This window comes from Carassius auratus, chromosome 3 (genome assembly GCF_003368295.1).
Source record: "Carassius auratus strain Wakin chromosome 3, ASM336829v1, whole genome shotgun sequence".
NCBI lineage: Eukaryota > Metazoa > Chordata > Actinopteri > Cypriniformes > Cyprinidae > Carassius > Carassius auratus.
This window is the reverse complement of record NC_039245.1, coordinates 4275480-4347568: the sequence shown is the minus strand read 5'-3', so window position 1 is coordinate 4347568 and position 72089 is coordinate 4275480. Positions and strand designations below refer to the sequence as shown.

Here is a 72089-nt window from a genome sequence, read left to right as displayed (position 1 = left end):
ATTACATAATCTGCATGTTTGCTAATGCCAATTATTAATATATATTTTAATCTAAGCCTAAAAGAAAATTTTTGCAATAAAAAAAAAAAAACACTTAGGTTACACTTATAGGGACCAGTTCTCTAGTAGCTTATTAGCATGCCTATTTTTAACATTTTGTCCGAGTATCAAAGCTCATATTCTGAATGACCATATTCTACATCCCTTATCCCACTCAGTACCTAAACTTAATAACTACCTTACTAACTATTAATAAGCAGCAGGAGTTTATTTAGGCAAAAGTCAGGGTTAAAGGGTTGTTAATAGCAAGAACTGGACCTTTAATTAAAGTGTGACCAAAATAATAATAATAATGATAACTTTTTAATAGAGTTTTTAAAAGGTAGGTTTTGTCAGATTCAGCTTACTTCTAGGTACAAATCTGTCCCCAAAATATAGTTAAGAAAGTACATACACAGTCTTTGTAAACACAAATCCATAAGATTTATGAGTGTGACTTTCTATTTTTGAACATGAACACTGGTGATCATGATTTTTTAATAACTCTAATTTACATGTGTATGAAATCCACATATATTCCAGTGGTGGTCTGAATAATGATCGACCTATGAACACTAAATTATTCCTTTTCTGACATATATACTGTATATATCCTGTATGTGTGTGTAAAATATGAAAGCTTGAGCATTTGTAATACCCCTTGTGCTCTCTGTAACTCCTGACACACACACATACACACTTCGTCAAGCTGTTAGCTGATTAAAGACACATCCCTGTTCTTTATTGCTGTAAACTGAATGAATAAAGTAGGGCAGACCTCACATGCACTCCAATATAATGACTACGGCCTCATGGACATTGTAGTTAATTATATTCCTGATTTACAGTCTGAGTTCAAGAGATCAAAACATAAAATTCCTGTCTGAACATGACATTCCAGAGAGATGTATATATTTACAGTCCATTTAGTGTTTGAGGTAGATGGAGAGGAGGAGATCAGTTTTATGGCACGTAATGGTTTCGTTTAAGAGCAGCTGCCACAGTTTCACGTGTAAAATGCAGAAACCATGTTTTTTATGTAGTCTTTTTGAATTTAATGCTGGTCAATCATGACATGCAGAAGTAGAGATTTGCATGTCTAAATCCCTTTTAAAATCGATTTGAATGATTTTAGTAGTACTATAAGAACAACTTACAATGACCTCTGATGTTATGCAGTGTTATATGCTTATGTGGAAGTTATAAGTCATTTTTCAGCTTTATTTATTCTTAAACTTCTCATGTAACTGCTGAATTCCTAGTGTTTAGTTTTGTACTTAACTGTTGTGCTAGCTGTTCTTGCTCTCTGGTTATGTAATATCAGACATTAGCTAGTTGTCTACCTACCTAAGAAAGGGATCTTCAAGCACTATACCATAAAAACAGTAGTGTTTTCTGATTTGAGTACAATTTATGCTATGAGTATTTCATGTGTGTGTGTGTGTGTGTTTTTTTTAACTGTTTGTTGTTGTTGCTTTGGTGCAAATGTTCGATTGATCTCAGAGCTGATCAAGTTTATGACTCTAATGAGGATGTTTTTGAAGTGCCTTTGGTGAAAATTAATAGGGGGGACGAATCTAAAAAGCAGGAAAAGAAATATTATGGAAGTCAATTACCAAAATGTTTGTTATATTTACCAGACACTTTTGACCAAAGCGACTTACAGTGCATACGGGATTTAATTGGAAGTCAACTGTTTGATTACCAGCAATCTTTAAATATCTTCTCCTATGTTCAACATAAGGAAGCAACTCATACAGGTTTGGAACGACAAGAGGGTGAGTAAATTATGACAGAATTTTCTTTTTTGGGTCTTCCTCTCTGAACAATGGAGAAACCCTTGATCTTCTTGTAGGGTGGTAGGTGTTGGTGTTGAGTGTATGTTTGTAATGTATAAATTATGAGATGGGAGTACTGATTTGCAGATGCGTTACGTGCCTTTTTTATGTTGGTCAAGTTTCTCACCTTGCCTTCTTCAGCTCCAGCCAGGCATGACCTTTTCACACTCACTTCAAAATGGAGCCAAGTTTGGTTCCTCTCAGGTATACGCTGTAATCCAAACAGATGAGTCTTTCTCAAACCACAGCCACACAATTTACTTCCCGGAAGCTAACTAGATGAAGGCAAATGTCTCCTCTCAGAACCAGACGAGCTGAAGGTAAAACTTACAACGTGGTGATCAAAGCAGTGTATTTCTACAGCACATAGAAATGAAGAGAAATCCTTTCAATATGCTGTACTGTTAGGTCAAAGGAAGGCCCACATGGAATCTGTTCATGCAGAACTATTATTTAATTATACATTTATAATTTTGCTGGAAAATTCTGACAAAATGCAAACATTACTGATTGGTTTTTTCATATTCAACTAAATATTTATTTAATCTACTACTAATGTTGCCTTTGTGACAAGCCAACAGAATTTGCAGAATTGCCACAGTTTAAAATACATCATATAAAATACAAGGTTTCATTGTTGAGCCTTGTGTGTAATATTTTTACTAATTTGATTTCTCTTTCAGCTGCTGGTAAAAAAAAATATATATATATATATGATCCATCCAGATCCATCCACCATGTTTAAATCCGTTTCTCCACAACCTTTCATCACACAATGTCTGCAGAATCCATCTGGACCTGGTGGTGGAGTCCAAAGTTTAAAATTCATTTGTTTCAGAGTTTTTCATCATTGGAAATTTGTGGAAAGACATTTTCACTCAGGCCTTTAAAGACCAGGCAGAAGTCTATGTGATGGACAGTAATAGAAAAAGAGAAACTGGTGTGTTTGTTGGCTGCACTTAGCTCTATACATCCTCCTGTCGGCATTGATTGCGTGAAATGCTCGTGATAATACCCCTGTCCTGCTCTAAGAGGAATATTACACAAATCATCAGTCTTTTTAAGGGCCAGCATCTGTCACAGGACTGCAAAGACCTCTGTTAGATTTACACTGGGCCATAGTGAATAAAGAGGAGTGTTTGCATATATGTGTTCTCTGTCTCTTTAACTGTGTTGCCCCCTATGCTATTACCTCACACTCATCTTGCTCACTTTTCTTAATATTTTCAATGTGGGCTCATCAAATACCTATGAGCTTTCAGTCTTGTGTTGTGACCTCAAACACCTTGCTCCTGACTTCACAAATCACAAATCACATTTTCATTGAAGAAAGCCACTCTCTGTTAAGGAGACTGATGTGGCATAGGACTCTTTGCTGGGCATGAAGGGTTGATAGACAGACACAAACACTATACGCTGGTGAATAAAAGCTTTGACATTTCCCCTTGCCCCGAGCACTCTGTTGTTTCTGGTAAGAGGGAGAAAAGATGGAGGGGACGATAAAGCAGCCTTAATGAAATTATGGTTGTTGCTGCAGTAGATGGCCATTTGGTGCCCTTTGGCACTATTCGTGGTTCATTTTTATTGCCTTATCTGTAATTGGTAAGGTTAGTTTTAAACCTAATTGCAGACCATTTTTTGAGGGTGCATTTGGAATTGAGGAGGTCTATAATACCAAGAGAAAACTATCCGTTAGTATCCCTATTCATCCCAATGACACATGCTCAGTCGGAGCATGACCAAACAGTGGTAGCCACTGACTTTCATAGTATAGAGGAAAAAAATATATATATATGAAAATAAATGGCTACCATCAACTATTATGTTACAAACATTCTTCAAAATATCTTCTTTTGAGTTCAACAGAACAAATAAATTCATATTGGTTTGGAACATGAAGGTGAATAATGACTGGGTTGAACTATTCCTTTTATTAAATTTGCCATATTTCAGATATTGTCAGCTTCTTTGAGCTGTTTAATTTGACCCTCTGTAATATCAGTCCTAATTTTGAATTCGCTCTTTGGAAGATTGGACCGCCAAATAAAAAATGGTTCCAAAATGATAACTGGATGCTACAAACATTGTATAATATTGCTGTTTAAAATGTAAAAGATCAAATCTAATAATGCATCAAATAATGCATCCTGTTTCTGGACACAATATTTTTCTCTGCTGTTTAAAATAATTCAGTTTGATATAATTTCCAGTTTATTTGCAAAAGTACCTATGCAACCTTAATATGTCTTCTGAAAATGAAATGCAAAGCCATTTAAAGTCATTTGTAATTCTGCCCACCTCTACAGTCATTCCGCTTACCGATTATTCTGTAGTTCAGGATCTGAAAGGAAAAATGGGATTTTGAGTAATAACACCAATTTTATTCCAAAATAAATAGGTATATAGGGTATGCTTGCCTACATTAAGAGAAATACTACAGCAAAATCAGAAGCTTTTAGCGGTATGGCTACATATCATATATCCTAATGCACATTTCTATATACATTTTTTAATAATTCAGCCTGGCATAGGTTTAAGTGCTCCTGTGGCCTTAGATGGAGGCCTTTGTGTGTGATAATTAGGTCAGGCACTTATTTGGACAACCAGGCAAGCTTTATGCTTTGTTTTTTGATCCATCAAGGCCCATCTAGTGCATTAAGTTGTGGACGGAGGACTACTCCTTTATGTGGTGTATGAAAGAGCTGAGTGAGAGAATAAGAGCGAGATGTGCTCTCTGTAAGGTGTGGGATTTCAGAATAGACCACAGGACACTTCAAAATAACTCTCAAGCTGGTCAGCAAAAGATAAAGAGAGGCTAAAGGTCCCTGGGGCCAAAAACAGGTCGAACTGGTTATTTGACACACAGTCGCCATTATGTAGAGTAAAGTGTTACGATAATTAAGTTACTGTATTGCAAAAAGTGTGTGTCATGTTTCACTTTATAGGGCTGAGCTGACAGCAAACAGTCTAGCGTTGGGAAGTTCTGTGTTGTTTTTCACAGCACAGCTTTATACAGTCAAGCTCACTGAGGCGAAAATCTAATATTCTCTTGTAGGATGCCCTCTCTCATGTGAAGTGTTTGGGAGACTGATTCATTTTAGTGAATCGGTTAATTTGGACATTTCCTGCACAATTCAAAATAGCTTTTCAGCTATCTGTATTATATAGAGAACATTTATATATCAAAATTTAATGTTGTTACCCTCATTATTACCCTCATAAATATATATGTTTGTTTTTGTTATTTAATACACATCCTTATTCAATGACTTGAATTTGGATCATTTCATAATTGTGATTTCCAAACACATATAAATCTTGATGGGTTCACAGGATGGGTGTCCTTTAGAAAGTTTACATAAATTACAATATATCTATCAATGCTGAAATAAGTCGTTTGTTTCCTCTGTGGTGACTGTGACCTACACAAATAGTATGCAACATCTGCACAGAGTTTAAGTTTAGCCCGCAGTGACTGCAGTATTGATTTCCACTGTGTGTACAAAGCATCTCAGAGTGGGAGTACAGGTCTTGGATCTGTTTTTGCCTTTCATGTCCTAATTAGAGCAATTTCAGAAACATGGGGTATTAATTCTCAATCATCAGAGCACAACGTCTCCTTTTAAATAGGGACATTTTCATCCTCTTAAGCTATATATTAAGACTTATACCTTCAAAGTTTGTTGTTTCTTATTAAAATGTAGTTAGGCAATAAGGACATTGTATGTTCCTTGAAGAAGGGATAATTTCCCTTGATCCAGTTAAAAACTGTTTTGAGGGAGCTGACATTATGAGAAATGGCCTCCAGTAGTCTATTAGGCCCTACAATTACACAAGCCACTTCGGACTGAAACAGTCAGTGCAGACTCTCTGATTGTCAATACTCTGCTTTGTTGTCAATCCGTTTACTGTTGATCCATCTCTTGAGGTCAATGGCATTGCAACACATTGTAAATATTTATTGCATATCTGATGATTGTCTTGTGTAATTGGGATGGACAGCTGTTTACAGGAAGTATGCTCTGAAGCTTAGTATTGAAGAGACGTCGCCAAGGAGGTCTGAAACTAGAATATTTTTAGATCCCCCCGGCTTTTTATTTATTTTTTTTTTTTTTTCAACACTACAGAAGGCCAACTGCATGAACTGCTTAGACTAATCTTCTAAGTCATCTAATATTTTTCTTCAAGACTGCTCATAACTTCAATAATAACTACAATAATCATAACAAGGTAGACTGGTCTAATTTGGATCTGTAAAGTAGACTGATTTCCCATTGACTCTCTGCTAGTTGGTCAAACTAGTTTTTAAGACCAGTCTTAATCAGTGATTCTCAAACCCTTGGTCGTGAACTGCTTAAAAAAGGGTTTCCAGGATGATTGTAAATGTATATGTATGTAGCAAAGTTCAAGATTCGGGGAATAGGTAAGTGGGAATCGGCAAACGTAACTTTAATAAAAAAAAAAAAACAACTAAATGAAAGTAAGCGGCAGCCGCCGCCTCACAGCGGACTCCAGTCAGTGTGAATCTACTCTCTATGTTTGCACTCTGGACAGCATCAAAGGTTTCTATTTAACCACCAGCTCAAAGCGCTGGTGTTTTGTTCAGTTCAGAATTCTTCAAGCATGCAAATCCTCTCATTATAACAAAAGTAACAAGTGTAGACGTGAGGTAAATAAGAGATTAATTGTGCAGTGCAGATTCATTGATTATAATGTAAAATTGATTTTTGTATGGTTAATTTGTAAAATGAGGTCATTTTGTTATTGTTATTGTGATTTGACACGCTGACGTATGCGTAGGTTTTGTATGCACGCACAGTGGAGAGTGTGTGGAGAATAAGCTGCAACACATGATGTCCGGAATCACATGAGCACTGACAAATTAAAGTCAGAAAAGTTTTTTTTTTTTTTTTTTTTTTTTGTCTTTGTGTATGTATGATTCTCTGAGCAATTACACTTGTAGCATCAGATGATGTCTTCTGGGTGGCAGTTTTTGTTCCAACCTGTCTGCACTTAGGCAAGTCTCTCCTCTTATTTAGTTGGCTACATAGTGTGCCTAAGCTGTGCCTAAGCCTTTATCTATAGAATAAATATTTAGTTGTCTTTTGGAGCATCAGGAACACCCTTGTAATGGAATGGTGTTTGTTGTGTTATGTTTGTGCTTTTCGGTTTTTCGGTTTTTGTTCCTGGTTCTATTTCTTGCACATGTACTTTTTTTTTCTGAGTTGCACTCAGGTCCTCAAAGCTCCCTACTTCTTGAGTCCAATATTTCCATACCCTAACTCTTAATAGCCTCTGAAATCAAATTATAGGCCATGACTGCAGCAGTAAGTCTAACCATAAAATTGCATTGATGATGTGCTTTTTTCTTGGAAAAATATATCATTCACTATCTGGTAAAATAACCAAAAGCTTTTGTTTTGTCAAACTGACTGAATGCTTAAGAACTCATTTCTACATGGATGCTTGAACAGATGCTTCTCTTCTTTATTCTTTTTTGTCCCACACAAACACATCACACATGCGTACATGTCTAAAAGAATTCTCTGTAACATACTGAACACAACAGCTTTGCTTCAATATATGTTTAAATTATACTGGATTCATTGGGATTTGAAAGGTCACCAGCATGCTTTATTTGAAGCAGTGGAATGTGTAATAAAGAACACATTTAAAACAGACTTAAACAGAATGTATGCAGCAGATATGCTGAAAAACACCTAAAGCTTGAGAACTGTGAGCACTGACCCACTCATTGATTTGTTTTATTAGACAGTTAAGCTCATTAACTATTTAGGGCCCAACCACTAGGTCACAGGGCCCTATTGTTCTTCTAAGGATTATTATTATTATTATTATTATTTTACACATATAGATCTCATCAGCCTAAACAACTTTCGTACTGCATGTCATTAGCTCCATCCAACAGGAGGTCAGCTATTTAGGGTTTTGTAAAAAACACATGCATCAGACTTTTTAATACTCCTCCTAGGGCCTTTCTCCTATCCGATTGCCACCAAACTCAGTCAACATGATCTCAAGACATTGAGACTTTAAAATTAATTTTAGCTTTTGTACAGAAAACTTACAAATTTATACTCTGTGTTTTTTTTATTTTTTTTTATTAACACCCATCTGCTACAACGAAGCACCCTGCATCACCCTTTTGAAACTGTCTGGGTACAGAGTCATCAAGCACAGTATCAGCATTTTCATCTGAATTTATTTTGGTTAGATCCAGATTTCTCTGAAGTTGTTGTACCTTGTAAAAAAATTTCAAAAATAAACTGAATATCCCTTCACGCCAAGCAAGCAGCAAATACTATAGGCTATTACCTGCCAAAATGCCGATTTGTCACTCGACAATTTGTGCAAATTAGATTAAAAGGGCATTAGTCGATTTAATTTGATTTATTAATTTATTTACAAAATAAATTAAGCTACACCAATGACCTTTTCACTTGTACAGAACTTTGAGCTACAATCTTGTATTGAAAGATCTAGAAATGAGTTTCTGATTTATGCTTCACTGTTGTTCCACTCATCTGAGAGATGAACAGGTCATCTGGGTATTTGCTCCTGATTGCCTTGTGGTCTTTAATGGAAATTTGGCTTATTTTCTTTGTTTGGAAATGCTCAGGTTAGCGCTACTTTTAAAACTCTGGAGGCACCGATTGTGCCGCAAATACACACAAACTCTTACATACACTCATACATCTGTGATGATTGTGGTTTTTATATTGGCATCATTTATTGTAAAGCATCATAAATCAAAACCCCTTTATATTTTGCCCATTACAGTAGTGGTGTGTGCGTGTGTTATAATGATGTTTGGTATATGTTATAAAACGTGTGCTTGTGAGTGACACTGATGTGTGGAGTGTTAAAGGCATTTCATGTGAGTGTGTGTCTGGATTTAAGAGGTTGTTATTGGTGCTAGAGTGAGGGTATTTCTTTCAGGAACCTGGTTCTGATTCTCAGTAATTCAACTCAGAGACAATCTCGTCTACTGTACAGGGGAAGCTCTTACTCTTTCAACTGTTTTTTCCCCCTTATAAACACACAAATGTCACTCATGTGTCGTATGTTTTCTTGTCATAATATGCAGTGATCCACATCACAGGCTGTGGTTTTGGCATATTTTTTTCTTTTATATGAAATCTAAATTTAGACTTTAAAGGGAAAATGTTTTCAGTCTACCACCAATAAAGACCTATGGAGGACATGGTGAAAGAGAGTTATAATATTGATAATTCTGAAATTATGTTGATATTTTTAATCTTTCTTTTTTGTTTTCTCAGTTGCTAAGAGATTTCTTGAAACTTAACACATTTGTTAAAGCTATAACTGTTTATGCAGAACATAAACATACTGTAGAAAACGTGTTATAAGATTCCTGAATAAGAAAAAAGACTTGACAATTCTGAGATCTTTTACTCGTCCATCTCTTCTCCTTCGACTTCAATTACTGTCTCATTTTCCTTTTATATCTCCTTTTGCAACTTCTCATAAACACAGGAATAATGTTTATAGTTTTGGGATTAAGTGTTTCTTGTACAAATGCTGGGCTAATATGGATAACACAGTGTAAGCAACTGAGAAAACTGCAATATAATAGTCATGATTATAAATGAAATAAAATTATGTGTGAATGCAACAATGTGAAAGAAAATACATTAAAAATCTTTAAGTATCTTTTAGCAGCAGACAGTTTGCACACATAAGAGGTCTCCCTCTCTTTCTCGCACTCCCTTTCTGTAATAATTGAATAATGTCCTGCTCTTGTTATCGTCAGCTTGCAGAAGCAAGGGATGATAAATTGCCTAAATGTTTATGAGCAGGCTGTAGGTTAATGATTGTTAGTACAATACAGTATGAAGATTACAGTGAGGTTTGGGTGAAAGGATGACCTGAGGTGAAGAGATGCTTATCTTGCAGCTTAGTGGCTTTTGCAGACGCCTTATCCAACAGTTTTCACTGGAAAATACATAAACACGATTGTGTTAAGGTGGAGCAGAATGGTTTGGGCAGACTAGACAAACTGTGAGGCTGTAGGTATCAGATATAATCTGTAAGGAAAACAACTATTCTAATCCTTGACCAATCATGTAACTTATTACATTTCATGTATTCAGTTTGATATTGATTCTATTGTGACCGAAAATTTTACATTATACAGTACACGTATGTAGTGTATACAGTATGTAGATTCAAAGTGTGTGTGGCATTGCATATGCCAAAGCAAAATGTTGAGTCTGTTCCAAAACCTTATGAATTGTATTTGTAGGCATTCTTAGGGTGTACCAGCTCCCTCAGACAAACTAATTTATAGGGTATTAATTTAGTCAGTAAACACACAGACAGCTGCACACACATACACACATTTGCTAAATTAATGCATGAACAGGATTTCAAATTATGATATTATTTTCAACATGCTTTCATGCATAGGTGGAGGGTGAACCAAATAGGGTAAGGCTTAAAGGAGCCAAATCTATTAAATACAAACATCATAAATCTGTTTTTTTAGGCAAGAACCAGACTTGAGTGTCATATAAAAATGTTAATATTAATTAGAACATTAGAAATTGATAACGTTTCCTTCCCACGATTATTCAAAAGGCAAATAAATTATGTACAGAAAAGACATTATCACTAACTTTGATCTATCAAACTCTCAAAAAAACAAAACTATCGTTATAATCACTGAAGCTGTCTAAACTGCTAAATTAATCCCTTACTTAATCTGCGCTTTGTTGTGTATGATGAGAGAATTCGCGGAATTCATAGAATGCGCACGCATTCAATAAAGCTGAAGGGTTTGAGTTTTCAGACTCATCTGAACGCCTCTGATTGGCTATTGCATTCTTAAACTCAACAGAATCGTGTGTGATTGGTTATAATGCGCAACACTTTAAAAGCGCCTAAAATTAACACTTTCTATTAATTTACACTTTATTAGCAACCAACGTAATAGATTGCTTTTTTTTTTTTTGTGCAGTGGCATTTTTATCCAATTTAGTGGCAATTTTGCCCCAAGACCTAATTTTTGCCCAGCCTTACACACGCTTTGCCTATTCTTTCATGCCTCCAACATCCACTTATACATTTGACTGGTTGTGAGCCTTCTCATATGTGTTGGCAATGCGATGCATATAATTGACACAGTCTCTTTTATCGTTCCCTTGTTTGTTAGCTAGCTGAGAAATCAGGAGATATCTGTCTATACTCTGTTATACCAAGTCAGTGGCAAGTTTGCACACTGTATTATATTTACAACCTGCGTGATATTTATGAAATGCTGTTGCAGAATTTTACGATTAATGAAATTCATTATTTAATTTAGCTGAATCTATTTTTCTGGTGATACATGTGTATAAATTACACTTCCCTATGATTAATGCCATGTTTGGGTTTGGTGCAGACTGTGATGTGTGATTTGGATATTTTCTGGCATTTTGTTAACAATAATTAGGCAATATTTTGCTGAGTGTATTGTGCTGATATCTTGAAAGCTGACTCCTAAATTGTTGGATATTCTTCATTCTGTGTGGTTAGTTTGCAGAAGTGACAGAAATGAACTTTTCCAGTAAGTTTAAATTAATTTTATTTGCCTTTATAAGGGCAACATTTCTAACCTGATTAAAAGTTTGCATCATCAACAATATGGCAATACAGGTGACAGAAGCTGCATCTTAAGTGTCATTTAGATGCTTTTACACAGCATATTTAAAAAAGAATACATTGAATACTGATATGAACTTATTTTTTTTTTTTAAATGAAAAGATGCTTTGAATTGGAAACAAAAGCCATCACTAGGTCACTCTTAATGAGTGATTCACTGAGTCATCTATTTAAAGCTGCAGTAGGGAACTTTTGATGCTCTAGCGGTGAATAAACAGAACTGCTTGCGTCTTGCGGAAGAACATTGTAGCCGGAACTACTTCTCTCTGTTTATGTCTATGAAGAATCACAAAGGTACTGGGTTACTCCGCCGCGGTACCCCCGAAGCAATCTAAAATAGTCCGAATATAAACACTTATTATAGGTGCACCCTAGTGATTCAGGACAAACTAAAAACACGGTTTGGAAAATGGATTCATGGTGTACTCGTTTATTATGTTCATTTTTCTACATTATGAACACAAGCAAAGTTACAAACCGCAGCACTGATTGGTTGTTTTTTTTTTACCGGGAGTGCATGACTTTCTGCAAATGGCAAAAGGACCACTGGGAGGAGCCAGAGGAGCTTGATTTTTTTCACAGATTATCTGTCTCATATTCTACAGTCAGGACATAATCACAGGTTTAATAAATATGTAAAAAATATTTTTTTACAAAAGTTCCCTACAGCACCTTTAACTGGTTCATTCAAAAGGGGTGATTTATTCAGAAAAGACTGACCTCTGTGTGTTGCTTAGAGAGGCAAAGCAGTTCTGCTATGGCTTTGTTTGGAACTATTTTCGTTGGAGAAATAGAACAAAAAAGGCAGTAACCTATTGTGTCTGTAAGTTACTTGATATTAACTTCTTGTTTATTCAAACACAGTATAAAATCATCATTACATTTACAGTCATGCTAATATTTGGGGGAAAACAGCACTCTTTGCATGATATTGCAAAACTATATGGTATATAAAAGGGGGAAAAAATCATACAGGGGAGGGGAATTTTTTATAATTGTGTAGTTTAAATGCACATACAGTCTAACCTGTGTTAATAATTTATATTTTTTTTTATGGAGATACTCTATTATGTTAGATTGCACATTATTGAAATTAAGCCCTATTTAGTGATAGTATTTTCATACAGTTGAAAATCTGGATTAATATTATTTGTGAGCACCCTCACTATCATACGGCCGGCGGCGTAAGCGATTTTGCTAGTTTCAGTCCGAGTTCTCATTACCCCATCCTGAGCCGTGTTGTTTAAGTAGCAAATGCATTTGCGCCCATTTGTGTGCTCAGGGGCATGCTGGTCTGAAAACGAGGTGTGTTCAGGCGCATTGTTGGTGCATTGTTATTTTGAGGAACTGAAAATAGACTGCGCCATAGACCAACTCAAACCTGGTCTAAAGTCTGCCGCAATGTTTTTTGTTTGTTATTTACGTACATGCTTCTTTTTACACACACAGCGACACACAGCAGCACATTATTTGCTTGCGCACGAACACCTCCGTTTCCTCTCTGGAGGCATGTTCGGTCTTTGCGTTTGCAAATTCCGCCGTGTAAATAGCTAATTCGTCATGGCACGAGCACAACTGGCTCTTAAAGGGAATGGGAGATGACACTCTCATTGGTTTATTGCACGTTATGCCCAAAAACCACCCACTACTCATTAAGAGAATAGGGATTACCCATTTAGACCATGTGCCTGGATGAGCCGATCATTTTCCCATCGTTTAACTAGCAAAACTAGATTCAGACATGCCCTAAGTGCACCTGCGCTGTGTGCCTTAGACCATTAGCTTAGATCGTTAAAATAGGACCCATAGAGCTGTGTTGATTGTCATTTTCCACCTGATCTGCACTTCGTAATAACACAACTTTGTTTCTGCAAAGACATTTAGCATGTCTTCTACAAGCAACGTTTGATGTGTTTACTTTTTACGTGGCATGAGAAAGTGACAAATAGGAAAGAAGCTACTCAAAATCTGATTCGAGCGGTCAGACTGAAATGGATTTCCAGAAATTTTAATATTTGAATAGGATTTCAAACCACATATGAATTTAACTTGAAACTGGTTTGTAAAAATCAGATTTCATGTCATTTTTGCCATTCACACTTGCTAAATATGATTAGATTCCAATAGGATATGCACCAAAATCAGATTTAGACTGTATAAATTAACAGTATAAACTAAGTTTAATTGAAATTCATTTAATATTCCAAAAATGTCTTTCAGACAATAAAAAATTATTATTTTATTTCATATTTGTGTGTTCCATGTATTTATAAGTTAATTAGGGTGTTAGGTATTTCAGGGTAGGGTTTATTGTAGTGTTCGTTATTTTCAAACATGATTGAGTCTTAACCTTTTAGTAACAACCATTCGTCACTTAATTTTTAAAAAAGTGTCTCAAAACATGAAACAACATAATATAATTTTTCTCCAATAAGCCTCTCCAATAAGAATGTTCCAAATCACATAAGAGCTTCTATTTGAGGAATGAAATGACAGAAAGCAAGACAGCCATTTGAGTCATTTGAATGAAACAGAGATTACAGAATTCTACTGCAGTACATGGGCTACTAGTAACTGTGTACAGAGCCTAGGACATCACCTCATGGGCACCCTTGTCAGGCCTTGTTAACATATTAACAGTTCGTTAACTTTCACGCTTTGTTAATGTAGTTCATAAATGTGTGGGATTGGACCACAGTTGCGTTTAGCACCCTGACATTATGTCCAGCTGGGGCTCTTTAGTTTCACAGACCTGTGTTTTAGTAGCAGCCCAGGGGCACAGAGGTGGACATGACTAAGCTCCAGTAACATGTTAGCAAAACAGCAGCAGAAAATAGATGAGACCTGTAACTCTCCAAGACAGATGTGAGGATAGCAAGCCAAAGGGGAAACAGCTCACATACTGTAAGACAGACAGAGAAACGGAGGGAGAGAGAGAACAAGGTCAAGCGAACAAAGAGAGAAGGAGAGAAACATAATATAAAGAGATAGAGAGATAGAACCATAGCGAAGGAAAGAGGACTCAACCAAACATAGAAAGCTAGAAACAGAAAACGCAGTAATACAGATAAGTTTTCAAACTCTCACCTCTTGCTCTTTCCCACACTTTGCCTTGTAGTACTATTTGCTAGACTCCCTCCCAGACTGGCGCTGATTGATGACATCATCAGGGAATTAATGTGACAAACACTGCATGAAGTTTTGAAACATGTAGGTCTGTCAGACAGGTCAACCTGTCCTGAACACATCTCTTTCTTCTTTTTACTTTTCCTACCCTCCTCTGTCAATGTACAGAATGTTATCCCATAATGTTATTCATAATTCAAGATTATTCTACTCTTTGTGCGCATTGTTTTATAGACATTGTTTTATAGAAACTACAGATGTTCTAAATGTTAATGTTTTAATATTTTTTCTTGTAAAAATATACACTATTAATTTGAATTTGCATGTGATAAAGTAATTTACCCAGTTTGCTTAAAAGAAAAACACCTGGAATCATAACCCTAATCCAACTCGTTTTTTTTTTTTTTTTTTTTTTTTTTTTTTTTTTTTTATAAATTGGGAAAAAAAGTTAACTCATACATTTGAGTTAAATATCCTTTTGTCTGAATACTGATAGTGATACATAAACATGTACAAAACTGAACAGCACTCCTACCAACCAATCAGTCCCCTTCTTTCAGGGATAGGGTTAAGGTTTTGCTTATTGTTTTTCTATTTGTTCCAACAACAGCAAAGCAGTTTGATCCAGGAGCATGTCCTTACAGTAAATGACCTTAAGCTCTCAGTTATGCTTCTTGTCCCTCCAGTCACATTTTTGAAAGCTGATCCTCAATTAACCAGTTAGGTGTTATATAGGACCTGTATAAACAAGATTACAAGTTCTTTTGGTTTGTTTACAGTATTCGATTGGGTCCTCTTGTGTCCAAGGTATTATTTTCCCACCACATTCCATTTCCTACCACCTGTCTTTCCTTATAGTTTTACTCTTTCTCCCACACATACACACACCACACATGTGGTGTGCAGATGGTGTGTACCATCTCAGAGTACAACAGACAGCCAAGTACAGTTATAGAGCATCTAACTTTTGACCTTTCACCTTCATTCATTTAATAGTCAAGTGCTAATGCACTGGGTAAAACACCTTTTCAATAATAATGAAAACCCTGCACCTAAAAACAAATCAAACTGCGTTTGATCACTTTTGATAGATTGATAGATTAACCAGAGCGTATACCAATGTCAAAGTCACAGGTTCATGGACTCACAGAGAATGCACAAACTGAAAAAAATGCATAGCATTGTAAGTCATTTTGGATAAAGCTTGAGGTTCTTGGCAAGGATAAGCAGTAATCTTGACCAGACGTTTTGCTACAACTCCAAAGGTTCTGTGAGCTTTGGCAAAAAGCACAAGACGTTTTCTCTTTTTCTTGAAGTGCCAGTTATGTTGCCAGGTTGGAGTTTATCAACGTTCCTCCACAATTATTTTAACTGATCTGTCAAATGATGTTTAGGTTGCATGCACACAGTCAAGCAGTTAATTGTGGTTGTATTTTCCCTGAATGTTTTACAATGTATTTTAAATGTAATTATAACAAGTAGACTGACTTTAATTAAATTTTAAGGTTAGCCCAAGCTAAACTGCCTTTACATTTCTTTTATAACACAACTTGTTAATAAGGCAACATCTTTTTCCGAACAGTACAAGCTTGTTGTGGTTGGAGTGTGATTCTCGGCTATAGGCAGACTTCTGCAGTAAACATATGTGGGTTTAATTAGCAGCAGACTGAGCCGAGCTGAGCTGAGCTGAGCTGATGACAGCGGGGCAGGACTGCTCATAGGACAGACAGTGGACATGATGTTTCATTAAAGAGCCATAGTGTTCCATTGTCATAATGGATTCTAAGTTGCAGTTAACACTTTACATTAAGATCTCATTTGTTAACATTAGTCATTGCATCAAGAACTAATAACTAACTATTTTAAACCATTTATTAATCTAGGTAAGTTTTTTTTTTTCATAACATGTTCATGAGTTATAAAATAAATAAATAAATAAATAAAAAGATCAAGAAAAGGCTGAGAAAACATCCGTTAGACGCTGATCTGTTGTTTTGACAAAAAAAAAAAAATAAAAAAAAAATTCAAAGAATAACATGTTGGAGCCATACTGTTGTGTTTGAGCCATGGGCTGTGTCATATTTTCCTATTTCCCCATTTCTGTACTAAATAATTCCTGTTTATTTTCACTGTCCTGTTATATAAAAGCATTCAAAGTTCCATAAATCACAGATTTTCAAATACTAGCATGAAATAGTAACACACAGTCTAATGCACTTTATTCCAAGCACCCTATTGATATTAATTTGTCCTTGTGTCTTAACAAAAGTGCCACCAATTGGGGTTCAGTATGCTGGCTCATGGAGTTTTAAATTTGTTTAATGGCACTTGTAAATGTCACGGCTCTTGTATGAGCCCTGTGTCATAGATGATGAAGTAGATGTTTTTGTGTTCTGTGAGAGCTCAATGACCTGAGGGAGCTCCTTTTTAACTATTTATAAAACAATACACGCTGAGACTATGGCAATTAGAAAGCACTTAATAGACTTCGATAGCACTCACAGGGTCATGGCATCACTCTAACGAACCCGATTCAGGCGGGTACTCTGTGTTTATTTATTTTTTTATTTTTTTAATGTCATTTATAAATAATGCAGACATTTAAATGAAGGTGCATCATAATAAGTATGCCATTGTTTTAATTTCAGCTGCGGCTGTGGTTGTTTTCCCTGTGCTCCTGTATGCGATATGAGTCCAAAAAAAACAACCAGATCTCAGGAGATACTGAAAAACTGAAAACTGGCTAACGGAAAAAACGTACCTCTACCTACAGTACCTACGCGTGAAAAACTCAAATAATTTACCTACAATACATGAAATTCACTGAAGCTTCCAGCTGAACTGATAACTAATGGCAGTAAAATATCAACAACTTTTATTCCTTTTGACTTAAATTATAACTATGGGGCAGAAAACCGATTATAGAATATAGACTTAATTTCACAGTTACTTTTACATTTTGTACATTTATGCATTTAGCAGATGCTTTTATCCAAAGCGACTTACAGTGCATTCAGGCTATACATTTCTTTTTACCACTATGTTACTGTATGACCTCAAAACACTTTTACCATGGTGCATGATTTGTAAACGAATACATTTTGACATGTGCATCAAATAACCAGCTCTATATGTATGGCTTTTCCAATATAGTCATCTGGTAAAAGTACAGCAATACATAAATCACAATAAAAGAGCTTGAAGACTTGTAGAAACAAGGTAAAATGGCATGGCTTCTTCAGCAAATGCATTTTTATCTCATGATTGCTTTTAGCACTATTTGTTAGATCTAGGGCACCGTTTAGTGTAGGTGAAACATTATTTTTAAACACAATAGAGCTATAAAATCTTAGAGCCAGTCACTGGACATTTCTGAACTCCAACGATATTTACAACACCTAGCATAATAAATTGTTGCCAGATTCATATTGGTCTGTTTCACATAAAACTCAACACACTTTTCACACATTTTACCTTGAAGCACCAAAAATATTGTTGTGATCAAATGTTGGTATAGGCACGTTTTTCAAATGTGGCTGGGTTGGTATCTGTCTGTCTATTTGTTTTTGTTTGTGTGTGTGTGTGTGTGTGTGTGTGTGTGTGTGTGTGCGTGTGTGCGTGTGTGTGTGTGTGTGTGTGTGCGCACTTGTACAGCTATCTTTGCGAGGTCCAGTTTGAGTTTTAGACCATCGGAGTGAGGACAGTTTGGCCGGTTCTCACTTTCTGAGAGCCCTTTAAAGGACTGTTTGAGGGTCAAGACAAGGTTTTTGTGGTCAGGTTATAATTGGGTAAAGGGAAGGTTTAGGGTAAGTGTTTGGGTGTGGCACTTTTGATTGGTCAGTTTAGGTTAGGAGCTAGAGATTGCATTGTTTCAATGTATATCCTCACAAAGATAGCTTTACAGAGTCGTGCGTGCGTGTGTGTGTGTGTGTGTGTGTATCCGCAAGTGTGAATGCCTGTCCCTGAATGAGGCTGTGAATTCAACATCTGTTGTTCCATTTCTCCAGCCAAAGCTATTCATCAAAATGGGAGTGAATGGAATTCCTAAACCCTTAAAAATCAAACAAACAAATATTGCTTAAGAATAGATGAATTGCACCCTTCCATTTCCTTCCGGTTTACTTCAGTGAGCCTCTCCCTCATGCAGCTGCAGGCTGCACATCTAAAAGTATTATGAAATGAATAATAACTTACCATCATTTTCCATATTCCATATAAATATTGATTATGTCAGCAGGGATGATGCCTAGATTAACTCCATCCAAATAAAATGGTTTAAGCAAGGCAGGCCGGCCATACACCATGAGTTTAATGTAGAACAGGTCCGCAGAGGCCAGACTCTATCAGTGGGGAGAATTGGGAAGAAATGCCTCTGCAGTTTTTCTCCATCTGCTGTTAGTCTCACACACAAACACATACAGGGGGCCAGGATGGTGACTCACAAGCTGATGGTGTTTTGGTTTTCATGCCGCATGTAGCCAATAACAATACTGCAGTATACAGTACACACACATATTTATATACTGTACACTGTACTCACACAATTCTTGTTGTACAACAAACTGACCAGGGGTGCGTTTCCCAAAAGCATCGTTCACCAACTATGGTCACAAGTTCCATCGTTACCAACGTAGTTCAACGATTCTGTGTTTCCCGAAACCATAGTTCAAACAAACATTCGCAAACTTCACCTGTGGTTAGAGGCATAGTTCGTTGTTAGTTTGCTGTGTCAACGTCACTGATTGCGCCGCACATGGGCTGTGTTCTATTCAGAGTTATCGACCCTATGCCTTATTCCTTTCGAAGATTTCACCATCCACTTTGAGTGATTTAGAAGACTTAAAGTTGTAGTTTAAGTTTATTACCTAATTTGCCTTCTTTATTATTATTACAAATGTAATATAGTTTGATACTACATAGCAGCTTGGCCCTCGCAATTATCCTCCCTTCGAAGTGCCCTCTGAAAGCATTAATCATACCGATTGGAATGCAGCCAGCGTTTCGTTTGTGCGAAGAAACAGTGAGTTTGTCAAGTGAGTTATCTTTGTAAAAACATTCCAAAAATACGTATTTCTCATATAACAATATTGGTAAAAAGTGTGTTAGGGGTTTTCACTTAGGCTATATTAAATGTTGACACTCAAATCACAGTATTTTGTATAGTAAATGAATGTACCCAAATAAAGTAACAAATATGTATAAATGAGTAAGTGATTTTGTTGTTTTTACAGAGTTAGACTATAGAAATCTCTCTACAAATGTGTTTGTATGTGAATGTACATGTGTATATATATATATAGAGAGAGAGAGAGAGAGAGATAGAGAGACACACACACACAATATATATAGCCTACACTGTTTGCAAAAGTACTTTGTAATGTTTTTAAGTGTTCATTTAATGCATATCGGCAAATAAACCAAATATTTTACAGATATTATGTCAGATTAAACAACTGGTTTAAACTGCAATGGTGGCTGGATGCTGCACAGGTGTCAGGGTGTATGGGCGAAGAGGATATCCTCTGTGTCCCAGCAGCCAGCTATCACCAGAGCCACACACCCTCTTCAGCCACCTGGCAAACTTCAGAATTGGGGTTTTCGTGTAATTTTCATTAACACATGGCAGAATGGCAAGGAGACTTAAATAGAAAAAAAAAAAATGCAAAGGTGTCTACAACAGTACACCACAGTTTTTTAAAAACCAATCTTTTTTCAATTGTGATTAAGTAGCCTATCAATATTAAATAAGAAATAGTATTTATATGAAATTGTGAAATTATTGACATTGGGATCAGAAAAGAGCAAATTTTTAACTCTGTGTCTGTATGTAATGTATTGCAGAACAAATGAATGATCGGTGTTACGACCCTTCTTTAGCTCTTAATAATCTAGGGATTGAGAAGGGGAACATTAAACCAGTTCGGGCACCTGTCAACCATATCACTGAATGAAATGAGAAAACAGAGAGACAAGAGAATCACATGAAGTTAATTTTAATAATTGTAAAATAACCATTTTACATCAAGAAAACCAATATTTAAACAAAGATAATTTTTAGGAACTGAGGAGGACAAAGGGGAAACCTGGATTGTGCCAAATAAAACAACAATCAAAAAGGAAACTAACTAAACCATTTCCATCTACTCCTAAACTAAAAACAAAAGATCAAAGAAAAAGTCTTCAACGTCTGTGACGTCGTAACTAAACTACTCTAACTAATCAAACCAAAAATACAGAGGGTGGCACAAATCCCTAAACTAGTGTGCATAGACAAAATTAAATCTAAATGTGTGCAAATGTATGTCACGTGACATGCTTACCTAAACCCCTTTTTCTCCTTCCAACTTAACCCAGCTTTGAAGAGTTTTTTTAAAACTTCAAATGCTCACACATAAGGAGTTAAATCACAACAGGCAATATTCACATGACAAACTTACTTAACAAAAGGCACAGCACAAACAAAATCAAAGCAAAAAGTCTCTCTCTTGCACTGGCAGTAGCATCTCACTTAAATAGCTCTTCTCCAGGTGTCAGGCGTTGGGATGATTAGGATCACGCCCTCACAGGGCACATCCAATCAACTCGTCAAAGATGATTGACAGGCCAAACAGCAAATCAGCAACGGCCTGTTAGCGACAGTGAAAGAGAGGCAAAAAGACACAGAAGAGAAACAAAACATACAGAAATGCTAACAGTACCTAAGGACGTAACAATCGGTTATTACTCGACTCCTACGTAACATCATTTCAAAAGCGTAATTCAAGAAAATAAAGAGAAAATAAAAGCCAAATTACTCTAGGTAGCGGTATGTGCTCATGGCACCAGTCAGCCATTAGATCGAAGAAGAAGAAGAACATGGTTTCGGGAAACAGTCATGACTTACTAGTTAGTTTACATAACGATGCATTGTACTATGGTGGTTAATCAGCGTCGTTGTATGGGAAATTCACCTCAGTTAGATTTATTATGTGCTTGCTTAGGATAGACTGATCTACCTCTTATGTTCACCAATGCTGCTTTTATTTAATCAATACAGTAAAACGTTAATATTTGTTAATATTATTTCAAATTAAAATAACTGTTTTATTTTTTATATATTTTAAATAGTGATATTTCATTTAGGGATTAGAATGTGATTATTAATGTAGGCTACTGTAATTGTAAAGTATTACCCAAGCTCCTCAGTGTCTGTTCAGACTGGAAGAGAATCAGAGAGACAGTATGTGTTTGCGTGCCTTCATCATAAATTGCTGGGTGTTGCTTCCTCATGAACAGATGGTGGAATCATGTCATGGCAGTTACTGTTTAAAGTGTGCCAGTGGAATGCTCTGATTGAGAAAATGACAGAGTAAAAGCCTGCTGTTTGTGCATGTATGTGTGTGTTTGTGTGTGGTCATCTGAGTGTGGGTGGGCAAAGACTGTGTTAGCATGCAGGGTTTCGTGTCTGTATCTGCTAATATAAGCACGAGTGTGTTACAGATGGTGCACTGTGATGCACTTCCTACTGTATTTATATTTGAGCATCCCTTCATTTTTCTCTTTTTGTCACACTCTCATTCTCTGTCCTAATTCTGTCTTGTCTTCCACTCTCCTTTCTTCCATTGGTGGTCCTGCTTCATTTCTCTTGAGGGGCAGCAGGTGGTTTGTGGTGTGGGGTCTACTTATATGTGTGTGATGGAAGGTATTGATTTGTAGATGTGCTAATGGCTGTGGTCTTTCCCCTGTCCCAGAGAACTTCTAATATTCCAGTTTGAAAAAGAGAGAAAGAGAGAGAGAGAGAAAGAGTTGAATACATCATGAAAACGTGTCGACTTTAAAACTCTATTTTTTTTTTTTTTACTTTTTTTACAACTCAATTTAATGCATGCTTATTGAATAAAAGTATTTATTTCCTTCAAAAATATCACCAACCTAAACTTTTGAACAGCACTATATGATAGGCTACATTTAAAGAAAATATTTAATTAATAATATACTCATGTACTCATTCAGAACATACTTCAGAAGTGTGTATGAATTAATATTCCTCTCAAAGTTATGGTCTGTGGTCTATGATGTCATATATTCCACAGTTAAAAGTTGCACAGCAAATAACTGATGGTGCTATTATGACATCACAATGCTGAGATTTTAGAGAACTGTGACCTGAAAATGTGATAAATTCAACCAACCGCTTTACAATAGAACAATGAATTGTTGGAGCTAAGCTCTCACAGATAATATCTAATATCTGTGACTGGACTGAAAGAGAAATAAAAGCTTATCATTGAGATCTGTGTAACCAAATCTGTGTAAAATCACCTATGGTTCGGTAACACTTTAGATTAGGGAACACTTATTCACTATTAACTACGACTTTTTCCCTTAATAATTTCCTAATTTGCTGTTAATTAATAGTTTGTAACGTAGTTGTTAAGTTTAGGTATTGGGTTGGATTAGGGTTGTAGAATAAGGTCATGTAGAATAGGGCATTAATATGTGCTTAATTAGCATTAATTTATGGCTAATATTCTAGTACTATGCATGCTAATAAACAACTAGTTAAGAGACCCTAAAGTGTTACCCACTTGAGACAATTGGTAGGGGAGAGCAGGGGCGAAAGTACCATTTTTCAGAAAAACTTCATTTAAAAGATAATGTTGTATACAGAGATATATTTCTGCTGTGGCCAGTAACTCAGAAGTGTGGTCTAACAATACCAGGTGGTATTTCGTAGAAATGTAGAAAGACTTCAGTATAATTTCACTTTGAACATAAGTTGAACATTGTTACTTTCGACCCCATCGGTTGGGACGAAAGTAACACACAGGTGGGTCAAAAGTAACACAACAATATAAGCTAGATTTTTTTCTGTTAGTCTTATTTTTATATATAGTATACCTGATTGTGACCTTGTTAATAAATAACTCCAAACATATTTTATCCTTTATCTTTGCAAAAAAATTATTAAATTACATTTTCATATTTTCATTTTAAGTTTAAGTTTCATCAGATGTCTTAAAACCTGACTGTATTTTTTTATTGTAAATTTAAATTTATTTTTATATAATAAAAAAAAATTCTACAGAATGCACAATATAAAAATGTAATCACATTAGCATAATAAAAAAAACCTCTAAACATAATGTAACAGTAGGCCTATTTATGTGTCCATCCAGTTGTTTTTATGCATAAATTGAAAATGTGCATTAAAACGTCTGGAAACACTGCAAATTCACAGGTGGAGGTGTAAAGGCTAAGATATGGCTAAAACCTAAATATAAATGTGACGTAGCAGCTGCCCAGAGAGAGATGTTCCTCTAAATCCATAAACGCCCTCTCAAAAACATCTGGATAAAACCAGACCTCTGTCTGTCTTTCTGAACCTCACTCAGACATATTCTTTTGGTATATTATCACATTAACATTTGTAAGAAATGATGCAAGACACAGAAATTCACAATATAGCTTGCACTGGAACAAAATAAATACTTTTTGTGACTGTAGCGGGACAAAAGTAACAACTGTTACTCCTGACATTTAAACTCGATTTAATTTTATATATATAAAAAAATTGAAAATGCTAACTTTAGGACGTGTTAAAGCACTAAATATCCTGTAGATTGATCATTACTGTGACACATGAAACAAGAAAAACAACACGGCTAATAAAAAAAAAATTACAGCTTCAACAATTTACTTTTTGTAATCGAAAACAATTTTACGGTCCTAACTTCGGGAAACGATGAGGAAATCACATGATATTTCTCAGCTCCGTCAAGGATTGAATGCTGAATATGCTGTCATAGCTGGGAATGCAAATGCAGAAAGAGGCTCGGAGAAAATCGCTTTGTTACTTTCGTCCCACGTTACTTTCGACCCCGCTCTCCCCTAACACTTTAGATTAGAGAACACAAATTCACTATTAACTAAGAGTTTCCCCTAATTTGCTGCTTATTAAAGGTAGTTGTTAAATTTAGGTACGGGGTAGTATTAAGGGATCAAGAATATGGTCATACAGAATAAAGCATTGATATGTGCTTTATAAGTACAAAAAAATTGTCAATATGCTTGTAATATGCATGCTAATAAGCAACTAGATAATAGTGAATAGTGTTCCTTAATCTAAAGTGTTACCGGACATTATGCTAACTATAAGTAACTTTTCAACATGTCAACTAACTCTCATTAGAGTATTAATCGACTGTTAGTTTAGAGTGAGGAGAATACGTTGACATGCACTTGCAAAGTTATGAATATAATGTCTGTTGGTTTTAAGCAGACTAATAATCTAATGACTGTTAGCTGGCATGTACAGTACTTGCTAAATTATTATACTTGAAAGTCTGAAGTTGATTATCAAAATAAAGTGTTACCAGGTTTTACCTTCTACCCATTTGTTTGAGTTTTCTCTGCATATATCCATCTCTGTTTGTCTCTTTCTCTCTTTCACTTCCTCTCACCAATAATAGCAGTAATTTGTCTGTGTGTGTTTCTATGGACAGATTCAGTGACGTCATTCTTCACTTTGTAGGTCTTTGCTTTGTCAAAATGAATGTAATTCAACATCGTTAATGTCCATTTTTATGAGGAGATGTTTTTATCTTAAGTTTTAGCTGACTCATGGTCCTAATTTAGTATTTGAGGGTTAAGGACAAAAAAGGGACAACTTATTTGATTAGTGACTACATTTTGCTGTGGTAGTTAGTTTGTCTGGCTAATCTAAGTGAAAGTGAATGCAGTGAGAGTGGAGCTTAGCTCTTACACCCTGCTGCTCATAGCTGCCTCAAGCCTGCTGACAGCCATCAGTGGGTAAAGGCTCTGATGTACAGGCTTTGTAAAGAGCAGGATCTTGTGCAAGCATTGTTCTCTTGAGCGATTTTCACACACATTGGTTATGTATGGGCATTTCTAAATGATAAAATACACTAACAGTCAACAGGCACACTTCACTGGATTTATTTCACACAAACCTCTTCATCTAAAGGCTTTTTACTTAATGCTTCAAATTTGTTTCATAGACGAAAAGAAATTGTATATGGATTATAATATGACTGTACTATTACTATGAATAATGTGTGCCCAATCCTATAGTGATCAACATCCATGCAAGTACCCACAGTTTATGAAGGTGTGCAGTTATTTTGTATTTTTTGTAATAATGTATTTTCGCGTTCTCTGGGTTTCAGCATGAATGTGAACAGCATTACGATTGCAGTGACTCAAAGGCTGGTTCTAATAAAGCATATGGATGTGCTTTGTTCTGTAGTTTGGCAAACACTTCGTCTAAACATATTTTTCTGCCCAATTTTTTACAGAATTTAAAACAGTTATCACTGCCCATAGAGACGAAGTGAAATTTAAAACTTTTTTGTCAAAAGGTCTCTTTAGAAAAGTGAAAGACTCGTCAATAATTTAAAGATCATACATCTGGAATTATTTATTTCAATTTATGTATTGCCTGCACTAAAAGAACAATGCAAGAATAAACTTTAAATATGCATGTTGCTGAAAGACCGCTAAAAAATAAAAGACCAAAAAAAATTTCTAGCGCAGCAAATTTCAGACAGTTTTACAGAAGGAATCTGATGCTCTGCATGTGTTGTTACTGGGGTGCAGTTCTTAAGCGCTTTGTTTTGGTTCATGTATATTGGCAAGGTGTGGATTTGGGGCTAATATTAGTTGTGAAGCCTCTAAGTGAATAACTTCAACCATGGGTCATGAGTTTGGTGCCTGATTCATGTTTCCCAGGGTGTTCACATGACAAATCAAAACAGAGTGTCTAAAAATGTAATTATGGATATTTTTCCTTCAGACAACATCAGACTTTGGTCAGAACAATTAGAAGGCTCTGACTCACTCACTAGTATAAACCCATTGAAGCCATTAGCATTTAGATGTTTAATGTGTTTGAGGCTTTATATAAGCCATTGTTCATGATATTGGCATAAAATCTTGTGGAACCAAGTGAAGCATTTTTTTTTTTTATCACAGCTAATGATGGAAACAGACTGTGTCATAGCAGTCATATTTGGGTTTTATTTCATATAATTCTAATGCTTTCATTTCTTGTTTACATGAGTGTAATGTCATAAGACCTTCAGGAAACAATTTACACAATGTAATGTACAGCATGGATTACGTACAGAGAACATTCAGCTCTGATGGAGGGATAGGTTGAACAGGGGAATTGATTTTCTTAAGCATCATGTGGAGGTTCTTCCTAAGTCGAGTCTCTTAAATGTTATATAGTCTATATTTGAAATAATAGGTAATGTACAATCCCTTTTTATATCAACATATCTGCAAAACACAACATTTAATACATGTTGCCAATTTATAGGCTTATGGGTGAAGAGCTCAAGGTTTGTGAGGTGAGTGCATAAAGTGGTCTGATGTGAATTAACAGACATTGACATTTCTATGATACTTTCAGTTCTTCGGGGAGGAGGGTGCATCACCTATTCAATGGGATGGATGTAACACATACAGTATTTGTCTTTTTACACTGCAAAAAAAAAAAAAAAAAAAAAAAGAGGGGATAATTAATTTCTTTATTCTTAAGCAGTTTTTTTTTTTTTGTCCAACCCCCCACCCCCCAAAAAATCATAGTGTAAAATACAATTACTTGAGAGACAAATTTGTATAAAATTGCAATAATCATTTTGAGAGAATATATAATTACATTTTTCTTACCCAACTGTTAAACCATTTGAACCATAAATTAACTATTTTGTGGTTGGAGTTATGGGGTAAAGGAACTTAATTCAACATAAATTCTTGTCTTAAAAATGTCTTAGTTTTGTTTCGATGTTTACATTTTTTAACTGAATAACATACAAATACTGTTTGTGTAGGCATTTCTCAGAAACAGAATAATAGATGAAATTCACCTGAATGTATTTTACCTGGATAATGACATATTGTTTTGAAATCCTCATCAACATTTTCTTATAACTAAAGATTAACAAGATAAAAAATAAAAAGGCAAAAAACTATCACATATAATTAACACAGAACACACAGGCAAAATAGATATATAAACACATGAAGTCAAACTTGTTGAACAATGCTCAAAGACACCTGACAAATCCACAGGCACTTTCTGGTTCAAATTCAATCGGTTTTAAGTGCTACGACAGTAAACTGTCTCTATAAAATACTGCTCTCAGAGAATACATCTATTTGAAATGTAAAAAAAAAAGAAATGTTTATAAAAAATAAAGAATTACTGTACTGAAGTAGAAGTGAAGAAAAGAGACAAGAGAGAGACAAGTATGGAGTTTTTTAGCATGTGAATATATTGCAAACAAGTTTTGTTTTCATCAGATATACTTCTGGCTGTTTTATTTATGGCAACTTTGGCACATTCCAGGGAACTGGTTCAAGACTCCATCTACCAGTTACCTTCAGTTGTTTTAGATGCTTACTGATTAATGCTTACTGATGCATAGATGCCTTTTAGATGCCAAGCACAAGTCGTCTGGGTTATATGTGAAACACATGGTAAATGGCTCTCTCTCATACTTACATTCTCAGAACACAACAACCAATCAGTTTAGCATACTATGAAAATATAGCCATATTTTCTATATATTCACATGACCCCCTCTGAGAAGCATCAGTCACTCAGACTTCTCTTGTATTCCCGCAGACAGACTGATCTTATCTTGATCTCATCAGGTTCTCTCAAGTAGGCTAATATCAGAACAAACATCAGCGAAGTGTCCCACGAGTGAACGTTCAACCCATCATGTGCATTAAACACTAGCATGCGAGCAACTCTAGAAGCCAATGATATGCTTTGCTGATTAATGGAAAGCACAGCACCAGGGGAGAGACCTGCAACTGAAGCTGTTTAAAAGCTGATAGAGCTGAAAACCTATCAAAATAAAGTGTTACCAGGTTTTACCTTCTACCCATTTGTTTGAGTTTTCTCTGCATATATCCATCTCTGTTTGTCTCTTTCTCTCTTTCACTTCCTCTCACCAATAATAGCAGTAATTTGTCTGTGTGTGTTTCTATGGACAGATTCAGTGACGTCATTCTTCACTTTGTAGGTCTTTGCTTTGTCAAAATGAATGTAATTCAACATCGTTAATGTCCATTTTTATGAGGAGATGTTTTTATCTTAAGTTTTAGCTGACTCATGGTCCTAATTTAGTATTTGAGGGTTAAGGACAAAAAAGGGACAACTTATTTGATTAGTGACTACATTTTGCTGTGGTAGTTAGTTTGTCTGGCTAATCTAAGTGAAAGTGAATGCAGTGAGAGTGGAGCTTAGCTCTTACACCCTGCTGCTCATAGCTGCCTCAAGCCTGCTGACAGCCATCAGTGGGTAAAGGCTCTGATGTACAGGCTTTGTAAAGAGCAGGATCTTGTGCAAGCATTGTTCTCTTGAGCGATTTTCACACACATTGGTTATGTATGGGCATTTCTAAATGATAAAATACACTAACAGTCAACAGGCACACTTCACTGGATTTATTTCACACAAACCTCTTCATCTAAAGGCTTTTTACTTAATGCTTCAAATTTGTTTCATAGACGAAAAGAAATTGTATATGGATTATAATATGACTGTACTATTACTATGAATAATGTGTGCCCAATCCTATAGTGATCAACATCCATGCAAGTACCCACAGTTTATGAAGGTGTGCAGTTATTTTGTATTTTTTGTAATAATGTATTTTCGCGTTCTCTGGGTTTCAGCATGAATGTGAACAGCATTACGATTGCAGTGACTCAAAGGCTGGTTCTAATAAAGCATATGGATGTGCTTTGTTCTGTAGTTTGGCAAACACTTCGTCTAAACATATTTTTCTGCCCAATTTTTTACAGAATTTAAAACAGTTATCACTGCCCATAGAGACGAAGTGAAATTTAAAACTTTTTTGTCAAAAGGTCTCTTTAGAAAAGTGAAAGACTCGTCAATAATTTAAAGATCATACATCTGGAATTATTTATTTCAATTTATGTATTGCCTGCACTAAAAGAACAATGCAAGAATAAACTTTAAATATGCATGTTGCTGAAAGACCGCTAAAAAATAAAAGACCAAAAAAAATTTCTAGCGCAGCAAATTTCAGACAGTTTTACAGAAGGAATCTGATGCTCTGCATGTGTTGTTACTGGGGTGCAGTTCTTAAGCGCTTTGTTTTGGTTCATGTATATTGGCAAGGTGTGGATTTGGGGCTAATATTAGTTGTGAAGCCTCTAAGTGAATAACTTCAACCATGGGTCATGAGTTTGGTGCCTGATTCATGTTTCCCAGGGTGTTCACATGACAAATCAAAACAGAGTGTCTAAAAATGTAATTATGGATATTTTTCCTTCAGACAACATCAGACTTTGGTCAGAACAATTAGAAGGCTCTGACTCACTCACTAGTATAAACCCATTGAAGCCATTAGCATTTAGATGTTTAATGTGTTTGAGGCTTTATATAAGCCATTGTTCATGATATTGGCATAAAATCTTGTGGAACCAAGTGAAGCATTTTTTTTTTTTATCACAGCTAATGATGGAAACAGACTGTGTCATAGCAGTCATATTTGGGTTTTATTTCATATAATTCTAATGCTTTCATTTCTTGTTTACATGAGTGTAATGTCATAAGACCTTCAGGAAACAATTTACACAATGTAATGTACAGCATGGATTACGTACAGAGAACATTCAGCTCTGATGGAGGGATAGGTTGAACAGGGGAATTGATTTTCTTAAGCATCATGTGGAGGTTCTTCCTAAGTCGAGTCTCTTAAATGTTATATAGTCTATATTTGAAATAATAGGTAATGTACAATCCCTTTTTATATCAACATATCTGCAAAACACAACATTTAATACATGTTGCCAATTTATAGGCTTATGGGTGAAGAGCTCAAGGTTTGTGAGGTGAGTGCATAAAGTGGTCTGATGTGAATTAACAGACATTGACATTTCTATGATACTTTCAGTTCTTCGGGGAGGAGGGTGCATCACCTATTCAATGGGATGGATGTAACACATACAGTATTTGTCTTTTTACACTGCAAAAAAAAAAAAAAAAAAAAAAAGAGGGGATAATTAATTTCTTTATTCTTAAGCAGTTTTTTTTTTTTTGTCCAACCCCCCACCCCCCAAAAAATCATAGTGTAAAATACAATTACTTGAGAGACAAATTTGTATAAAATTGCAATAATCATTTTGAGAGAATATATAATTACATTTTTCTTACCCAACTGTTAAACCATTTGAACCATAAATTAACTATTTTGTGGTTGGAGTTATGGGGTAAAGGAACTTAATTCAACATAAATTCTTGTCTTAAAAATGTCTTAGTTTTGTTTCGATGTTTACATTTTTTAACTGAATAACATACAAATACTGTTTGTGTAGGCATTTCTCAGAAACAGAATAATAGATGAAATTCACCTGAATGTATTTTACCTGGATAATGACATATTGTTTTGAAATCCTCATCAACATTTTCTTATAACTAAAGATTAACAAGATAAAAAATAAAAAGGCAAAAAACTATCACATATAATTAACACAGAACACACAGGCAAAATAGATATATAAACACATGAAGTCAAACTTGTTGAACAATGCTCAAAGACACCTGACAAATCCACAGGCACTTTCTGGTTCAAATTCAATCGGTTTTAAGTGCTACGACAGTAAACTGTCTCTATAAAATACTGCTCTCAGAGAATACATCTATTTGAAATGTAAAAAAAGAAGAAATGTTTATAAAAAATAAAGAATTACTGTACTGAAGTAGAAGTGAAGAAAAGAGACAAGAGAGAGACAAGTATGGAGTTTTTTAGCATGTGAATATATTGCAAACAAGTTTTGTTTTCATCAGATATACTTCTGGCTGTTTTATTTATGGCAACTTTGGCACATTCCAGGGAACTGGTTCAAGACTCCATCTACCAGTTACCTTCAGTTGTTTTAGATGCTTACTGATTAATGCTTACTGATGCATAGATGCCTTTTAGATGCCAAGCACAAGTCGTCTGGGTTATATGTGAAACACATGGTAAATGGCTCTCTCTCATACTTACATTCTCAGAACACAACAACCAATCAGTTTAGCATACTATGAAAATATAGCCATATTTTCTATATATTCACATGACCCCCTCTGAGAAGCATCAGTCACTCAGACTTCTCTTGTATTCCCGCAGACAGACTGATCTTATCTTGATCTCATCAGGTTCTCTCAAGTAGGCTAATATCAGAACAAACATCAGCGAAGTGTCCCACGAGTGAACGTTCAACCCATCATGTGCATTAAACACTAGCATGCGAGCAACTCTAGAAGCCAATGATATGCTTTGCTGATTAATGGAAAGCACAGCACCAGGGGAGAGACCTGCAACTGAAGCTGTTTAAAAGCTGATAGAGCTGAAAACCTGCCTGCCAAAAAAGCAGGAGGCAGAGATGTTCCATCCGACTCATAAATCAAACTTTAAGGTAATGCATGACTGCAAGTAGGAACTGAATTAGAGTATAATAGTTTAAACCAGTCAGTAACTTGCATTGAGTACAGGAATAATAGCCTTGCTGAAAAATCCTGCTTAAACTGGTAGTGTCTTTCTTTCTTTCTTTCTTTTTTTACATACCAGTATAAGGTGGTCAAGTTGGCTTGTGAACAAAGGTGGCAGGTCAGCCAGCTAAAGACCAGCTTAAATCATCTGAAATATTGCAAAATACAGCTAACTGCTTAAGATGGATTTTGGGGGTGAAAATGCATGGTCTTGTTGTCTCAAAATGTGATTTCCTGTAGAATAATCATTGATGTATACTCTTAAAAAGAAAGGTTCTTTATGGTTCTATTAAGAAACTGTAACATCCATGGAACCATTCCATTGCACACAAGACCCTTTATAGTGAAAAAAGGTTCTTTAGGTAATTCAAATGTTCTTAACACTAGAGGAGAAAACAGCTGATGGCTAAAAGGTTCAAGGAACCCGAAATAGTTATTCTATTACATCGTTATGAAAACAACTTTTTATTTTTGAGTGTAGGAATATAAGTTGAGCTGAGAGCAAAAAAAGTTGGATGGTGATTCCCAGAATGAAGAGGCAAAGCTCGAGGGAAGGGAAGCAGAGCAGAGCAGAGCCCCAGGAGAGTGAACTGACTGTGGGGAAGAGAAACAGAAGGCTTCAGGGGTAATTACTACCTGCCTGAGAGGAATGTCTCACTAATGCCTCACATGTTTATTCCAGAGCCTGACAGTGAGCGCGTTAGAAATGCAACAAAAGACATTAGATACTTTGTGTGGATAAGATATGTAATATCCGTGTTAGGTCCCTAACATCTATTTACAAGTGCAATATCCATTGGACGGATAGAAAACAGGAAGCAAAGGACTATTTTTCGCCATTATATTTATTTTGTTGAGTGTTAAATTGTTTGTTTGGTTAGACCATTCCCATTGACTTTAACGCTTAAAAAATAATGTTAAAGTACTTCTTATTGCCGCTTACTCCAGGTCAGTGATGCATCCTAACACTTTTTTCGCAGTGACCATGACAGCTTCCAGCACATTACTGAGATGGCTGAGTAATTCATACCACATTATAGCATTTGAATCTGCATCAGCATTCATGGAATGTAGCCAAGATGGAGAGTAAGAAAGAAAGAACACAAATGAGGTGACAAAAGCTGATGAAAACCTAGACAGATGACTCATCAAGAGCTACAGTAAGAGTCAATGATTGTAGAGTCTAAGGGGGCTTTCACACTGGCAGTTAAGTGCGGAACGGGGCACGGTTCTCATGAAAAATCGCTAATGTGAACGCTGTCATCGGACCCTGGTGCGCACTGGGGTACCGAACCCGAGACTACCTGGAGAAGGTGGTCTGAGTTTGGTTGCTCCCGAACTGTGGCGCGGTTCGCATGAATGTGCAAGCAACACGGACTCAGGTGCGCACTTGTTTAGGAAGTAAAGTATCCCGTGCATGCTTAACACTGTCGATATCATTGTTTCCTCAACACACGAGAACCATGAGTGGCAGGGGAACGTTGTGGGACACTGAAGAGGTGAGGTGCCTCACTCAAATTTGGAGAGAAGAGAACATACAGGAGTAAGATAGGAGTAAGATAAAACTCACAAACAAATTACAACTATGCTCAGTCGCATTGTGTTCTCCATGCCTTTTCCCAGTACGTTTGCGATGACGTAAGGTGACTGCAAACAGACCTGGGTTCGATACAACTATTGAGTGTGAAAGCAGACCAACGCTGCGGGCGGCGCCGGGAACAATCGCGCTCGGGTAAAAGCCCAGTGTAAAAGCCATCTAAGAAAGAAAACATGCTTGAAAATATGCTGTTGGGAAATCCTAGTATTGGCTGCACATATGAGGATTGTAAATGAATTGTCAATGAACAAACTTAAATTATTAAGGAGGTTGATAAAGTTTCCTCAAAAGTACTACAGGAATCATTACTGGAATCATTATCAAACCTGTGCTGCTAAGATGAATTCCCACCAAATCTCTATCAAACCTGAAAAATGATATGAATGATTAATGGCAGGACATAAACATGGTGTTTACAGCTAGGAGTGCGTGATGGCATGAAAATAGTTCTGTAGATCTTTCAGTTCTGGTTTCTGTTTGCTTTGTGACTCAAATTTCTGAAGAGGTAAGGCAAGAAGATCTAGGCAATGAAACCTAAACTGCAGTAACTAGAAGAAGGCAGGGAATATGATATGCCATGAATGGGTTTTATAGAGAAAAAGTTGTGAAGGAGAGAAAAAGGAAGGCAAGCTAAATATAGATCCAAGTCATTACATTATTAAAGGTCAGCAAATGTCACAGTCGTGAGTTGTTGCCAATAAACGCTGACCTGAGATCAGCTACTTTGAAACTAAATGGCGACGGGTAGTTATGCATACAACCCCAACAAAATTTTAACACATACCTGGAAACGGCTGAATGAAAATGTGTACAATTCTGATTAAATAAAAGGCCTTGATTTTATAGACAAAATCTATTAATACTTCAAAGATAAGGCAAAAACGAAATCCTTATTAGATCAGGCAGAAGGCTCCAGATCAAGGAACCATGGTGCGACTGCTTAATTGCACGATATCCACGAAGACTGTGATAGTGTCTCTTTACGTCCTCTTGTGAAGCCCGGGACATCCAGACTTTGTGTCACAAGGCTGTATTAATACATCTGAGAAACCCAGTATATGTTAAACATTCATCAGAGTTTGTGGTGGATTTCAGTATACACTATGGTGAACTTTCTTCAGGGTAATAGGCTTATGTTTATTTAGAAGTAGCTATTTTGAGTCAGTGATTCTTATCGCTGAGGTGGAACCACTGTTGCTGTTGAACCCAGCTCATCAATGAATCGTCCATGCTGGATTCAAAAGGATCGGAGTTCTTGTCTCTGTGTCCCTTACTGGATGGCCATCATGGATTCACTCCTCCATTCTTCTCCTTCTGCCTTCTTGTTTCCTTCACTCCAGCCTCTCATTCTCTCTTTACTGTTGATAACGTAGCATTCTCTTCCTCACTGGTTAGGCCTGAGGTGGAGGGGAGTCAGGCTGAGCCCCTCCATCCACTCTAACCACTAGAGGAATAAAGAGAAAGAAAATGTAAGTGGTTCATAATTAAATTCTTCAAGCAGTAAAGTTTGGGACTTAGCAACTATACTAATTTATTGTTTACGGTTTTGTTATTTACTAATTTAAGTCATTTTCTACTCTGGCTTTGACAATTTTGATTTTAGCGAGCTGGTTCGTTCAAAGGATTCATTTTAAACACTTGTTCCTGAAAGTGCATTTTATTTAAATACTGCCGATTTGTCCCAAATTATACTTGACTGCATAAAAACGTCTGTATACAGGATTAATACTGCACACCAATCAATTTTTTGTAATTACACATAAAAGTTTGAGGTCGGTTATTTATTCATTCATTCATTCATTTTAGCAGTCAGATATAGTCACAAACTGTTTGAGCCCCTTCCATTGGGAAAAAGATACAGGACAATCAGAACATGCACAAACAGACTGAGGAACAGTTTTTTTTTTTTTCAAGAGCCATAGCCCTTATCACACCTCTTTCCTTTACGTGCACAGACACAGTTGCGGGAAACTGAAGACTGCTACAAAACCTAAACTTTCTTCCTGTTTCCAGTGCACAGAACACTGTTTAATGTTTGTCTCTCTGCACTGAATTGTTATGCACTATAATGCTATAATGCTGTTAGTCTCTGAGAGTTACCAAACAAATCTTTGTTATTAAAAATAAGATACAAAGATGCAAAAAAAAAAAAAACTGTAGTTGAATCAAGAGTAGCGAATGATTACGTCTTTTAATATTTGATTAACATAGAGACAGATCAATATTTTATCAGAATTATTGTGTAAATATTTAATACTACCCAAAAAATTCATTTAGGTTGTCCGGTCAATTTTGACAGTGAACACCACAAATGTCACTCCCAAATGAACAATACCCAGAGGGTTAAAGAGATTTGTATTGTGCACTGCCTCATTTCATGTCAAAAAGAAATACTTGAAGAAAAGTTCTTCTCACTAAATGACATGCAGGTTCCATTTTTAGCCGGTTTGAGGCGAGCAGCGAGCAGTCCCCCTGGAGCTCTGAGCATCCCGTTCCCCTCTGCCTGCCCTAACCATTTAACTGCAATCACTACTACATTCAGCCTGAGACACAAATGCCTCATTTTCCCACTAACCCTTCAATCTGTTGTCAATTGTGGGATGCCATGGAAACAGTTCCGGAATGCTGCAAGTAGGCTTTTAGTTCTGAGGTACCGTTTTGTCTGGAGCAATTCAGAGCTGTGCCATTTGTGTAATTCCCCCCAACAAACATCTTTTTCCCATAGCAGTCTATGACATCATAGCAGTCTACTAAGGAAAAAACTGTAGTTATACCCACCCATTGTAGAAACAAAAGTCTACTTTGTAAAAAGACAAAAAAAAAAAAAATATATACACATATACATATATATATATATATTTATGTATGTATATATTTATGTATGTATATATATATATATATATATATATATATATATATATATATATATATATATATATGTGTGTATATGTATATGTATATGTGTGTATATGTATATGTATATATATATATATATATATATATATATATATGTATATATATATATATATATATATATATGTATATGTGTATATATATATATATATATATATATATATATATATATATATATATACACACACAATTTGTTTGTAGAGGTAAGAAGTGCCAATACCAATCAATAGAAAATCTAGGACTCAATCCATAGGAAGTAAACTGTGCATATGTACACTATACACAAGCAGTATATATATATATATATATATATATATATATATATATATATATATATATATATATATATATATATATATATATATAAATTTGCCATTATTGAGAAGTAACTATAATAACTACTTTTTAATATATATATTAAAAGTAGTTAGTATAGTTACTGCTCAATAATGGCAAATTTACAATTTTAGGGGATAACCCCAAAGCATATGTCTATCAAGCTGGAGAATGTTTATCATATTCTGTGCAATCTTTCTGTCAAACCTGGAAATTAGTCTTTTGTAATATTTCAATATAGCAGCTTCTGTCATAGTTAAATATAGTTCAGCAATATTATGCAAACTATATGCAAAGGCACATATACAGAGGGCAATGGAGTGTCTGTGATTCTGACTCACTTAAAAAAAAAAAAAAATCACGCAAAGAAAATTCTTAAACTATTGCAAATTTGAATAGTTAGTGAGGTGAGGGACATGTACCTTTAAAAGGATAATTCACTCATGAAAATGAAAATTGACATGATTTACTCACCTGTGTTATTCCAAATCTGTGTGACTGACTTAATTCTGTTAAACAAATAAAATATAATACGTTTTTTTTTTTTATGTTAAGTATTTCACAGAAGTAAGTCACACAGGTTTGTAATAACATGAAGAAAAAAGTAAAAAATACGTGCACTAATAAAATGGAAAAGGCATGTGAATGGATGAGAATGAATCTGAAAGGAATGTATAGAAAGAAACCAAAGCACAGAGTGATATAAGAAAGATAGCAGAATGCCTGAAATTTGCTATGGTTCATGCCGTCCAGCCTTTGAACAGCTCAAATGATGCACAGCCCAACGGGAATTTTCCCGACTCTCCCGATTAGCCGCTCAGACCGTGGCAGTTGGCGTGACTGATCTTCATGTTGAGCAAGTGTGGATTCATCCAATCACAAGTGCCCAAACTGAAGAAGAATTAATTCCTTTAAAAAAATTAAATGCCCTTTCACCTTCATCCATCTCCTCTGATATCCAGTCATCCATTCGTTCATTTCCGAGAGTCTAGTGAAAACTTGGGAGAGTAAAAGCTGCTAGAGAGTGACAGAGAGGAACGGAGAAATAAATCACTGGTATACTAGCATTAACTGCTGACTGTTTGTTAGTAACTCCTCCTGAACTACTAACACAGCAGGTTCAGAATAGTTAATCAAGTTATTTGTCACTCCTAATTGACAGCAATAGACAACAGAAACCAGTGATTCTAACTTAGAGTAAAATGAAGAGACGTGTGCAGGCAGGAACTGCTGATTCGGCGGCACATTCACTGGCCTCTTGTGTGCTTTAACAAGATTGCCCTATTAGATAAAAAAAAAAAAAAACATTTGCACACATATCTGAACACACTATGTGAGTCGTCTGAATGTTTTAAAGAGCAGATCATATCGGTATCTTTGAAAAATATATTTTTTGCAGTTTGTAACATAGCTATCCTTCAATGTAAACAGTCTGCAAAGTTGTTAATCAAAAAAGTGCATGATAAATAAAGATATTGTCTCGCAAAAGAAAGAGTAGACTCTGAACCGCCTTAATGAGTCGTCATATTTTCAAATCTTCTCCCTGTTACCTGCTATATACATCACAAGGTAACACATTTGCATAATCCTGCCTGCCCACGAAATACGAACACCCTGACCTGCCCACAAACACTTCCGCTAGTTAGTGTGTTTATATCATGCCGACACAATATTAGGACACTTTAAAATATTATATGATTTAATGATTCCATAGAAGCAGTGGAAAACATTTATATCACTCTGTGACAGTTTTGGTTACCACTGACTTATGAAAATTAATAGAAAACCACTGGGACATACCTCAAAATACTCTGAGAAGTATTTTCTTCCACAGAAGAAAGAAAGTCATACAAATTTAGAGCATATAACTGTGATATGTAAATGATGACAGAAAAGCATCCCATTTTCATGACTTTCCCCATTCCATTGAAAGTATTAAAAAATTATATATTTATTTTACTCTTTACTGCATTTACCATTATATTGTGAATTGCTTTTACTTTCTTTCTTTCTTTCTTTCAAACTGGACTGATGTATGACAGTGAGGTTAACACAATGCCCTTTGCTCATAGAACTATTTTCAATAAATGCAAATGAAAATGCTGCAATTTATTTATTCATTAAGAAGGTGCTTTTAACAGTAATGATTCACTAAGGCCAGTACTTTTTTTCTCCCTTTCTCTCTCTCATGTACAGAGTTGTGTGTAACATTAGATATTTGACATTTTAATATTTAATAAACTGTTCTATGTACTAACCTCTCTTTGTAAATAGACTATGCTGATGCCATTATTATGGTCTTTGATTTCTCTGTTCTGTGATATTTCCAGGCCTTAGTGATTAGTTCTACCTCAAAAGCACCATTTGATGATTTTGTTTTGACTGTTTAGTTGAAGACAACTTATGGCACACCCTTTTAGATATTTTATTCTCTTGCATTGCTTGATTTTCTGTTCTCTCTCTCTCTCTCTCTCTCTCTCTCTCTCTCTCTCTATCTATCTCTCCTCTCTCTCTCTCTCTCTCTCTCCAACAAGGCAAGACAGATTTTTTGAAACCCCTTTTGCATCAATTGTTATTATCTGCAGTTCCTTTTGGATCCCCTAGTGGTGTGAAAGTTACACTGGACTTTTAAATGCATTTTTGTGCTGAATCAATTTCATCCAGTGATATGCATATATTTAATGTTCTTCCAACAGAGACCATTTGTCCTCAGTGAAGATGTTTGACATCCATCTCTGCACTTTACAGAAGGTTGAATCAACATGCCCACTTTATTGTTGAGCTGTAATACCTCCCTGTCTCGTCCCCATGGCATCAGTCCTATGTGAGGGAACTAGTGAAATGTAATCACCACCATCTCGTGGTCTTTTAAATATTATTGAACAGCACACAAGCGATTTAGAGATTTCCCTGGAATGCATGAAAGCACCACTTTGGTTTCTTGTCAGGGTTTGGACGTGTATATCTATGCAGTTCTCAACTTGTGTGTTCCTTTTAAGATCTGAATGATAAACGTTGCCTGTTGTGTCATCCACACCCAGCCTTACATGGAAATGCCAAGTGTATAAGATATGAAACTATGAGAGAGAATTGGGAAATGGGACAGGGAGAGAGAGCGAGAGATACTAAAGATTCACATTAGAAAAGTGAGAGGAATGAAAGTATATTTATAAAATACACCATACAAAGCGATACTGACTCAACCAATGGCTTGCATTAGGGGGCAATGTGTTTGAAACTAACTTTTGAATATTTAGACTGGTGATCTTACCGATCTGCTCTGCTGCATGCAGCTGTGTGTGGGCCTGCGCCTGTGTCTGTGTCTGCGCTTGCTGCTCCTGCAGACTCTGGCTGTCCACCGAGATGCCACTGTCACTGTGTAGCTTCTCTCCCTCTGGAGATGGTGTCTGATTAGCTGTGGCTGCGCGATTATTAGCTGCCTGTTTATTCTGCTTGCAGCTGTTCCACCTGGAAGCCACAGATGCACATGTACAGTACAAATGAATGTAATGAGTGAGAGTAAAGCATAAGAAGCTTTCAATTTCAACAACAAACATGTTCACATAGTGGTGCTTTTTATTTAATATGCCAAAATATGTTTGAAATGTAGTCTTTATGTCCTTATTTTTCTCAATTAAATTTAATTAGATGTATTTTTATAATTTAAGTTAAATTAAATTTAAAGTTTGTAATTAAGTTAAATAACATACATACAGCAATGTAATAATTTAAAGTGCATAGGTTAGTGGGTAATTGTAATTAGCTTAAACAGTCATCTAAAAATGACTTAGTTTAAAGGAATAGTTCACCCAAAAATGAAAATTAGCCCATGATTTACTCACCCTCAAGCCATCCAAGGTCTATATGATATTCTCCTTTAGATGAATCCAATCGGAGTTATATAAAAAATGTTCTGGCCCTTCCAAGCTTTATAATGGCAGTGGGTGTTTCTGTTCAACAGTCCAAAAGAAGTCCAATAAAACACATCCATCATAAAAAGTGCCTCACACGACTCTGGGGGTAAATAAAGGCCTCCTGTGGCGAATCTACAGTATGCTTTTTTTTAAGAAACATATCCGTATTTAAAACATTATAACCAATTTTGAAAAGTGGTTATAACATTTTAAATAGGTTTTCTTACAAGAACAAATTGATTCGCTACAGGAGGCCTTTATTCACCCCCCAAGCAGTGCAAGGCACTTTTTTATGGATAAATGCAGTTAATTGTACTTCTTTTGGACCGTTGAACAGAAAAGTCTCAGTTATGTATGTATGTAACCCTCATTCCATGAAGAAGGGAATGGAGATGTCATGTTGATGGCCAATGAATGGAAAATCTCACCAGAGAGACCAATCTACTTGAGTGTAAACTAAACGAGCCAGTGTATGCAATGATTCCATTTATGCAATGATTGCATCCAGCTACAACTGATCGCAGTGCAAGTATAAATAGGCAGCAGGTGCCATGCATACTCAGGTTTTTGCTGAGGAGCCGAGCCAGTGACGTGGCTGCTCAGCAGTGGTACAGCAACTGTGGCAACAGGTCATGACATCTCCCTCCTTCAGGTAATTAGGGTTGCATATGTAACCAAGACGTTCTCTTTCAGTCAGCCACTTTAGACGTCACGTCGATGACCTACGAATTAGGAATCTCTACCAAAGAGCCACATATGCTGCCCCTTTCAGTGTTCTGTCCAAGCCTCCTGTGCCACTTTGGATTCAGTCAGGGCTCGCAACTGAAAGTCCAGTCACTGTTGTCTTAACACTACCCACTCAGTGAGATTGGATAACACTGGTAAAACACATCAGTTCTACTAGGAACAGGAATGTTGCGGAAGCCCCATCCTTCCCGAAGGTGGTTTCAGGTGGCACTTACACATATGGATTAACTCCTTTAGGAACTCTGTACATATGTAAGATTTAGAGATGGTTATAACACCTTTACAGATGGTTATAGAGATGGTTATAACCCCCTTGATGGTTATAACCCCCCTTTCTCTCTGCCAGGGTAACACAGGCTTATGCTATACTGTGTATAATAAAACACATATGGGATCCACTTAGGTCACTACATATGGCACCCCATCCCTCTACAGGTTCTCATGGATTCATCAAATAAGGGCCTGGCAGAAGACGCTTTACCACGTTTGGCTGCCAAGGGAGATGAGGTCTACAGGGTGTACATTATGCACACTTTGTAGCAAGTATCACAATTTATGAAATAGCAAGCTGATACCTAGCCGGGGCCTCTCAGTGCTTCTACGTGTTTGAGGTGAGAACACGGGAGGATATCGTCTCAAAACAAACTTGTTAGGGATCACCCAGCACAAAGCTTTAGAAATATCTGTCAGCGAAGTGCCATGAGCCAGTGCCCAGGAGGATGCAACACTCCTAGTAGAGTGAGCTCACAACCTGAGTGGGCAAGGCATGCCTTGTGTCTGATAAGCAGGACAATGGCATCCATTATCCAGTGGGCCATCCTCTAATTGGAGACGGCATTCCCTTTCTGCCAGCCTCTGTAAAAGACAAAAGAGTTGCTCTGGAGCTTTGTGTCTGGCCTATGTATAATCTTAAAGTGAAGACTGGAGAGAGGAAAGCTATTGCTGGGTCTCCCTCCTCCAGGGGCAGTCCTTGCAGGCTCACTACCTGATCCCTGAAGGGAGTGGTAGGAACCTTGTGCACATAGCCAGGCCTCAGACTCTTAGATCTCGGTCAGCCAGCCCAAAATCTAGGCAACATTTGTTGACTGAAAATATGTGCAGGTCCCCTACCTTCTTGATGGAGGCCAATGCAACCAGGAGCAGAGTGTTCATTGAGATAAACTTTAGCTCTATTGACCGGAAAAGGCTCAAATGGGCCCTGCTGGAGTGCTCTAAGTACCAGACTCAGGTCTCAAGAGGGTAAAAAGGGAGATCAGGGAGGGTTCAATCTTCTCGCCCCCTAAGGAACTTGATGACAAGGTCATGTTTCCCTACCATCTTCCCCTCCATGGGTCATGATGGGTGAAAATAGCAGTAACATAGACTTTAAGGATGGAAGGAGACAGCCTTCACTCCAATCCTTGCTGCAGAAAAGAAAGCATGACTCTGACTGGGCATCTCCAGGGGTCCTCTCAGTGAAAAGAACACCACTTGACGAACAGGTTACACTTCAAGGAGTAAATGTGTATCGTAGATGGTGCTCACGCCACAGTGATGGTGTCCACTACCTCTTGGGGTAGAACCTCTTCCATCCAGGGACCAGTCATGGAGTTTCCCGAGGTCCAGACTCGGGTGCTACAGGGTGCCCTGTCTCTGAGAACATAAATGCTTCCTCAGAGGAATCCGCCAGGAAAGGGCTTTCATGAGGACCATCAGGTCCGGGAACCAGGTCTGGTTTGGCCAGTAGAGCACAATGAACAAGACCTGCTCTTCGTCCTCCCTGAATGGGGGAAACACATAATTGCACAGTCCCGACGGCCAGTGTCCCAGTGTGTCCGTGCTGAGTGTTCCCACGGTCAGGGAGTATAACAGCTGGCAGTGAGAGTTTTCTATAGAGGCAAACAGCTCTACCTGTGCGACTCCAAAAAGTCTCCAAATAAGCTAGACGTCTGAGGATGGAGTCTCCATTTTTCCGGGAACGCAGCTCATGACAGACACTTCAGCCACACAGTTGAGGAAAGTGACCTCAGATGCTTCTGACTTCAAAGGAGGAGGTGGCAGGTGAGTTATGACATACAACAGGATTGCAGACCACCTTGTTGGGTGGTGTATGCAATGGTTGCAGTGTTTTCCATACGGACCAGTATGTGCTTGTCTCATAAGTCCCCTTTGAGATGGTTCAAGGCAAGGCATACTACTAAACACTTCAAACAACTGATATGCCACTGCATTTGGGGGGCTGTCCATACCCCCAAGACTACTTGCCCTTTTGTATTTGGCAGCCCAGCCGGTGGTGGAGGCATCCATGTGTACCACAACATGCCTGGAGACTTGGGACGGTTGCACCCGAAGATGCATTTCTGTGTCAACATCTTGAACAGTAGCTTGTTAAGGGCCGGTTCAAGACACACATGTCCAAGATTGGTCATAATCCGACGTAACCGCAATTGGGGCAGTGTGGTGGAACACAGGGACCCGGCTTAGGCAGCTCATGGGCAGGCTGAGGCAGAGTCTGAGTGTGCAGTACAGCACTTACCTGGTTCCATGGTTGGAGGGTGAGCCTGACAGGAGCAGAATGATGATACTGCTCGGCTCTAAAGCCAAAATCTGAGTATGCGTTGCACTGGATGCCTATTTATACTTGTGCTACAATCAGCAGCAGCTGGATGCAATCATCACATGCCAATGATCATTGGCTCTTAGTTTACAATATAAAGCCACAGTTCCACCGCTGGAACATTACCCAGGAACTAGGGACTTTGGGCTGGTACTCGTGTGTTTCCAACACAGGAACCAGGAAAAAAATGCTCCTCAGAAAGTCCCTTCTGGCGAGGTAGCACTTTTTCAAAGTTCCGTAACTTCTGGGGGCGGGACTTGGGAGGTAAACATGTCGATTGGTTGAGTTCACGCAGCATTGATTTCAACCACCATTTATTCAGATATTTTTTTTTTATATTATTGTTATTGTGTCATGAAATGTAATTTTAAAAGTATTTCAGGTGAGAATGTAGTTGTTTTAAACTCAAATCTTTCTTTTAAAGACAATGCCTATTTAAAATTGTGTTGTTTCACCGATTTCGGACACGGTCAGCTCCACGCGATCAGCTGTAGCTCAGTGCTCATGTATCCGCCTAGAGCAGTCTCAACTCGGCTAGTGCTTCTGATATGTGCTGCTGGCTCTGATGTCTTAAGTACATTTCCCTGAACTAAGTAAATTTTTGCTGCTATTATTATTTTTACATGAAAAACCAAAGGAGGCAGTGGTATTTGATATCGCATTTCGTTTTCTTGTAAATATACAGTGGTGAAAATTGAGGTAGCCAAAGTGAGCTGACTGATGTTATGAAGTACGCTGCTGTTTGCAGAATAAGCGGATTTGCTTTGTCGCGGACATAATATATATATATATATATATATATATATATATATATATATATATATATATATATATATGTGTGTTTTTGTGTGTGTGTGTGTGTGTGTGTATATAAAGACCTCTAACACTAGCTTGCTCTACTCTTTTTTTATTCTATCTGTTTTGTTTTTTATTTATTCGATTATTTAAAAGCCATGCTCCGTGTACTGTGTAAACCTAACTGAGACTTGTTATAGCACTTATATATATCATTGTTCTTTTTGTTGTTTTTGATTGCTTCCACTGTCCTCATCAAAATGTAAATGTAAATGTAATTTTCATTTTGGGTGAACTATCCTTTTAACCTTTGTGATATGCTGAAAATCCTTTTCCTGATTTTGGTGTTTCCAGTCAAAAAAACGTTTTGTAGTTCTTTTAGGAACAATGATCTGAGCTTATACACCTCCATTTATATTGAAAAAAAAAATTGTGGATGAGTCAATATTCACAAAAAAAAAAAAAAAATTAATCCAAGATTTTTTTAAGCAATTTTTGTAGGCTGGCTATTTCAGACTGGGAACACCAGAAGTGTAATAAGGTTGGGGGGGAAATCCCCCAAAAAGTATGAAAATTATCACATTTGTCTTTATTTAAAGATTTTTCCTCTCTTTTGCTCACCTCTTAAAGATGATGTAAGCCAGAAGGCCGACTACAACCGCTGCAAGGATGGGGCAGTAGATGGGAATCAGGTTCTCATTTAGCCCTCTGCCAATGAAGTGAGGGGAGCTAGGTTTGGGTGTTGTGGCATCCCCTCCGGGGTTGGGGCTCCACAAACCATTTGGATCAGTGACAGACGTACTGGAATCACTAGCGAAAGTGGGATAGGTAGGACTCAACGGATCTGGAACAGAGAGAAAGACAGTCACACATATATTAGCTGCGAATGACTGGACACAGACGCAAACTTAGGTTGAAAACTTCTGCAGTCTGCTATTGTATCTAAATAAAATTCACACTATTTATGTCATTTAAAATGCTAATTGGATATTGAACTGAATCTAATGAGACCATTAGTAGAAGCTGTGAAATTTACCAATGGCTGTCTGGATGGTGTTATATGATATATGGCATTTTTCACCCACTAAAGGCACTATTTGTCTTTCTTCCTCTCGCTATTGATTTGATGCATAATTTATACAAAGGCAACCCCCCATAAACTCCTCCCAGTTCCCAACAGCACAACAGTGGCCGTCCACTTTTTCAAAGGCCTTTGTGTCAAGAGTATTTTTCCCATTTATTGGCTCCATAGTCATTAAAAAAATAAATAAATGAACCAGCATTACAATCACATTACAAACGTTCAGTTTAAATCAGTATTAAAAATTACTTAGAACTATGAATAATAAATTATTCATCCAGTGAAGCTTAGCAAAGTATGGTGCAATTTAAAGCTGATGACTTTCAGTCATAAATTCAGTAAGTTTTACATTTTATAGAAAGCAAAACAAATATTTCTTTGTAGGAAATAAATGGCTTTTTCTTATAGAAACCAACTGTTGCACTTACACACACACACACACACACACACAATTTTGCTTTTGTTTTACTGTTGAACTCTTCACTCTTTCTCAAGAAAAGACTCTAGAATCAACTGGAGATTATTATAGTTCATGTCTTTCATGGCTGTAAAATTAGTGGTGACAGGGTTCAATCAGGGCTCAACAGGAGATCTTCAAGATGCCATGACTGTCTATAACATTCTCTTTCTCATCTGAACTAGTCCAGAGCAGCCATATGTGTGACTGATTAAGCATTGCTGAAACAGAGAACCTTTTTGCAAGAACTTTGGTTTGATTTAAAAAGAAGCTCCAGCTAAAGGAGAAAGGTGCAATTTATAAAAACAAGAACCAGCACTCTTGATTTACATGGATGAACCATTTAGAATTTGGAAACTGCCGTTGATCTCACCATAGTCTGAAAATTCAGCTTACGCTGGCTATTGACCAGCCACCATGTTCTAAAAGCCACAAAAATCTCTCTGAAAGGGATTCCAGTGATATTGTTATCTTCCTTGTAGCACCATATTCCACAGGAATAAATAGAACTACAGTGCGTTCAATGGATTGTACTGCTGTTTAACAACATAATGATAATTTAGCTCAACATCTTTCCAAAAAACTTTCAGGACACAAAAACTCAAAAAGAAAAAAACATTTTTAAAAGATAGAAGTTATGAAAATGACATGATCTAGGATCTTTAATACAGTGCAAAGACTGTAAGTCTATACTTCACAGCCTTGTTTTAATCTGCATTAAATTCAGTATGATATCTCACCTGATCTATTATTAAAAGTTAATAGTTTTTGTTATTATTATAGTTATAAGAAACCAGCTACTCAGTTCCACAGCTCCTAGCTTATTGCATTTACTTCATTTTATAGTCTATGAAGTGTCTGTAAAATATGAGTGTATTGTAAATACAATTGAATTGTAAAGTCATAATGAAAGTGACTTGGTCATGAGCTGTTTAAAGATTAGATTACTTAAAGAACATTGTTTTCTAGATTGGTTTGCACACATACACACAGTCTTTGGCACACCTTTCAAACGTATGCATCTGAAGGCATGTGTCGCAGTCCTCTTTCTTTTCTTTATCTGTCTCTTTCACTTAGTGTCTCTCCCTCAGTATCTGTCAGTCTTCTCAAGACCTCTCCCAGCCCATCTCCTCCCTCTTTCTTAATGGAAACATTGATTTGTTTTCTGATTGCATATTTACTAAGTTAAATGATTTCTGAAAATGCTTGTTTTTTTTCTGCCTCTGTCTCTGATTGAAAACAGAGTACATGAAATTGCGATATGTGTACGTACTTTCTGCCTGACTTCGCTTGAAACCTGAGTGAAATGTGTTGTTGCTTTTTTGGACTGAAGCTGAAAAACACAGTCAAAGGTTAACAATTTCAAATTCTTTTCTCTTTTAAGTTTAATTTTGCTTCTTAACTGGGCATTTTCATGATGAAGTGCCAAGTGTGAAGTGCTTGTTAACCCTCAGCTGGGTATCTTTATTCTACTCCTCTCACAGTGCTGTTTGGAAGGGATTGTATTGCTTATCTGGTAACCCTTTTCAAGTTTGTTATAATTGCTCTCTTTATCTAATAGAAAACACTCTAAAAAGACCGTACCACACAGCAATCCCTATTCTCTCCTAGAGTGTGTGAGTGTGTGTGTGTGTGTGTGTGGGGGGGGGGGGTTGATAGACAGGAAGGGGAACGATAAGAGCCTGATGGGTGCATATTTGTATGAATGGATAGATATGAACAGAAGCTTTACTGTTAAGTGCTCTGATTAGCTGCAGTAATTACACTAGCAGCACACACACTTATTTATCGGTCTTAAACAAGGATTTATTATTTAATAGATATAAAAAAGAGAAGTTCTTGAATTTGAGGCTATTTGTTCCATTTGTGAAACTGTATTTTAGTATAGTTTCAGTTTTCCCCCAGTTATTTTAGTTTTTATTTTTATTTTAGTTAACAGAAATGTTTTCATGCAGTTTTAGTTTTAGTTTTATTTAATGAGAACAATGCTGAGTAAATATTCTGGTTGCTCAAGTAATGGTTAAGAACATCATTACCCATAAGATGTCATTCCATGTTGACATAAAATCAGTTTTTATGCAGCAAAAAAATTATATCCTGGATAGAAAAGGTGTGTTAATAAATTGTAACTTTGCATATCAGTGTAGTTATTGCTAACTCAAGCTAAAACTATTAAACGAACTAAAATTATTTCAGTAATTGAAATAATGCTAAAAGAAAATATCAATATTTTGTTAAGTCTTACAAGCTGATTGTGGATAGATAAGATCCCTGAAGTTGCAGAGACTAAAGTCTCAAAACCAAAGAGATATTCTTTATCAAAGTTAAGACTCATGCCAGGTCCCCCTAAAAGACCTTGGTTAAACACGTCCCCACATGTCTATGTCACTATGTGGAAAAGTTTGCATAATGCCACCCAAATGTTCAAGCAAAGAAAGAAGGTGTGGTTTCAGTAACCGCAGTTAGTGTTGAAGTAGTCATATCAGAGAGAAGCTGTGTGTATCTAGGCGAAAGCAAAGGATTAAGAATTCATTAAGATTATTCACGACAGAACAGCAATGCATTTTTTGGATGACTGTTTCGAACCTAGAAGAGAGGGGAATTCTGACTTTGCTACGACAATCTGGTGCTTCTGAATCAGCTACTGGAAGTATGCTTTGTTATTAGTTGAAGTTTTTGCTATTGACTGTTCAAATGTGGAGTTTTGCATGTTGTGTGTGTGTGTGTGTGTGTGTGTGTCACATGTGTGTGTGTGTCACATGTGTGTGTGTCACATGTGTGTGTGTGTCACGTGTGTGTTTGTGTGTGTGTGTGTGTGAGACAGAGAGAGAGAGATAGAGATAAGGTTGGAGTCAGCTGTCTTATCCGTCAGTAGCTTGTGTACTGCAAAAACATACGAGCATCATCACTGTATCTGTCAAGCGACTCTGTTCCCCTATTGGGCTTGAGCTGATGGTAAAACAAAGGACATTATTAACTGATTACGCGATTATGGAAAGGGGCGTTACATTTCTGACAATTGCTTGAGTGCTTTTTAAAAAGCATCATACGACCCCTTTAAAGATTGGGAAATGAAACCCGGAGTGGAACTGGAGCAGAATGACTACACACCTCTGATATTTTTCTGCATGTGTGTGTATTGGAGTGTGTGTGATGTAGTAGCTGCAATAGAGGTCACAGATTGAAACCCGAGAGTAAGAAACTCCAGCGGCCTTATTGATCCAACAAAGGAAAGAGCTCAGCACATCTCTCTTTTTCTGTCACACACTCAGACACATGCCACTTTAGTCCATATGAGCTGCAGGAAGTGAATCACCATGCATCATAGACCACCAGCGTAGAGAGATGGTCATTCAGGCATGTGTGCCTTTGACTCCTACTGTGGTCATTCTCATGAAAGAGCTTGTTTTTAATGTGCCACCCCTCATCAAAGGGCACATAAATTAATGACCACCAGAGAGATAGACATGAAAGGGTCAAAGATACACAGACAGAGAGTGAGATGAATAGAGAGAGGCAGTAAAGGTCACGTATAAGGTCATTTTAAGGATGATAATGTGGTGCTCGCAGAGGGTGGTCATCTGTACAGAAATACACAAGGATCTATATGACCGTGTGTGTGTGTGTGTGTGTGTGTGTGTGTGTGTGTGTGTGTGTGTGTGTGTGCGTGTGTGTGTGTGTGTGTGTGTGTGTGTGTGTGTGTGTGTGTGTGTGTGTGTGTGTGTGTGTGTGTGTGTGTGTGACAGGGCAGAACAAGGCTGCTCTGTGCTGATCACATTATCTTCAGAACAGTGTTGAGGGAGATATTTTGAAACTGTGGCTTCTAATTATACAAGCTAATAATAAAGTACTGAATTACAGTCAAATTAAAAAGTACCTTAGTTAATAATAAAAGTAGTTTGCAACTTTAAATGTAGTTATGTTTAAAATATACACAATAGCATTCAAAAAGGTTGAATGAAAAAGGTTATTGCAAACCTGATTTTTCCTTTAGAAATCATTCTAATATACTGATTTGGTGCTCACAAAACATTTATTTTTAGCATTATAAGAGTTAAAAACAGTTGTGCTGTTTGTTTTTTTGTGGAAAGTAGGACTTGAACATTACAGTTAATAAAATACACCATGTTTTGATAAGTTACTCTCCAGTGCTGCTAACGGAAACACAAAACTAGCTGTCACATTTCAGCACTTTGCCCATTTTTTCTGTTTGTGTCTCTTCTATCTTCTTCCTTTCCTCACAGGAAAGAGGCTGATGAGAGTCACAAAAGAGCAGAACCTGCTGCCAGTGAAGCTTATCATGTGTGTGTGTGCGTGTGCGTGTGTGTGTGTGTGTGTGTGTGTTTAACTGACAGCACTTGCAGATGTTTTATGATTTACAGATTCCATCTGCAGGGATATCTCCTTATATCTCCTTATGCTGCACACTTTATGCTACAATACAGCACACACACACAGCAGAGCACTTCAAGTCACAAACCTGAAACACTTTTTTAGCAAACATTCACTTAGTAAATCTGCTAAAAGTGTGTATTTTGTTGATATTAATTCTTACTTTGATATTAAAGAGGTCATAAGATGCTTTTTTAAAGATATTTTTTTTACTTTGGACTTTGGAGTGAGCAGGGCACGTGCGTGTGATTAAATAGTCGTTAGGAATGCATTTGGCAAAAGGAGCAACAAAATTTGCTCATTATCTTCAGCTGGGATGTTCCCATGACAACGCAGCAAGTGTCCATCAGCAGATGTCACTGTTTTACTATCATAAATATGACTTTTTTATTGTTGTTAGCATAACTGTTGCAAATAAAAATGCATTTTACATTATATATATATATAAATAACAAAACTTTTAAAATATAAAATGAATATTATTTGTATGTCAGTGTCCATTAGTAAATCTGCTGACAGACACGTGCTGCGTTGTCACAGGAACATCCCAGCTGAAGATGCCCTGCTAACTCCAAAGTCCCCACTCCAAGGGGATAGGGATGATCACTTCCATTTAGAATTTGCCCAGGAACCGTTCGGTAACGATACTAGCATTAGCACATCCCTAATTCTGACATGTTTAAATGTTCAAAAACACATTATTTTTCAAATACTGTACATTATTGTAGGTCCTCTATGCCCCGCCTCTCTCAAACGCATCATTTTCTACAAGTCCCTGCTTCCGACAAGCAAAGTCTGCTCTGATTGGCCAGATGACCCCAGTGCATTGTGATTGGCCGAATTTCCAAGCACTTGACGGAAATGTAACGCCCCTTTCCATAATCAAAAGCTTCATCTTTCAGAATAAATGTAGTTAATGATGTCCTCTGTTTTACCATCAGTTCAAGCCCGAAAGGGGAACAGAGTCGCATGACAGACACAGTGATGAAGCTCATGTGTCTTTGCAGTTCACAAGCCACTGATGGTTAAGACTTCTTTGAACAGTCAATGGCAAATATTTAAAATAATAACAAAACTTACTTACAGTAGCTGATTTAGAAGCACCAGATTGTCATAGCAAAGTCAGAATTACCTCCTGTTCTAGGTTCACAAAACGGTCGTCCATGAAATGTGCTGCTGTTCTGTTGTAAGTAATCTTAAAGATTCCTAAATACATCTACTTCTGGAAGGCCAAATAAAGTGCTTTTGCTTTCGCCTAGATACACACAGCATCTCCCTGACATGGCTGCTTCAACACTAACTGTGGTTACTGAAACCATGTCTTCTTTCTTTGCATGAACACTCTCTGTTTGTCTGTGTGGACAACATTCAGGAAACCTGTTTGGAAACAATCCATTTTATGCAAATGTGTTTGTTGCCATTAGACTTTTGAAGAAGTTCCATCAGGTCCCACTTTACCTTTTTTTTGTTGCCCAGGATGCATTATTACACATTAGTGTTTACACTATAGATTCCATGTGACCACATGCATTTTTAGCTATCTCTAAATGTGGTTTGAGTGATCCAATTACAAAGTGGTTTGGACCCCCGTTTACACAGTTAGGATTGTCCATTTGTGATCAGATCACCTGAGACAGATGTTAATCTGGGTGTGACACACACATAAACCAAAGAGCCACGGCTGACAGTAAACCCCAAACTGACAAATCCAGCCCAATCCTTGACCCTCACACACATACAGCCCCAGGCTTCAGACATCAGACAGTCCCACCACCCAAGCACTAGCACACTAATGCAATGACACGCCACATTACATGCCCTCTCCAGCCATGAAAACAGAGCTTTCTCTGTGTGTTTAGTTGAGCGTGAGTCTTAAAGAGGTAGAAAAAGGGCCGTCACTTCATTTGCTACAGTCAGAGTGTCTCTTAGGTAAGCACAGTCCTAACAGAAACAAACAATCACCTGGTTGTGTTTCCTTAGTTTATGAAATACTAAGGACTTTGAGAAGAACAATAAAGTTATTTGATCATTTTATATTTTAATATATAAGTTTATTATTCCACACTGTATTATTCCATCTAAAAGTATAAAAATGTAGTTGTGACTGTATAAGTGCACATTTTTAATAGTATATCAAGCTTATTTTCGTGTTTGTGTAATTTGTTTTATTTTGTAATTGTTTGCATTTTTGCTATTGTTAATGTCTGTATAGCAAATTTTAAAATGTAGAAAAATTCCAATCATATATTATATTATGTTATATTATAGAATTGTTTATTCTGATAATAATTTTTTCAATAATAAAAAAAAAGAAAGAAATCTGCAATTTTAGCACAACTAGTGACACAACATGGAACTGCAACAGTTTTATTTTTGGAAGGTTTTTTGTTTGTTTGTCTTTTTGTCTTTTTATAAAAGGTGTAAAATCACTGTGATCCACATGCCATTTTATACATCTTGGAATCCCCAAGGTCTATACGTGTATGTGTGTTTGCATGTGTCACTGGACTTGACCTTTTGGACTACTGCGACCTCTATAACTACAAGGCTTTGCCTTATCCACACTTTGACCCTTTCACTGCAAGCCCAACAGCAGACACATACGGAAATGACCCGGACTGATCCTCCAACACATGGAGGAAAGCAAACATGGAAGAAAGAAATTGGCTGTTAGAAACAGTGTGAGAGAGATCAGGCTCGATCACGTCATATACAGCCAAACAAGTTGCTTGTGATGTTCGTGCAGTTGCCTGTAGTGATTGACCACAGGCTACAAAGACTACAAATACACACACACAATGTGTGCAACCTAAATATGCAGGGAAGAAAAACTGCAAGTAAACTGAAGCAGAAATATAGTATATAACAAACACAGGAAAATATATATTTTTAAATCATATACCTATTATTTACTCTTTTTTCTTTTTCTATTATCTGATTAAAATGTTTATTGTGGTTACATGTGATATTCTTGAGAGTATTGATCTCTCACCATGACACCATGCATCTTCATAGGGTGTGCAATTCCTCATGAGAATCTCTATTTCCTCCTCGCAGATGGTGCAGGGCAGGCAGGGGTCCAGTGTATTATCCTGATCAGAGTAGGTGTCGTCCAGACACTCCTCACAGATCGTGTCGTGAATGTGGTCGCAGCGCATCAGCACACCGTGACCACGCGGACACACAGTGCACGGCTCACACTGGCCCGTCAGCTCACTCATGAAGTAGCCATAGTTGCACACACACACAGCGTCGTTCGAGTCGGTGCAGGGGGTCTGCATGCGCATGAGACCCGTGCATTCTCTGCAAGTCTGACACTTCTCCGTGTGACTGAACGTCGCAGAGAATGTCTCACCTGGAGAAAAAGATACAGAGAAAAATCATCAGAATGACAAGATAATTCAAATCTGCCCGTCTGCTGTTAATAATGACCCCTCAGGTTCAATTATTGCAACCTTAGTTCTTGAATTACAATTCATCAGTCATGATAGTGATAATAAGACAAAACAAAAACAAAGTGGGACAATAAGTAATTAAGGAAAGGAATGCTGTGCTAGACTGTGTTATAGAGATCTGCATGTTTTCATTTCAATATGGCAATGATTTCTACTGGCAAAACACAAGTCAACTTGGCATTTCTGTATATGTAATGCATCTGAAATTAGTTGCTCACAGACCCAACATAAAACTTCAGATTTCAAAATAGCTGTGCAGTCCAAAGTTGAGACAAAGGTTTGTCCACACCTGTAGCGTCGTCCCATTATCCCCTGCTGGTAGATGTCATAAATACTGCAAGGAGCGTATTTCTAAATGGACCCTTTTCACAGATGGTGATGACGTGTTTCAACAGATATTAACATTGTGACATTGACATTGACAGATGACAGTCGCAGCTCTAGTGAAGGGACTGTATGCGCTCTTCTTGTGTCTTCAATCAATCAGTGTTGTCATAATATCATTTTTTTTAGCTGAGTTATTAGTCACATGACATTCAAGCGCAAGTGGGTTTCTAATCTCTCCTGCATGTGTCTCTCATGTGTGTCCCTGTTCCTTTATTCTCATGGTTATAAATACACAAACAATCAAAGAGAGAGAGGCAGAAAAACATACAGAGAGATCTGTGTTGGAAATGTTCTTGTATTCCTGGAACACAGGACAGCTTTTCATCAAACACCACAGCCATGAAACAAAAACAGTCCCACAGCTGCTCTCCACACTGATCCAGAGCAATATTTTATCATTCAGAGATTGCTCATCCACAGCTGAAAAACTGAAATAGTATTCTTCTTGTAAATTGTAGTAGAGTAATCTTTGTTTACCGAAAAACTAAATCATTTTTACAGCTGCTGAACTTGAACAAATCAGTCTTTTGAGTCAGTTCTTTTCAGTGGAATCAGAGGGATGCTATTCTAAGGTTCAACTCCTGATTGATTTGGTCACATATGAGCATGGAATGCCATGAGTGTGATAAATTATTGCTTCTAGTGTTTAGTGTTATAATTTAACTTCATACTAAAATCTCTTAGGTATAATTGCACATACACAATAGTTGAAAATTTGTAATCACTGGGATTATATTCTCAAGAGAAACATGTGCAACCTGAAACTATGAAATAATATTAATGAGATCATATTTAGGATTTCCTTCTTAAACAATTAGCATTTCACCAATATGTAGGATCTGAATAAGACAGCAGAGCAATCTTCATCACTGCAGACTTTATGCTTCTATTACCAACAGATCAGAGCTGCGTTTCTCAAAAGCATAATGAAATAAGTCGATCTCAGAGACCATTGGTGGCAATGGATCTACGATCTCCTTAGGTTTACAAAGCTTTTGTGAAATGCAGCCCAGATCTGTTTGAAGCTGGAAGGATTTGACACTGGGCAGGCCGATGTGTTCACTCCTAAGGTTGGCCTGAGGGTGAGGTGTTCACCTCTCTCCATACTTTGGACAGAAGCACACCTTGAAACACTTAACGTCCTTGTCATGTTTGCTCTTGTTATGCAGGTGATGTTAAGGTTAATGACTTGGTTACCTTAATTAAGGCATCTGTGAGACATGCAAAAACAACTGCCTAAACATGTGCTGACAAACATGAGATTGCTGATGCAGTGATAATGCTGTTTTTAAATTATGCTTAATTCAAACATAACCACTTATATTCATTCCCATATTAAAGGTTGACAAATTAATCTATACAAATTAAAATAAAATGCTCTGAAGTGCCTACACATTATGTACCTATTCACCATTGCACTGTGTACCACCTTCATTTGCACCACAAACACACACACACACACACACACACACACACACACATAGACACTCAATAAATGATGTTCTTTGTAAGAGCAAAGAGCAGACTGGTCTCCAGTGCTCCATGAGAGTAGAGGGGATTGTGGGTAAACATATGGGTCATGTGTTGCAGGCCACGGTGAACTGTGAAAGTGTCAATTCAGCCGAACAACCCTTTCAGCCCATCTGTTTGTTCACTCGCTTTCTCCTTCATTATTTATTAATGGATGGATACGACCTTGTTCTGCAGCGGAGAGTTGGAGATCAGTCCATTTGTCGCCCAAATAAGGCTGGCCTAGCAATATAGCGAAATAATATATTCTTCTCAATATCTATCCATCTGTCTGTCTGTCTATCTATCCATCTACACTTTTTAATGTTATATTTTGTAATATTGCTATTGTTTTATTTTTATACTACAAATATTTATTTCTCTTCCAATATTTTGGAAAGACACTGCATTGCCTACTCGGAGGAAACACCCCTGGTATGTACCGTATTTTTCGGACTATAAGTCGCACCTGAGTATAAGTCGCATCAGTCCAAAAATACATCATGATGAGGAAAAAAACATATATATGTCACACTGGACTATAAGTCGCATTCATTTAGAATCAAGAACCAAGAGAAAACATTCGAGAGGGCGCTCTATGATTTCAGTGTAGGCTACAGGAGCACAGCGCAGCATAGAGCGCTCTCTGTCGGCTGTAGACAGTAATGTTTTCTCTTGGTTCATTTCTCTTAGTTCATTTCTCTTGGTTCATGTCAAATTAATTTAGATAAATAGGTCGCTCCTGACTATAAGTCGCAGGACCAGCCAAACTATGAAAATAAGTGAGACTTATAGTTGGGAAAATACTGTATGTTTAAATATAGATAGATATAATTTTTTTTTAATCAAATGTCAATTTTTGTCCCCGTAAATAAACTTTACTGACACTATCAGAAAAAATATATATATATTTTATATTTTTACATTAACAACATAATCAGAATTCTACAAATCTGATTCCAAAAAAGTTGGGACACTGTACAAATTGTGAATAAAAACAGAATGCATCGGTGTGGAAGTTTCAAATTTCAATATTTTATTCAGAATACAACATAGATGATATATCAAATGTTTAAACTGAGAAAATGTATAATTTTAAGGGAAAAATAAGTTGATTTTAAATTTCATGGCATCAACACATCTCAAAAAGTTGGGACAAGGCCATGTTTACCACTGTGTGGAATCCCCTCTTCTTTTTATAACAGTCTGCAAACGTCTGGGGACTGAGGAGTTGCTCAAGTTTAGGAATAGGAATGTTGTCCCATTCTTGTCTAATACAGGCTTCTAGTTGCTCAACTGTCTTATATCATTTTTGTCACATCTTCCTCTTTATGTTGCACTAAATGTTTTCTATGGGTCAAAGATCTGGACTGCAGGCTGGTCATTTCAGTACCCGGCTTCTACGCAGCCATGATGTTGTTATTGATGCAGTATGTGGTCTGGCATTGTCATGTTGGAAAATGCAAGGTCTTCCCTGAAAGAGACGACGTCTGGATGGGAGCATATGTTGTTCTAGAACTTGGATATACCTTTCAGCATTGATGGTGCCTTTCCAGATGTGTGAGCTGCCCATGCCACATGCACTCATGCAACCCCATACCATCAGAGATGTAGGCTTCTGAACTGAGCGCTGACAACAACTTGGGTTGTCCTTGTCCTCTTTAGTCCGGATGACATAGTGTCCCAGTTTTCCAAAAAGGACTTGGCTCTTTGAGAAGAACTCTGAGCATTGGCTCAGAGAAAATGCCTGCGCTTCTGGATCATGTTTACCTTTTTTGGCATATATAGTTTTAGCCGGCAACGGCGAAGGGTGGATTGTGTTCACCGACAATGTTTTCTGGAAGTATTTTTTTGTTTTGTTTTGTTTTCCAATGTTTTTTGGAATCCGTAGCTCTCATGAAATGCAAAATAAGCCAAAACTCACACTTTTTTTTTCAGTTCATCAGTCGTCAAAACTCGGTAAATATTGGTCACAGACAAAGAGATTTACTTTAAAATGATTACTTACTAAAAACTCCCACATATCACGTTTTCATGCCATTTTAAATTCTTATTTTGATGTAAGAAATTATTACAAGTGAGTGGTTTATTTACTTTTTTTTTATTAGTCCCATTAACGCCATTATATTCTTCATTCAGACTGATTCACACAAACACAAGAGGCGTGCTTTATCACATGAACCAATCACAGCCGAACATAACCAGTCATATCCAATCATATCTCAATGGAGGCATTGCCTCCTCTCACGTGACTTTCCTCATTCATTCTCAATCACCCCACAGATCTATGCAGTATTTGTCGTTGTTTGTCTGTTTTGTGTTTACTGTAATATACCTGACATTGAGACAGGAACACCTGGCCCTATGCTGTCTGATCTCCATCTTATTTTCATTACTTCTATAGTTTGACTTGAATGTTTACCTTCTTGTTTGAGTTTTCTTTAAACATTTCATCTTCATAGTGAGTAAAGACTTTTGTGGCATTTGTATGGAGCATGTGCATTCAACTGTGAACAGATGAACAGAGCACCAGTCGGGTGTTTGTAGGGCTACACCTGAACGCTGCCGTCCCTTCACCGATTATAAACACATATCACAACACTAACAAAAACAACAGAGCGCCCGCCCACCCACACACACATGCTCTACTGATGACTGTTTACACGCATAATAAATAACTTCATCACACACAACCGTTCCTGTCAGGAGGGCAAACGGAAAAAGCCTCATACTGCATGATGCGGTGTGTCTTCCTGTGACATCATCAGCCCAAGTCTCTGTGATTTTATCCTTTTACAATTACAGACAAATCAGCCAGGTGCAGGAGATCTTTTTAAGCTTTCTTTCAGAGCCGGTTTTCTGCTTGACTGTCATTTGCTTGAAGAGAACTGTAACTAGGTCTGTTTGCCAATATTTTGCCGGCACATTTAGAAAGATTTCATAAAAGTAACCTAATACTGAATGGGCCGAGGAAAAACCTCCATTGCGTAATGCACTGTATTCTGATCCATAATCACAACCATATCGGTTTATCAGAACTACAATGTCTTGATCTGTTTTCTCAATTCAGTTGTTCCTTATTAGTATGACTGTTTCTGTTATAATACTGTTAAAGTAATAAATCCGTGGAACGGTAGAGCGGCTGCATATAGGCCAATAAAAACAGTAAAGGCGCCAGTCCTGAGTTCTGCCTAAATGTTCAGTAGCATTGAGCTCTTTCTAGATATATATTCTTTCTTTCTTTCTTTCTTTCTTTCTTTCTTCCTGTCTTTCTTTCTTTCTTTCTCTCAGATGAATAAGGGCTGTATTAGTCTCAGTCTGGTTGGGTTAGGGCATCTGATGTTGTCTGTGCTTAAGCATCATTATCTAATGCAGTTATTTCCCAAATCCCCATCAGTTATTAGTCCGCTCTGTCTAAAATAACACACTGACTGATTCCAGTTCAGCATGTCTCCCACAGTAACTATCAAACTCTACCAGTGGAGCTACAAGATCATTTGCAAGCTCTCAGGCTTTATTGATGAACCAAAGTAATCATGCTAGCATGTGTGTGTGATTCAAAGACATTGGTCTGATATGTGTAGAAATGGCGAATGAGACGGTAGCTTCGATGGTGAGAGGTTTGTGTGACTCAGATTTTGAACACACACACATTGCCATGAGTTTGTGTGTGTGAGGGAACTTGGAACAGAAAAATGGACAACTAAATATTTCAATAGTTGCTGATGTATGCGTGTGTCTAGACTGGGTAGGGGATAAGGGGGCGAGGATGCATGAAAGAAGCACGCGAGTGTGAGTGTGTGTGAGTGTGTGTGTGTGTGTGTGTGTGTGTGTGTGTCTTTGCCAACACTGGGTAAAAGACCACAGGCCTTTTCTAATATAGCATCCACCAAATGTATTTTTTTTTTCTTTAAGGAGTCGCAGTGAGCACAGTTGCTCAATATGTCGACGCACTAACCACGAGGCTATCGGCACCAACCCGCATCTTTATTTATATCCCACACAGCTTGAAAAAACAAAAATCACCCAGTTGGGATATTGATGTAAATTGTCCTGTCCTGAAACATAAGACCTTCTCTATTTCAGGCCTGTCGTCCTAAGTGCTTCTCTCTGTGAGCGTTTCTCTTACTGAGAACAGAAAGTAGGAAAGAGCTCCTTTAGGAAACACTCACAACAAAAGAATGAGACCTGCTGTAAAACAGGTGAACAAAATGTGTCTTGTCATTTCCAAATGTGCCAGTGCAGTTTTTAAATATGTTGGTGAATAGAAAGAATATACTATATTTTTTAAATTTCCATTCTTCAAAGAATTCTGAAAAAAAGTCATTTTCTTCACAAAAATATTGAGCAGTACAACTCAACATTGATAATAATAATAACAATAATAAGAAGAAATGTTTCTTGAGTAGAAAATAATCATATTAGAATGATTTCTGAAGAATCATGTGACACTGAAGACAGGAGTAATGATGGGAAAAAAAAGCTTTGCATCACAGGAATAAATTACATAAAACATATTGAAATAAAAAACAGTTATATTAATATTAGTTTTTACTGTATTTTCAATCAAAAATGCAGACTTGTTGATCATAAGAGACTTATTTATAAAATCTTACAGACCCCACATTTTTAAACAATATAATTTATATTGTTAAAAAATGGCAACATAGTTTGTCTTTCCATTTGTATCCATCTATCGCATCCTGTTTTCCTCTGTTCCTCTCTTTCTAGTTTTCCTCATAGGCTATAAGTCGCAGGACCAGCCAAACTATGAAAAAAAAGTGTGACTTATAGTCCGGAAAATACGGTATGTGTGCATGTGTGAGGGAGCAAGAGAACATAATTATGTGTTAATAAGTGTGTGAGAGACTAAATATGTGTAAAGAAATGTATTTGTGTGAAAGTAAGGGTTTATGATGGTGGGAAAATTTGTGTGTGCATATGCATAGAAGATTGGGAGAACGTGAAATATGCTTGTGCATGAACACTTCTATGTGTTACATGACTTACATGCATTTAAGTGGGTTTGCATGTGAGTACTGTTTGTGTATATGAGAAATTGTACTCACTGTCTAAGCATTGACTGCATTCGGTCTGGGTGGTCCCACACTCCTTGACCACTCCCTCTCCTGGAGGACACTGCAAACAGCATTCCCCACCTCGAGTGAAACTGCCCGAATCACACTCCTCGTCTATGGCCTGCTCAAGCTTAGAGCCGGACACCAGTCCAAGCTACAGAAAGAACAGACAGACATTATTATTCCATCTCTCTAAGGGTCTACATGTTCTCCAATTACCCATAAACCCCCTGAGATATTTTGATGTTAATGCGTTAATTAAAGTGTTTGCGAGACAATATAGTAATATTGATATTCCTTAAATGCTATTTCCTTCTTATTCTCCGCTAATTGCTGCAATTTATTCAGCAGACAGAGGACAAGACATGCTAAACTGATTCTGAACTTAAGTTTACTCAAAACGTTTTAATCATAGACCGACAGGACTATGGGCAATAATGGACAATATAATCATAGTTTTCACCAATTAGTATAATTATACTTACTGCTAAAAATCATAAAAAAATATGATGCATTTAGATATTTGTACTGGAAAAGATCTTTTGGCAGTGTACTCAACTTTTTACAGTTAATCCCTCTCATGGTCCATAAACTCCTTCATAATTGCCACATATGGGGACTACAGTTTGGTAACAGCTGCATCACAGTATATTTTGCTGATTGCATTTCACTGGTGTGTCCAAATTCTGGGGTGCGTAGAGCCAGATGAGACAGACAGTTATACATATGTCTACTGCATGTGCCGCTGTTTCTCTCGTATTGTCACAGGTACAAATTCACAAAAGTTGCACATCGAGGTCTCCCAGATCAGAGTCCACAGACCCTCTTTACTCAAGACATCTATTAGCCCTACCTTTCCACTATGCACTTCATCTTTCACAGCTTGTTGAATATTGTCAATTACCCAAGGGGTCAAAAACATGTGGCAAGTGGTGAAATTGTTCTTACTTTTGCCTGCCTTTACACTTCAAACCTACTGACTGTGCACTACTCCCTAAACGGATGCAGTTTTTTTTTTTTTTTTTTTACATTTGAAAAATTGAAAGCACACGTGAAAATGTGAGAGTACAAAAGAATAAAATCGTGTAAAACCCAGTAAACTTGGAGAGATTATGACTGTTTGAATATGATAACATATGTATAACACTAAATTGAACAATACTTAATGAACAATAGTGATTATTGATAATGATTCAAACATTGATGAATGGTACACCACAAAAAAAATCTTAAGCTTTAGGTTTTATTGTTCATAGAACAAAATACTAAATAAAATCTTGGAGCCAGTAGTGTTAAATGCTAAATTTACAATTTAATTTTAGATAAACTTTCTAATTTGAATAAACTTTAGTTTACACACAACAAAACAAACTACATGAAAGATATCTGGCAAGGACAGAAACAGCCTAATTGGTGTTGAAAAAACCAACACCAATTTTATTTAAAATAAAATTTTAAATGCATTTTCATGCATTTATTTTGTGTGTTTGTGTGTGTGTGTGTGTGTGTGCGCGCGCGTGCGTGCGTGTGTGTGTTTATGATGACTTAGAGGCTCATTAATGAGGACACAGACTTCAATTTGATTTAATTTACTAGTTTAATACTACTAATTTACTACTACTCTCTCTATAACTTCAGTCTGGTCATTCTATCATGCTTAGTGCTAATATGTGATGTGTTTTATGCGTATAGCAGTGACCATCCACAGCGGATGAATTTTTTCTCATTAATTTCCTCCATAGGAATTCTTCAGTTTCTACAGTAAAGTGTCATAAGACATGAATCAAAGCAAACAGAGATATTTAACATGAAAAAACCTTGATTTTAACAAAAAAGTGTGAAAATAGCCTAACTTATTTTTCAAAGAACTAATCAAATTAAGTGTTGTGTACAGAAGTTCAATCAAAAATAAAAATGAACTAGAAATGACTCTGGCGTGTGACTGCTGTAGCAACATTAATAGTATCTTAACCTCTGAGCTCAGGGTATGTTTATTTTGAAAGGTTTATGCAATATCATTCAAATCTATTCCTCTGTGGTGTAAATGAATGGCATTTTTACTTCTGGAACTCTACTGTTGAGGACTAAGTGGGCCTTGTAGATGCATTTCACTTTAATATAGCTGTGAAAAGAAGCACAGATTCATTCATTAACCTGTGGACTCCAGAGCATTTCAAAGACACAATCACAAACAAGCATGCACACACACACACACACACACACACACACACACACACAAGAGTAATTAAACTCAGAGCACATTTTTCTCCTTGCATTAATTATGAATAAGCATATCCTCTTTCTCTCTCGCTCACACACAAACATGCTTTAATAGAAACCATAGCATGTTACAAGTTGTAACAATTACATCAAATCTGGTCAGGTTGTCACCATCTAGACTCCCCACAGTCAAAGCAAAAAGGGAAAAGCTCTCTGATTTCCTACACATTTTCCCTAAAACATGATCTCTTGTTCCTAATCTTCTCCACCTTCCTAGTCTCTCTCTCATTCACTCTCTTGCCCTTTAAGACTCCTCTTTCTGTGCTCCTCCTCCTCCTTCTCGCCTCTCATCCACATCCTCTCTCGTTCTCATTCAGAAACAGATGCACCAGTACAGCAGCCAACTCACCCCCTCATTTACTCTCTCACTCTCTCTCTCCCGCTTCGTCAAACCCTGGCGTCTTCCTTTCTTTTTTCTCTCAATTTGCATTCGCTTGAGTAAGCGTGCCGATGAGTTAACTTGGCATGCTTTAATGGACTCCCCAGTCTGGAGCATGGCCGATGCTCAAGACATCTGAGCAAAGAGTATGTGTGTACTAGTGTCTGTGGATTTACTTAGCTGCAGTTTGGGAACTAAATTTATCAAATCTGATAAATATTTCCCTTTGGTCAAGTCAAGGAATGTACTCAATTGGAAAATCAAATAATGGGTAATTTGGTTTGTCCTCATTTACATACTGTAGGCTATTTAGCCCCTATCATTACTGTGCTTTTCAGTGATCTGCACCTGTCCGTACAGCACTGCCAGGAAATGCTACTGAACATCCAGGCTCAACATGCTATTACTTTTTTTCAACACCAATTAGGCTGTTTCTGTCCTTGCCAGATATCTTGTAAAGTTGAATAGGAGCAAAGCAGCTTCACACAGCTGTAAGATCACATCCAGACGGAGCGCTCCTGGCTCATGTGTCAGCGGAGATTCTTCACCTGGATCAAAATGAACTGCTGGCTCCGTTTGCCATTTTGCAAACTCAGATCTGAAAAGAGGTCCCGATGTAATTGTGTTTAGTCAAGAGCGTGTGCATGCTTAAATTGATTTGGCCCGTGTCACACGAGACTGGAGCTGGTGAGGGTCACATAGGGCACTCAGTAGGGGACCCTCAGGGTCACATGTTTCTTACCCTGACCATCAGACGTATCCCTTACAAAAATGTACCATGATAAGTTCATGCCAAAAATACCACAGATAGTTGTCTCCAATGTGGCACCACTGTAATCATCAAAAAAAATTATTAAAAATTAAAAGACAAGATTTTGAAGGAGTTTATGGACCATTTAGAGTGATTAACTGTAAAAGGTAGAGTATAAATGCATCATATTTTTATGATTTTCAGCAGCAAGAATAATTATACTAATTGGTGAAAACTATGATTATATTGGTAATTCTTATTATACTTCTTGTAATGAATTCTGCGCATTATTACCCATACTGTCGGTCTAAATAGTACCTGCACAGGGTACGAACACTTTCGGGTTGTTGAAATTACCTACAGAAATTCCTTTTTAAAATTATGATTCCCCTGTAAGTCATTATAATATGTGCACTGTAAACACACAGATAGTAAAATCGGCTAAAATAAGCTATTAGGCCTATGTGGCAACGATGGAAACCGGTCGAATAATTCGACAAACTCATGTTTAACTGCGGAAACTTGACGTGAAAGTTTGGTTACAGCTGGGCGCACATTTCTGTAGCCTATTTGCTGGGATAATAATCACACTGAACGTGTAGGTTCATTTTAAAAGACTAAAAGAGTACGGAAGGCTGACACCTGTTCTCCAGACACCGAGCATCCGAGATTAGTCATCACTACCACAGACCGAAAACAAGTTCAGCCGAATCCACCGGCGCTCCTCAGATCCGCATCACCATAACCGGAGCATCACGCGAGCCGAAGGGCTTCACCTGATCTCAATTAACCTTTATATTCACCCCAGTCCAGCTGATGATCGCTGCGCGCACTTGCGCTAAACTAATGCAAACACTTACCGCTCCACAAATCCAGATCCACACCAAGGTGTCCATGTCTGATATGTCCCTTCCCTCTCAAACTGTAAATCTGTTAGTGTGAGTCGTGAAGTAAAGATCAGCCCTCAGACAGTTCATATTAGCTCCATGTAGGTGCTGCTCTCGTGCGCGGCTGGCGCTTGGGACTTTAGGACTGTACGGTAGCGCGTGCCCTCGCTGATGCGCGCTAACTGTCCTGCACTGTCCAGTACTCCGCACTCAGCGCTGTCCAGCAGTGCACTGCGGAGGAGAGAGTCGTGCACGAAGAGATGATGGGGGCACGAGTGCTTGCCAACTCCCCCCATCAGCACCTCTCTCTCTCTCTTTCTAGTATCTCTCTCACTTTATCTCGAAGAGAAACGCATAATGCAGAAGACTTGAATGAGAGGGTTTGATCTGATCGCCTTTAGACTCATTATTCTTACGTATTGCTTTGCCGTCTCCTACATATGCATATATATCTATGTGAATATATAGTGAGTGCTTTTATATATCTTATCCAAATAAGCATGAATTTCTAGACATCTCTGTACACTGACTCCATAAGCTCTGTATTTTAATTATAGAATAAAACGCGTTTTTTGAAACAGTAAATCAAATGTATTTGCAAACCAAGTCCTTTAAAATTGAAATGTAGAATGTAAATAAATAAATAAAATCACTGGCGTGAATGAGTGTAATGGGTGTGACGTCACGGGACGGGTGTAATCAAACAGACGCCACAGGAGGGCGACTGCAGCCAATGAGTCACCGATGTGAGCTATGAGGCGTGATAAGACTCCAGGGATCAGAGGTTTTTACGATTTTTTCCTTTTCACCTCCATTCCCCCGATATTTGTTCCACCTGTTCAGTATTTATGAAACACATGTGTTGTAAATATGGCTGTGAAATTTCAGCTTGTAAGTGAGTGCTTTTATAGAAGCAGGTTGGTGCACTGCAAATATAATTTTCTCAATTATCTACTTTTTTTTTTCCCCTGGAGGATTAAAACTGTGTAATGATAAGACTTTTTTATATCTTGAATTTAGTGCATTTTCTTATAATTTTTTTTTTTTATAAAGCCTGTTTTATCATATTTGAGACACAAATCTCTGAGGCCTCTAAATTATTAATGTGATCAAAACTTTAGTGTAAATGTGTTGTACACAATCTTGTGCATGCCCTCTGTCACCTGATTAATAGTTTATACATATTTATAGCAAGTAAAATGCCTTTTAGTCTAATTCTAAAATTTTAGCATAAATATTGTTACATCTATTTAAGCAGTAAAGGTCATTTAAAAAAATATATTCTCTGGGGGGATGGACACCCATCTTAATAGATTATGCAATTTTGCTTCTCAATTTAATTTGAGCTCTTTCTGTTTACTTAGAAAATGAATGTGCTGAGAGTGAAGAGCGATGATCCTTTGTGCTGATATAAGCTTTAAAGGTAACATAGAACTGTAACATAAGCTTACCAGTCCATTACAGCAGAGCAAGACCTTTCTTAAAGTGGTCTTCAAATAGTCCGTTTTACAGAGACTGCTGACTAGCATCAACACATCTTAAGATCCAGTGACACTGGAATGGGGCTTCAGAAACTCACCATCTATTTTACAATTTTGAAAGAGGATTTCAAATTTAACAGTGATGGAAAAACTACTTTTTATCTGTCAGAGCAATGATTATATGGCACAAAAACAGTGAGGATCTCAACTAGGGTGACATCATTTATAAACATTTGAATACATCCATTTATACTACCTCTAGATAACATCATCATTTACATAAACAATGTAGCAGTGATGAACAGTCAAATGGTTATTTTAGAGTTTGTGTTCATTCAGACAGCCTGATGCTTCATTAACTGAACTCTAGGGCATGACATGAATTTGAACTGATAATGAGTTCAAAAGCATTCTAACTGCATGGTCTATCTTAGTTAGTAATTAGTTAATACAGTCACTTCTGGTGGTTACTCTACTACGGTGGACACCTGTCAGTTACAACTAGTGAGGGAATTCAAATGATAAATGCATTTGACAATGAATCTTTAGCTAAACAATTTGGATTCCAATCACAATTCCAATTTGGATCACCATCACTTTTACAATCTGGATTGGTGTTTTGAAGTCTAAAGTGTAAGTTACAATAGATCTGCTATCACTGGGTTCATGTAGCCATTCGGAAGCAGTTCTCCATCGATCTGTTAATTTGTCAACAATCCACATCTTTCATTGTCAAAGACGACCACTACTACTCCTTTTGTCAAACACACACACACACACACACACATACACACACACACACACACACACACACACACACACACACTTGAATTAACTCACTCTCTGAAATTAAGACATCACAGAAAGAGTTTTCTGATCGATGGATAACAAGCAAGCAGTCAGGAAAGACAGCAAGATCAGCATCTTTTTTTGGCCAGTGCAATTAATTCAGTCTGGATAATGAATCCAGTCAGGATCAAATTAAATCTGTCAAGATATATTGATGTTCCTTAGTGTTAGAGACATAAATGAACAATGTAATACTCATAATGCACTTTTTTTATTGATCATAATTGTCTTTGTATCATCTGTCTCTTTTATCTATTTCACAATAACACATTAAATGGGTCTGGTATTATCACAGATGTTTTTTAATTAGAATAGAATAGCAATTAGAATAGACAGTATGTGTTTTATAGTATTATTAGTGGTGCTTGCCGGAGGCAAGGCATCACTATTATTATCTCACATACTTATTATTAGTGGTGCTTGCCGGAGGCAAAGCACTACTATTATTATCTCACATACTTATTAGTGGTGCTTGCCGGAGGCAAGGCATCACTATTACTATCTCACATACTTATTAGTGGTGCTTGCCGGAGGCAAAGCATCACTATTATTATCTCACATACTTATTATTCTTCTTATTATTCTTCTTCCGTACAAAACTTTGACGCGTAACTCGTCCCGCACCTTTCGTCACAGACCCGCAAAAGAGGCGTCAAATCGTGCGGCCTAATCGGGAATGGTGTGCTATGACTTTTATAAGCGATCGGGCGTACGATGTTCGTACAGCGGGCGAAAAATCGTCCGAAAAAAACGCATAGACAATGCATTACGGAAAATTTTGACGGATTGTAGCTCAGAGACAGAATTTCGCAGAAACACGTGAATCACCACATTTGGAGAGGCTATCAGGCTGTGCGAGAACATACCCCCAAGTGGGGTAAAAGTTGTACCCCTGGGGGGCTAGAGACCCCCAAATTTGCCCCATAGACATACAATGGTAAGGGATCGCCCATGAAACACTGTGTTTTTCCTACTGTGGGAAATTACATAGGGATATTGCATTGAACATAACTATGGATCACAGTGTCATAGAGACAAGGGGGTGGGCTCATTTGAATCAGGCAACCAATCAGACTCTCAGGATCATTATGAAGCTATCAAGCCACGCCCTAGCAACCATATAGAGCACCATAGCAACAAGCTCCATAGACTTCCATTGAAAAAGATCAAATGAATAACTTTGGATAGAAGTGTCATAGAAACATGAGGGTGGGCTCGTTTGACTCGGGCAGCAAACGGCCAATCATGTATCTCCTTCAAGACAACCTAGCCACGCCCTAGCAACCATTAAGAGCTACCTAGCAACCCAAAGTATAGAGAGATATCTTAACATCTGAAAGACATAGAAGCATGGGGGTTGGTTTATATTAGCAAGCAACCATTGGAGTATCATCATTGACAGCTGCCAGGCCACTCCCTAGCAACCAAACACAGTACCCTAGCAACCGTTTTGCAAGATCTATATCTCCGCATCAGAACATCGTAGAGGCATGGGGGTTGGTTTATATTAGCAAGCAACCATTGGAGTATCACCATTGGCAGCTTCCAAGCCACTCCATAGCAACCAAACGGAGTACCCTAGCAACCGTTTTGCACGACCTATATCTCTGCATCAGAACATCGTACAGACATGGCGGTTGGATTTTTTGACTAGTGCTAGCACACTGGACTTCCAACATGCTAGTCATGCTAGCAGTGATTAGCTACATGCTAATAGTGATTAGCTAAGTGCTCAAATGGGCTAAGAACTCTATAATAACTACATAGTGACCATCTGTGACAACTACCGACCACCTAGTAACATCATAACAACCACCCAGGAGACCATAGCAACTGCCTAGCAACCACCCCGGGTACCCTAGCAATCACATAGCAACACCCTAGCAACCGCCTCGATAACCCTAGCAACCACCCTGAGTACCCTAGCAACGGCCCTAGCAACCATCATGGGGACCCTAGCAACCGCCCTAGTAACCACCCTGGGTACCCTAGCAACCACATAGCAACACCCTAGCAACCGCCCCGATTACCCTAGCAACCACCCTGGGTACCCTAGCAACCGCCCTAGCAACCATCATGGGGACCCTAGCAACCGCCCTAGCAACCACCCCGGGTACCCTAGCAACCACATAGCAACACCCTAGCAACCACCTCGATTACCCTAGCAACCACCCTGAGTACCCTAGCAACGGCCCTAGCAACCATCATGGGGACCCTAGCAACCGCCCTAGCAACCACCCCGGGTACCCTAGCAACCGCCCTAGCAACCATCATGGGGACCCTAGCAACCGCCCTAGCAACCACCCCGGGTACCCTAGCAACCACATAGCAACAGCCTAGCAACCATCCCGATTACCCTAGCAACCACCCTGGGTACCTTAGCAACGGCCCTAGCAACCATCATGGGGACCCTAGCAACCGACCTAGCAACCACCCCATGTACCCTAGCAACCTCATTGCAACACCCTAGCAACAGAGGGGCGAGTTTTGCCACTGCAAGCACCACTCACATTTTCTTCAGGAAATGTACCTTCTAGTTAGTGGTGCTTGCCGGAGGCAAGGCATCACTATTATTATCTCACATACTTATTATTATTCTTCTTATTTTTCTTCCGTACAAAACTTCGGCGCGTAACTAGTCCCGCAGCTTTTGTCACAGACCCGCAAAAGAGGTGTCAAATCGTGCGCCCTATTCGGGAATGGTGTGCTATGACTTTTATAAGGGATCGGGCGTACGATGTTCGTACAGCGGGCGAAAAACGACCGAAAAACGGCCCATAGGAAATGCATTACGGCCAACTTTGACGGATCGTAGCTCCTAGGGAGAATTTCGCAGAAACATGTGAATCACCACATTTGGAGAGGCTATCAGGCTGTGCGAGAGGATACCTCGCAGAGGGGTACAAGTTGTACCCTTGGGGTGCTAGAGACCCCCAAAGTTGCCCCATTGACATAGTATGGTGAGGGATCGCCCATGAAACACTGTGTTTTTCCTACTATGGGAAATTACATAGGGATTTTGTATTGAACATAAATCTGCATCACAGTGTCATAGAGACAAGGGGGTGGGCTCATTTGAATCAGGCAACCAATCAGACTCTCATGATCATTATGAAGCTATCAAGCCACGCCCTAGCAACCATATAGAGCACCATAGCAACAAGCTCCATAGACTTCCATTGAAAAATACAAAATGAATAACTTTGGATAGAAGTGTCATAGAAACATGAGGGTTGGCTCGTTTGACTCGGGGCAGCAAATGGCCAATCACGAATCACCTTCAACACTTCATAGCCACGCCCTAGCAACCATTTGGACCTCCCTAGCGACCAAAAGCATAGAGAGATATCTTCAAATCTGAATATCATAAAGGCATGGGGGTTGGTTTATATCATTCATACTAGCAAGCAGACTTCGGAGTATCATCATTGGCAGCTGCCAGGCCACTCCCTAGCAACCAAACACAGTACCCTAGCAACCATTTTGCAAGATCTATATCTCCACATCAGAACATCCTAGAGACATGGGGGTTGGTTTATATTGGCGAGCAGCCTTTGGAGTATCACCATTGGCAGCTGCCAAGCCACTCCATAGCGACCAAACGGAGTACCCTAGCAACCGTTTTGCACGACCTATATCTCTGCATCAGAACATCGTACAGACATGGCGGTTGGATTTTTTGGCTCATGCTAGCACACTGGACTTCCAACCTGCTAGTCATGCTAGCAGTGATTAGCTAAATGCTAATAGTTATTAGCTAAGTGCTCAAATGGGCTAAGAACTCTATAATAACTACATAGTGACCATCTGTGACAACTACCAACCACCTAGTAACATCATAGCAACCACCCAGGAGACCATAGCAACTGCCTAGCAACCAGCCAAAACACCCTAGCAACCGCCTAGCAACACCTTAGCAACCACCCCAAGTACCGTAGCAACTGCCTAGCAACCACCCAGGTTACCATAGCAACCGCCCTAGCAACCACCCCGGGT

At 37.6% G+C, this 72089-nt stretch overlaps 1 protein-coding gene across 2 annotated transcripts; it reads right to left on the bottom strand.

The window, feature by feature from the left end:
• Positions 1–27215: 27215 nt before the first annotated feature.
• On the bottom strand, positions 27216–66020 carry LOC113044219 (tumor necrosis factor receptor superfamily member 16-like). Of its 2 annotated transcripts, XR_003275857.1 has the most exons (7): positions 65737–66020; positions 61458–61620; positions 54030–54392; positions 45729–45951; positions 40327–40523; positions 32076–35250; positions 27216–28549 (listed from the first exon to the last, which is right to left on the bottom strand). XR_003275857.1 is itself a non-coding variant. In XM_026203997.1 (6 exons), exons 1-6 carry the CDS (start codon positions 65770–65772, stop codon positions 35198–35200), a joined length of 1035 nt encoding a protein of 344 aa, XP_026059782.1. In that variant the 5' UTR covers positions 65773–66020; the 3' UTR covers positions 30742–35197. The 2 variants fall into 2 exon arrangements, 1 of the variants encoding a protein (XP_026059782.1); XM_026203997.1 differs by lacking the exon at positions 27216–28549 and having other exon boundaries at positions 30742–35250.
• Positions 66021–72089: the final 6069 nt, after the last annotated feature.

What these genes read in the sequence shown, in the direction of transcription:
- LOC113044219 (XM_026203997.1), bottom strand. Translation starts at nt 65,772, where the DNA reads ATGGACACCTTGGTGTGGATCTGGATTTGTGGAGCG. An exon ending in TGAAGATGCATGGTGTCATG is followed by an intron (nt 45,952 to 54,029) that starts GTGAGAGATCAA and finishes TCTCTGTTCCAG; the next exon opens with ATCCGTTGAGTCCTACCTAT. An exon ending in GCATGCAGCAGAGCAGATCG is followed by an intron (nt 35,251 to 40,326) that starts GTAAGATCACCA and finishes TTATTCCTCTAG; the next exon opens with TGGTTAGAGTGGATGGAGGG.